At 41.1% G+C, this 72,089-nt stretch overlaps 1 pseudogene; it reads left to right on the forward strand.

The window, feature by feature from the left end:
• Window positions 1–5,493: 5,493 nt before the first annotated feature.
• On the forward strand, window positions 5,494–36,625 carry LOC136311694 (keratin, type I cytoskeletal 18-like; annotated as a pseudogene).
• Window positions 36,626–72,089: the final 35,464 nt, after the last annotated feature.

Consider the following 72,089-nt stretch of genomic DNA (forward strand, 5'->3'; position numbering starts at 1 on the left):
CTTTGCAATTTCCTGTGCATCTATAATTTTTTCAAAATTAAAAGTTTTTTAATGAACTATAAAAACAAGGTTATTATGAAAGAAACACCACAATTCTAATATTAATATTCTAAATCATAAGGCAGTTTAGGACCTTGAAGAAAAGAAACAAAAAATACATTGGTTTTCTTTTTATTCCTATACTCTCTTTCTCTTTCCCTCTCTTTTCTGTCTTACCTTTCTCCTTCCTTCCTTTCTCTTACTTTTAGTTCTTTTTATTTTCACCTTCCAATCTCTTTTCCAAAAGTACAGTTAAAGAATGTGTTTTAAGATTATTCCAAACAGTAGAAAAAAGATAAAAGAGTAAGGGACTTGACACTGTAAAGTTAATGCTCCAGTAAGTCTTAGTTGTTACCAGGCTACAAGCCCATTCTGAAAATTTAACTTCTAATTTCCACAGCAGGATACTCATATGCTGTTTCATTAATATGCTAGCTGTGGGCTAAAATAAGAACCAAATAACATCTCAATTACAGCCACTTTTGCTCCTTTAATCTTATGGTGACGTATTAACAACAAAGAACAAATTTTGGGACGAGAATGAAAAATGCAGCTTTAATTTTAAAGTTTAGAATATTGATGTATTTAGAAAATTGATTACAGATTAATATTTTAAACTCCGTTTTTGCTTTAAAAATTTGTTCACATAACAAAAATGGAGAGAATTCCTATAATAACCTCACTAATATATCTAATAAAGATAGGCACATCTGTTAAGCGAGTGCTCTTGAGACATTATCTACAAAGCAAAATCACATTTTTCTTTTGATTTCCATTTTGACCAAAAAGAAAAAGTTTGCGCTAGCAGTTCTTTCCAATGAGAAATGGGGTGATTAGAAGTTTCCCACAGGGACTGGATACAGGCTTAGAGCACAATCTGAACTCAGGGCCTCGTGCAAGGTAAAGATTCTCTGCTCTTCTCACTTGATGACAACAGACAGATGCTGAAACTCAAAGGCCTCAGCCCCTTCTCCTATAAACACCAGTGCTATAAAGAAATCGTTACTTGATCTTTAAATGTCATCATTTATAGTTCCAAGTAAATAAGAGAAAGACCTAAAATTATTCAACAGTTTAAGTGGGTTTTGTTCAAACAACAAAAAAGAAATAAAGCCTTTTCTTTTACAAAGAAAATTACATACTTCAGAACACCTAAATATATCTATTAATTGAAGAGAATATGAATGTCCCTTAAGGAAAAAGAAGCAACTAATTATACTAAGAAATTTAATTAGATTATCACATACTTTAATGGTTCTAAAGGCACTGTGGATTATTTTTTAATTGTTAGGGAGATCTGCACACTTGCTGATTTTTTTTTTTAATGAATAATGGCCCACTGGGTTATTAGAGCCATTTTATTAAGTTCTTCCAACTCAAAGCAATCAACTAAAGTCAAATTAGAAAAACAAGTTGTGAATATAAAGAGATACTAAGCCTTCTTAAAATTGAAATATAAAACAAATAAAGCAAGAGCTATTTTCAAAAACTGAAACCCTGGACCAAGCTTCATACCCTAAGACATGTAGGTCCAGCTCTCATGCATGAGTCTATTGCTGGCAGTCATGCTGTGGTAGGGAGCTAAGCTAGAGAGCTCAGAGGACCCAGAGAATCCATTCTTTCAATGGAGATGCTCTGCAACCTGGCAAGGACTTTTTCTTCTAGCCTTTCTCTTTTCCTCTTTTTTTTTTTTTTTCTCTTTTTTCTTTCATTTCTCTGAAGCTGGAAACAGGGAGAGACAGTCAGACAGACTCCCGCATGCGCCCGACCGGGATCCACCCGGCACGCCCACCAGGGGCGACGCTCTGCCCACCAGGGGGCGATGCTCTGCCCATCCTGGGCATCGCCATGTTGCGACCAGAGCCACTGTAGCGCCTGAGGCAGAGGCCACAGAGCCATCCCCAGCGCCCGGGCCATCTTTGCTCCAATGGAGCCTTGGCTGCGGGAGGGGAAGAGAGAGACAGTGAGGAAAGTGCAGCAGAGGGGTGGAGAAGCAAATGGGCGCTTCTCCTGTGTGCCCTGGCAGGGAATCGAAGCCTTTCTCTTGTTATCACCTGACCACCCCTCTCCACTCAGTTGTCTTGCATTCTCTCTGGTCCTGCTCTCGCCCATGCTCTCCGCTCCCAGTGCGCTCCCCTTGGAAGGTCTCCACGCTTAGCATCTGTTTGTGGAAATTTTGCTACCTGCACCAGGCAGAGAAAGAGATTAACTGTAAGTAGAGGAGAAGAATAATTATTAACTAAATAATTAAACAAGATCATTTTGGATTCTGATGAGAGCTATGAAGAAAATCAATAGAGCGATGTGATAGAAATTAAGGTAGGACCACTTTAGATAGAGAGGGCATCAGGGAAGGCATTTCTGAAAAGAAGGATATTAAAATGAGAAAGAATAAAAGGGATCCTGCCATGCAAAGTACGGGAGCTTCCCAAGGGGGGGGGAGGGAATGTGAAGCCTTTGGGGTGGGAATAGAATTAGTAAATTTAGGCAATTGAATTGAAACAAAAATGGCCAGAATATAATGTGATCCCAAGTGAGATCGAAGAGGAGGATTACATAGCATCATATAGGGTATAAATGGCCATGGGAAGGAGTTTATGCTTTATTTTTAGTGAGATGGGAAGTCATTGAAGAATTTAAAGCATAGGAGTAACATGATCAAATTTGCATTTTTAAAATATTACTCTGGCAGCAGTGTAGAGAGTATTTTAATTTGGGGAAAAAATAGAAACAGGAAGATCTATTTGGAAGTTATTACCATAGACCAGATAAAAGAGAATGGTAGTTTGGACTAAGGATACAACAGTGGATATTGAAAAAAGTGAATGCTTTCTAGTTATATTTTGAAAGTAGACCCAGTAACTCTTGTCGCAGAATTGGTCTTGAAGGATAAGGAAACAGTAGAAATACAGGGTGACTTGTGGTTTGGGGACCAATCACCACTGCTAAACTCTCACCCATTCAGTGCTCTATGGGCCCTGGCCAGTTTGCTCAGTGGATAGAGCATCCATGTATGTATGCCCTGTCTGGGTTCAATGCCCAGTCAGGGCATACATGAGAAGCAACCATCTACTTCTCTTTCCCTCCCTTTCCCCCTTTTTTTTCTCTTCTCCACTTGCAGCCAGTAGCTTGATTGGTCCAAGCATCAGCCCCAGGAACTGCAAATATCTCAGTTGGTCTGAGCATCAGCCTCAGCAGCTGGAGATAGCTTGGTTGATTTGAGAATCGGCCCTGGGTGGATCCCAGTCAGGGTGTATGCAAGAGTCTGTCCATCTACCCTCCTCTCACTTTAAAAAAAAAGCTACATACTAAGATATTCATCATAACATTGTTTGTGATAGCAAAAACTGCGATCAACCTAAGTATTCGCACACAAAAAAAGTTCCACATAAACTGCAGTACATTCTAACATAAATTCTCGGATAGAGAGCTCCAGTGTTGTGAAATGAGAAAATCAAAAAGCTACATTTTCAAGTAAAAAAATAAAGGGAGCTATAGAGTTATATATAATGACTTTATTTATGGGAAATGGTAGTATTGTACAAAGATAAATACATGTGTAAACAAGCCCATAAAAATATGACTCCATAAAGTTACCTCTGGGGAAATTTTCTTTATTTTACAGAAGAGAGAAGCAGGAACCAGAGAAGTTCAAGTACCTTATCAAAATTGCACAGCTGGTCGAAACAGAACCCAGGTTTCCTGTTAAGCTGGGCTACTTGGCTCTTAGAGATGTTGGATTCTGTCTTGGTTCAAGCTGCTATAACAAAATACCATAGACCAGTTGGCTTATAAAACACATGATTTTTTCCTCACAGCTCTGGAGACTGGAAGTGTAAGAGCAGCGTGCTGAGACTCTCAGTTCCTGGTGAGAGCCATCTTCCCAGCTGCAGACCGCCATCTTCTCATTGTATCTTCACATAGTGGAGAGAGGTTGAGAGAACTTCTAGGGTCTCTTTTGTAAAGCACTAATCTCATAATGAAGGCTCCACCTTGTGACCTGATCACATCCCAAACACCCCACCTGTTAATATTCTCACATTGGCGCTTAGGATTTCAACATATGAATGAAGGGACTCAAACATTTGCTCATAACAGGATATTAGTATCTTTTGTTAGCATATGTACAGGTTTAGTTTCATTTATTAAGTCTATATTTGGCTGCAATGCATGGATTGTGAGAATAAGATGTGTGCACCTCATCTGTATATAAATGATAGATGTATATTTGTATGAATGCAAGAGAACTGATGAATCCAAGAGTAAGCTAGAGAGTTCTTAAATAAATTCAAACTTCACTAAACGCAGAAAGAGCTATGTGAACCTAGGATCACTCACACACCCACCCACCCACCCACACACACACACACACACACACACACCTGGTGGAAGGAGACTCTAACAATATGGTGTGAACTGACAACTAGCCACATAGCCTAAGAAAATAACTGACTGCCACAGACCTACTCTCCTCCCCATCACTTCCTGACAGGTGACCTTTAGCATGATACCACTCACTGAATGATTATTTTAAAGAATAATGAGGCCTGACCTGTGGTGGTACCATGGATAAAGCATCAACCTGGAATGGTGAGGTTGCCAAAACCCTGGGCTTGCCCGGTGAAGGCACATATGGGAGTTATGCTTCCTGCTCCTCCCTTCTTCTCTCTCTCTCTCTCTCTCTCTCTCTCTCTCTCTCTCCCCTCTTTAAAATAAATAAATGAATATCTTTTTTAAAAATTATTTTAAAAAGAATAATGAAGTAAGTAGTAAACTGAAGCAGAATTTTTTGTGGCCAATATCTGATGGACATGGGAATAGAAAGGGTGATGATCTAGGAGAAAGAAAGGGGCAGGAAGGAGAAGAAAATCTAAAGGAGTACATCTCTGTGGTTTTCATTTTCAGTTCCATCGTGCATTTCATCTGGTCTGCAGTGGTTCTTTTAAGTGGGAATGAGGTAAGTATTATCCCTCCTACACAGACTGTAACCTGTTTCTCAGGGGCACTATGGTGAGGACCAGGAGTGGGCCATGTCCTCCCACTAGCCCTTCCGTCCACCTCACTGCCACAGAGGCCCAGTCCTCTCCCAGCCTCTGCCCTGCTCCTCCCGGTGCAGGACAGGGGGTGTGTTCTGATTGATTGGGGGAAGAAACGAACCTGCAGAGTCTTGGCCCTTTATCTCTCCTTTTCCACTTTGAGATCTGATCCTGCCTTGGGAAGCATGCATTCTGCTCTACTTCTCCATGCCCCAAGTTTCACAAAGGCTTATGTATTGAATAAAATCACAAACCTTTCTATTTTGGGGATTCAGTATTATTAAGCCCACTGGCTCACAAATAGAAACTGCACCCTTCGGTGTCAGCTTCCTTGATAACAACTTATGTTGACCTCCCACCTGCCTTACTCTTAAGTCTTACACTCCCCTTGATTCAAACCTGAGCAACTATACGGAGAATGGCAGGGAACATCCCTCTGGCCAAACTGGATTTGGTGCTCGTGACTGGGGACCTGCCTGACACCAGCCTACCAGGACGCATTCAAGTCAGAAAGCAATTGACATTTTTTTTTAGAAATTATTGAACAAATGTCACTATAGGAATAAACATTCTGTTACTATAGATTTGTGTGTACTTAATGTAATTAAAATGTTTTATTGCAATGACAATGAATCTTACGGCTTGAATGACTTTAAGACTCAGAAAAATGTCAGCCTGGTCTCCCTTGCTGTCCCCTGCAAGATACACTTCCTCCGGCATCCTAAAGTGCTTCCTTTGTGTCACTCAGGTCCTGTACCACAAACAGCTTTCCACGTCAGCAGCTGCAAATATGCCTTCTCTGCCATTTCTACTGTCGTTAGTCTTGCAGCCCAGGGACCTTATCTCATTCATGGCTGTGTACTTGGCAGCATCTATTAGAGAGATTTGCAATTTGCAGATAGCAAGGAAATGCAATTTTAAAATGTTGAAAGGCAAGCAGATCATAAACCAAAAGGCTTAGAGTTGATGGCAAATTATATCATGTATTTTCCCTGTCTGTAACCTTTTAATTATGTATTTAAAAATCAATGGACATCAAGGACATTCTTGGAAAGAAGAAATTCCAAAAGAATAGCCTTGGGAAGATGAAAAAGGTGAAAAGAGGGAGGAGCAGTGCCTCTCCCCCATGTTATTTCCAGTTTTTCACTACTTCTTACTAACCCATATTTTTCAGGCTCTTGTACTCCAGCAAAGTGATTCAGAAATCAGTCCCCCCATAAAACTCTCCTCTCTGCATCACCATCCCTCAGTGGGTATCTCGGGTGAACTCATCAACACTTCTATCAGTGCACCGTAGTCTGCCCACAAAGCTCCTTGAGGATCGTGTGGTGTGCTTCTCTGCCACAGCTGCCCAGTCCTTGACTAACACCCAGAAGCCCATTCTCTCAGGGCTCCCAAAGCTGCATTCTGGAGCTGCCGTTGGGTAAAGAGATCATGGGTTCTCATGGATGCTGAGCAAACTACCTCATTTTTTCCAGACCACATCAGTTGGGTTTCAAGAAAGGATGCTTATGTTGATTGTCTCCTGGAGAACTTCAGGTAAACAGTTCCTTCAATATCTGCCTGGAGCCCATCTTTTCCTTTCTCCTGCTGGAGGCATGTACAGCCCTCTTTCTCACTCTCTTTCAGAAGAAAGAAAAATCCCACATGAAAATTCATGTTCAGAGTACCTGTTCTCACCTCAGCTGTGGCCAAAGTCTTTTAACAAGAACCTTCTCTATGTTAGTGAATCACTGCTTCAGGCTCTGCTTGATCCTTCACTGACTGGCTAAAGAAATAGTGTGGATCCTCAAAAGCCTTGGAGAAGTCATCCCAAATTAGCCATATACATCATCCAGCTTTGAGTGTAGGGGCTCAGAAACCTGCCACTTCTGGTTCCGTCTCAGTGCTTATGAGGGCAAGTCATCACCCAGCTCTGTCCACAGCTCAGACTTGGCCACAGTGGAGCGGGACTTGATGCAGGAGTGTGCGAATATTGAAAACTCTGTATGAAGGTGGATTGCATGGTTGGCCCCTTTAGTCCCAATTATGCTGCCATATTCATGTAACTTTAGCAAAGTTCCTCCTCTTGTTGTTCAGTTTTCCCATCTGTACCTAAGGTGGTTGGATTTCATGATCAAATTGATTGCATTGCATGATAAATATAAATGGCAGCTGACCTAATAAAAATATTAAATATTGCCCTGGCTGGATAGCTCAACTAATTAAAGCATTGTCCTTACAGATGGCCAATAGGCAGATGAAAAAATGCTCAACATCACTAATCATTAGAGAAATGCAAATTAAAACCACAATGAGATATCACCTCACACCAGTCAGAATGGCGCTCATCAACAAAACAACACATAATAAGTGCTGGCGAGGATGTGGAGAAAAGGGAACCCTCCTGCACTGCTGGTGGGAATGCAGACTGGTGCAGCCACTGTGGAAAACAGTATGGAGATTCCTCAAAAAATTCAAACTGCTTTTTGACCCAGCTATTCCACTTTTAGGAATATACCCCAAGAACACCATAGCACTGTTTGAAAAGGAGAAATGCACCCCCATGTTTATGGCAGCATTGTTCACAATAGCGAAGATCTGGAAACAGCCCAAGTGTCTGTCAGTGGACGAGTGGATTAAAAAGCCATAGTACATATATACAATGGAATACTATGAGGCCATGAGAAAAAAAGAAATCTTTTGCGACAACATGGAGGGACCTAGAAACAATTATGTTAAATGAAATAAGCCAGGCAGAAAAAGAAAAATATCATATGACCTCACTCATTTGAGGAATCCAATGAACAATGTGAACTAAGGAATGTAACTGAGACAGAAGAGAGATCAAAGGGACCAGAGGAAAAGAGGACAGAGGGAAAGGGGGATGATAGGATGGGATAAACCTGAAGGGAAGGGGGAGGGCGCTATGGGGAGGAGGGTAAAGGAGATGTTGAGGGGAATACGGGGGAGGGGGATGCATTCGGGGTGACCTTAGAATCTATGTAAACACAATAAATTAAAATCAATAAAAATAATAATAAATAATTAAAGTATTGTCCTGAAGCACGAGGCTGCTGGTTCAATCCCCGGTCAGGGCATACACAGGAACAGATCAATGTTCTTGTCTCTGTCTCTCTTTCTCCCTTTTTCTCTCTCTAAAATCAATAAAGGAAATATTTTTTAAAAAAGAAGTACTAAATATTAATTTTAGGGCCATAGATTTTAGTCTTATTTGGTCATTCAGCCAGGTCCTATATAATCCCATGCTCATTCATATATTCAAAGCTTGAGCCCATTTAAGATTACACAAACTTGAGAATACTAATGTCAGAAGACCTGTTCATATCCTTCATAAGATAAGAAAATGCCTTGTTGTAGGCTCACCTACCGCACTAAGAAAAAGACAAAGAGCCTGAGAACAAACTGACAAGGAGCAACATTTATTGTTCCTTCTGGCATTCCCAAACCTGCGGTAGAAATTTAGTAGCCAGATCTATTTATGTTTTAAACCATGATCTTTTCCTCGGCTGAGGACATACACTGAAGCGTTGGGTTTTATCTGGCAAGGAAAATCATGTTGCAAAAGGAAAACTAGAACCGGTGTTTGCATGGCAAAGTAGGAAAGATCAATTCTTCACTTGGCTGCAGGAGGCCTATCCATTGCACAACTCATGTATGTGATAAATTGTACTTCTCTCAGAGGCTAGACTCAAATTCTTTTCCTTAATTTTATTGATTTACAGTCTGTGCAAGAAAAAAGTCATATGATTGCATGTCTAACCCTGTTATTAGTCCATGTTCCTTGACAGGTTTTCTGATTCGTCTAAGAGTTCGTTTTTTCCCCCCATGCCATGTCTTAAACAGCCAACTTCAGCATTTTCATAGGCACGTAGAATGTAAGAGAGCCCATGGGCTGCCTACGTTAACTCTTTCCTCAGTACAATGACTCACTCTTTCTTAAAACTTCTCTAAGTATCATTCATCTTTTTTTTTTTTCTTTTTTTTTTGTATTTTTCTGAAGTTGGAAACGGGGAAGCAGTCAGACAGACTCCTGCATGTGCCCAGCCAGGATCCACCCAGCATGCCCACCAGGGGGCGACGCCCTGCCCATCTGGGGCGTCACTCTGTTGCAACCAGAGCCATTCTAGCGCCTGAGGCAGAGGCCACAGAGCCGTCCCCAGCGCCCAGGCCAACTTTGCTCCAGTGGAGCCTCAGCTGTGGGAGGAGAAGAGAGAGACAGAGAGGAAGGAAAGGGGGAGAGGTGGAGAAGCAGATGGGCACTTCTCCTGTGTGCCCTGGCTGGGAATCGAACCCGGGACCCCCCAACGCCAGGCTGATGCTCTACCACTGAGCCAATCGGCCAGGGCCTAAGTATCATTCATCTTAGGAGGTATAGGGGAACACATCAAAGTGGCAGGGAACTCAGGACTTCTTCAGTTAATTCTTTTCATTTTTGGATAGCATGAATGGTTAGAAAGTTCTTAAGAATCATGTGTCCAAAATCTGTATTCTTACCTTTGTTCCAGAATGTTACTTTAATTTATAAACTCTTAGCCCACCTCCTTACACATAGTAAATACTTGACAAATAGTATTACATGGGTTTTATACTGGTATAGCTCACTGGAGTATATCAAAGTTATAAATGTTGAAGGCAGGCAGGACTGAAGTTAAATGTAACATTGGGCAAATTTTTTTCTAAACCTCAATTTCCTCATCCATAAAATGTGGGAAATAGTTTCTACCTTACAGTGTAGAGAGGATTGAATGAGATCATGCAAGCCATATACTCAGTACAGTGGCTGAAAGTTCCACTCAATATATTTAGTTATTATTAATATTGGCATCAATAGTTATTTACAGCACTGCTGTCTTTGACTGAAAAACTATCAGGTGTGCGCACTGAAAGAAGAAGAAAAATAACATGTTGTGACTTAACAATAGACGGCCTCCAACTGAGAACAGAACTCCTAGTCTAGCTCCTAAGCTCTTTGTAAAGCACAGTACTTAGTAATTTCCTACATCCTTTGGGATATTGGATCTATTTCATTACTGCTTACGTAGATGTATACAACAATCTATTATTTCTACCAGTCAATGGTCATAAAAGTGGAATGGGCCTTGGAGATTATTCTCTACATTTCACATATGTTGAAACGGAGACTAGGGGAGAAGGAGAAGTATGGCCACGGTCATCCAGAATTGTAAGATCTAGAACCAAAACTCAATAAGTAAATAAAGGGACTCCTGCCGTTAGAATTCCTTTACTCTACCGTACTATTAGTGATACCAAGAAATTCATAAATGTGCAACATCTGCATTTTTGAGCTCTGTTCTGTGAGGGTACGTAGGTATGCAGCCTCCCTTTATTTTTTCTAGAGGCATTAAAGAGAGATTAGCTGTTCTTTCTTCCCTCTGCCCCCAATCCTAGTTATTTCCACAGATTTTCTACTATAACCCTCTTAACTTATTATCACTTATAAGAATCAGGCCCTTAAACAGTGGTGGGATTCAAATAACAACTGGTTCTCTGCCCTAATGACCATTTTAAATATAAAAGAAGACATACCAAAGGGTAGTTTATTATTTCATGTATTTAATACTTATTTATACAAGGACAATAAAAGATGTACACAAGACTAGATTTTGTTATGAGTTTTAAATATTAATGAAAAATATTAAATAATACCTGACAAAAAACTATAAAACTGTTATTTATGATATTTCCATCTTGCTTCTTGATTGGTGTCCTCGCTTGCCATTTTTTTTCACCTGTGATAGAATGAACATTACTACGGACACTTAGAATACGCTGTTGCACAGACAAACATTAAAAAAGACTAAGAAATGTAAATTTGTGATTTCCACATCGGGCAGCTGACCAGGTGCCCACCTTAAAGAGAACCCTGATTAAAAGTGCCACTTGAACAACTGGTTTGCTGAACTCAACAAAAAATTAGGTATCAGTTCTGCTGTCCTGGTACGAAGCGGCTGAATCCCACCACTGCTCTTAAGTGCGTATAACGGAAAACAATGGGAAATTATTGGAAAAGACTGCTAAGTGTCCCAGTGTTCTGCCATTAATGCAATGTGATTCCAATGACACCAGTCTGTGTGTCTTTTGTTCTTAATTTTAAATGAGAAAAAGAGAGACAGACAGAGGGATTAGATGGGCCCAGCTTGGGTCCAGTGTCTAGCCTTGGACAAATTTGAAATTACAAGAGTTGTAAATTATCCACAATACATAATCCCACTAGAAAGCCCCCTCCCTGGGCATGAGGGGCCTCTGTATAAAAAATAGAAAATCATTGTGAACAGAGTGGCTACCCTAAGAGGTGTTTACTGCATTTTACCATGTGTTTCTTCAAGAAGATTGTGAGTTTCTAGAAGGCAACGATGCTGTCAATTTTACCTATAGGCAGTGTTTTCCCTGCTTCCCTGCTTGTGTGTAGTAAGCATCCAATGAACATTCATGGATTTGAAGAGATTAGATCTTTAGTTTCTCTTGATCCAGACATACCAAACCATGCTGAGAACACTATGGTATCCACCTAACCAAAAAAAAAAGCCTCAATGTTTTGGTCACTTGGAAAACATACATCAAACACCAGTCAGTGCACAACTAATACACCAGCCCTGGCTGGTTGGCTCAGTGGTAGAGTGTTGGCCTGGCATCTGGATGTCCTGGGTTAAATTCCTGGTCAGGGCACACAGGAGAAGTATGTGCCCATTTACTTCTTCATCCCTCCCCTTCTTGCTTTTCTCTCTCTCTCTCTCTCTTCCCCTCCTGCGGTCATGGCTCAATTGGAACGAGTTGGCCTCGGTAGTTTAGGATGGCTTCATGGCCTCCAGTTCAGGCACTAACAAGAGCTCGGTTGCTGAGCAATGGAGCAATGCCCCAGATGGGCAGAGCATTGACCCCTAGTGGGATTGCTGGGTGGATCCCAGTCAGGGCGCATGCAAGAGTCTGTCTCTCTGCCTCCCCTCCTCTCACTGAATTAAAAAAAAGAAAAGTAATGCACCCTTGCTCCTACATAATGAACACGTCCTGGCTCCAAGGACAGCCATTTGATCATGCTCCCCTCTCTAGCTTTCTGTCAGGACAGGACCCCCTTTCTCAGGCAACCTTTCTATTGAACATGTCTCTTCCTGACAACCTGCCACATCCCCACAGCTCTGTCCTCCATGGTTGAAATGGAGCCCTATTGTGCTTAGGTCATTAGGATTCTCTTCTCCCTCTTCATATGACAGACATCAAGAGGACATGTTCCTTCTCTTGAGACAAAGCCCCAATTAAATATGCTCATTAAAGCCCTGTGATTCTCCTGCTTTCTTCAAATGCATAACAAAAATGAATCACTTCCTGCTGACCCGCCTGAACAGGGTGTGCTTGGCCCAGGTTTGGGCTGACTGCCAGAACCTATGGAACGTACTAGGCATTGGTCACTGTCAAATGCCAGAGTCGCTGCTGCACCTCCAGCCGGTCACTAGATGCCAACAGGCAACTGTGTGGGGAACCGGAGAAAAATCACAGTTTACCCAAAAATCAAAGGAATGATAACATATTAAGGTAAAATTGAGTCCAAATCTGCCCAATCCAGCCCCTAACTGACCACACCCACCACCCCCAGGCTTTGTAAGCACAGGCTCTGCTGCAGTGTCTGGGTAGGGAGGCAGGACAGGGGAGCAGAACACCACAGGCCCTGCCACGACCTGGTTGTATAACCTTTCGGCCTCCGGTGGGTTGTGTGAAAAGAAGATACTGCTAAGGCTTGCAGTTCAACAATGTTATTTTAAGATATGGTCCCAACCAACTTTACTACCAATGACACAACCACTGTTAAATATTTATAAAATAATTACTCTGTGTCAGACACCGTTACGTGCTTAATTGCTATATATAAATGCATTTCATCCTTTAAAAAACCCTTTGAAAGAATTTAGTAATATTATCCTTCCTATTTTTGCAGATGAAGAAACTAAGATTTAAAGAGTGAAATAACTTGGCCAAGGTTACATTCGCCAGTAAGGGACAAAGCTTCAGAACCCGCATTTTTCACATCTGTGTTACCCCAATGATGGCTCAGCTACCAAAACCGACAGGGTAGTGCTAAGTTCCCTTCCTGGTCTCTCTCTGCCCAAAACATTTGGTTTCTAATACTAAGTACAGGCAGTCTCCAGGTTACAAACAAGATAGGTTCTGTAGGCTTGAAAATCTTTAAGTATTCATATGCACAAATACTATGTTAAGACAAACATCTGTCTAAGTTTAATAGGTAAATCTACCTGTTTCAACTTACAAACAAATTAAACTCAAGAACAAACTTACAGAACCTATGTTGCCAGTAACCCAGAGATTGCCAGTATATTATTTCATCTCCTTCAAATTGGTTCACTGTTTCTGTATTAAATGACCATTTCTGAAGACTTTATCTCATTTTAAAAATCGACCGTCTCTAAAAAAAAAAAAAAAATTGGCCACCTCTGTCTTATAAAAGCCACTAAGGTATAGCTAGTCTTTATTTGCTCTGAGCTCCATAAATTCACCATCTACAGTTGTCATTTGGCAATGAATGTGTTGCCTCATTAAATCATTACTTTTATTATTATCATTAGCTCTTGATTATTTTTTTGCTATTTATGTCCTGTCTTACCAACCAAACTGAATGCCTTAAGGATGAGGACATGGATCAGACTGCTGTGAACTACTTTGAGCCCCTGACACAATGCCTTGTGCCAGTCAGTAAATGTACACTGGGTTGGGGGTAGCTTCTTCCCCAGCTTCACCTGAACTATATTACGTATTCGTGAGTGTCTTTATCAGCCAAAAGCTTGGTCACTCTCATTGCACAGGCAGGACTGGGAAAGGGCACCCTGACCTATGCCCATGCTCCTGTGCCAGCATAAATATGTTTATGATGCCAGAGCCTCACCATGTTCGTATATCCATGTGTATCTGATGGCATCAGGACAACCTTTTCTGATGATGGCAGCCAAGATAAAACAGCTGGCAAAATGTGGAAAAGATTAGATAAGGCACCTGCCTACTTATATCAGCTTTCTTTCTTTTTCTTTTTCTTTTTCTTTTTTTAGCACTTCAGCATGCATAAGAAAGAGACAGACAGGAAGGGACAGGAAGGGAGAGAGATGAGAAGCTCAAGCCTTCAGTGCAATATCTTAGTTGTTCACTGATTGCTTTCTCATACATGCCTTGACTAGGGGATTCCAGCAGAGTTTGGCTCAAGCCAGAAACTTGGGCCTCAAGCCAGTGACCTTTGGGCTCAAGCCAGCGACCATGGAGTCATGTGTATAATCCCACACTCAAGCCAGCAACCCCGTGCTCAAGCTGGTGAGCTCGCACTCAAGCCAGTGACCTCAGGGTATCGAACCTGGGTCCTCAGCATCCCAGGCCAATGCTCAATCTGCTGTACTACCACCTGGTCAGGCTATATCAGCTTTCTGTGCCAACTTCATAATTTGCTTCGAGGCCAACATTGAGAGTGGGAAGTGAATATATCTTTTCTCCTTTCCAAAAACTGATCTATAGGTTCCAAGTTCATAATGGTCATCTGTTGGGCTGTCTGTCCACAGCACCTGCAGCTCAAACAACCAAATCCAGACGTTGCTATGATCTTGGCACTCCTGGTGTATTATGGCAGTGCCAAGGACTGGGGTTGAGGCAGGTGATGAGTGCCCAAATTATCTTGTCACCTCCCCTGCAGGGGTCTCCAAACTTTTTACACAGGGGGCCAGTTCACTGTCCCTCAGACCATTGGAGGGCTGCCAAATACAGTGGTCCTCTCACTGACCACCAGTGAAAAAGGTGCCCCTTCCAGAAGTGCAGTGGGGGCTGGATAAATGGCCTCAGGGGGCCGCATTGCAGCCCGCGGGCTGTAGTTTGGGGACGCCTGCGAGGAAAGCTAAAAGGATTTCCAGGTGCACTGTATTTTGTAAGCATATAAATTTCAGCAAACAGGTGATACCAAATGATTCAGCAATTTGTGAAGCACTTGATAATTTTCAGAAGGGATAATGTCCTTTTACTGTTTCTATGACCCTGAATTATTAACGACCTTCAATGTGCTTTTAGTACCCAGCTGCTTCCCAGTTTTACTGACAACAAGGTAAGATAAACCAACTTTGGCTATAAGAAAAGAAGGTTCTAGTTATGGTTTTATTTTAGTTGAATTTATTAGAATGACATTAGTTAACATAATTATACAGGTTTCAGGTGCCCAGTTCTATGAAATTATACTCCTTCTTGGACTGCTTTGGAGAAGGTGGTAAACAGGGCAGGCTCTGGACAAGGGAAAATAGTAACAATGGGAATAAATATAAAAACATCTTTATTATTTAAATCTCTGTGAATATAATTGGCATTTAGAAACAAACATAGTTACAGTAAACTGTGGGGTCTATAGCATATGTAGAAGTTAAGCATATGACCACAAGAGCATAAAATCCAAGGAAGGAGAAGTAAAAATATATTCTTGTAAGGTTCAAACTTGATATGAAGTGATATACATACTACCATTTGAAGAGACTAGAAAAAATTTAGATGAATACAAGAAGCCCTAAAGCAGCTGTTAAAATAAAACCACAAATAATTATAGCTAATTTGCAAACAAAGAATACAATAAAATAGAATCTTTAAAAAAAGTCATTTAATCAATGCAGAAAAAGAAGAGAAGGGAAAGAGAAAACTGATGAGAAAACGGAAATGAAATACCAAGACAGCAGATTTACACCCAATTGTGTCAATAATCGCATTAAATGTAAAGAGTCTGAACACCGCATTTAAAAAGCAGAAATTGTTCTATTGGATTATAAAGGCAGGATATGCTGCCGCAAGAAACCAATTTAAATATAAAAATATAAACAAGTTAAAAATAAAAGTGTGGAAAAATAACAACCAACTTCACATTAAATGAAAAAAATAAAATACAAAGTGGCTCGAATAATAGCAGACCAGGAAGATTTCAAAGTGAAGAGTACTAACAGACACGAAGACAGTCATTTCACAATGATAAAAGGACCAAGCTATAACAGAACTAAAAAATTGATATCAAATATGCTTTCATGTATTTCTTGTATTTCTTGAGATTATTATGTTCATGGATTGGAAGTCTCAATATTAAGATATTAATTTCCCCAGATTGATCTATGAATTAATAGCAAGTTCAATTAATATTCTAGCAAAACTTTTTCAAAAGAAACTGACAAGCTAACTCATCTGGAAATTCCAAAACAACTTTGAAAAACAAATTTGAAGGAATTATACTACCTGACTCCAAAATGTATCATAAAGTTACAGTAATCAAGATGGGGTAGTAGTAATGTAATGATAAATAGAACATAGAAGAACAGAAAGTCTATATAGAGACCCACACATACATAGAAATTGATTTTTGATGTAAGAGAAAAGGTAATCCAGAAAAGGAAGAATAGTCTTTTTAACAAATGATGTGGGAAACTGAATATCCATAGATAAAAAAGTAAACTTTGTGGAAAACTGGATTGGGCACAGGGGAAAGAGTGGGTGTGCACGATTCAGGTTGTAGAGGGTGTTATACTGAGTGGGACACTTGAAACTATGTCAACACAATAACCGCATTACAACATTATAGTGGCTACAACAGCACTGGGCAATAGGAATTTTCAGCTCCATTATAATCTTATGGGATCACCTAGTATGTGGGATCTGTTGTTGACTAAAATATCATTTTGCAGTGCATGATTATAAAGCTGTTGTGAATAAAGACATTTACACATAAATATATGAATACTGGAGAAATTTGAAAATTCATGGATTATATTATCTAAACACCAGGGATGTCATAAATGCTAGCATGGAATAAAACAGAATTTTATTTTACTTTCTCAACTCAAGAACTTATTTCCGTTGTCCTCAGGTCACCTTTGGATCTGTGACATTTAAGTCAATGTTACTCATTACCGGAAATTTAATTCCTAAGTGGCTCTCCCAGTTTAGTTATAATAGTGACAGATTGTAAGAATAAGAAAATGCTTCCCAAAAGTTTTCTCAATAGGGTTGAAATAAATTCCAATGTTATTTTCTCAGTGCCTGTATATGTAATTGACCGTGGCACTCACGTGAGAATCAGATCTGAAGCTGCTGCCCCAGTCCCACCCAGGGAAGTCCAAAGGCTGTACACGATTAAGTACCCTGGTTAAATCCAGGCAAATAAATGGATGGTGAATTTATTAGTTGATTTTCAGGACTGGAAATAAAGAAATTTTTAGAAATCATTTAACTTCCATGAAGTCCCTTTACGTTCAATAAGTTTTGAATTCATATCCCCAATTAACTGGCCAAATCACCAGGCTCTGAGAGAGACTGCACCAGTCATGACCTTGGAAAAAGAAAGGAAAAGTAAGTCATAGTGCCTACTTCAAAAAATTGCCAATCTAGCTCAGTGATCAACTCATTATTGCCCTGCAAACAATAGACATAATAGGGAGACCGTGTCCTGGAGCATGTGAACTTGGGCAAATCCTCTGACCCCTCTGTGCCTTAGTTTTCTTAGTGCCCCTCACTCACTAAGCTCCAGGCACACTGGCCTCTTGCTCCTCCCACACACCAAGATCTTTCTTGCTTCAGTGCCCTTGAACATGCTATTTTCTCTATCTCAAACAATTTATCCTTTGCATAGCTGACCCCTTCCTGTCTTCCAAGTCACATCCTCAGAGGTATCTCCCTAGCCTTTTGCAGGTAAGGTCACTCCCCACTTCACTCCCAGTTACTATCATATGCCTTAATTTTTTTTCTTTTCTAGAAGTTCATCACAATCTGTAATTAACATTTTTTATTTGTTTACTTGCTTACTCTGTCTCTCTATAGCATAGAAACATTTTAAGGGGTCTGTGAATATTAAATCGAACATTTTTTTAAATTGTGGTAAAATATGCATAACATAAAAGTTGTCATTCTCACAGCATGTAAACTCTTTGAGGGCAGGAACCTCATCGATTTTTTTTTTTCTTACCCCAGTGTCAAGAAAAGTATGTGGCTGGTACTGAGCACTCAAAAAATCCATCTGTTGAATTAATGAATAAAACATTAAAAGGAAGATAATTTCTACCCTGCCTACTTCACAGAACACTTAAAAGAGAGGGTGGGAAATGATTCAAACACTACCCATTCAAAAATATAAAGGTATTAATATTTTTATTATTTTTTTATTTGAGTTAGTTTAGAGTTCAATGTTTATTACATAGTTAAATGCTGACTGGGTGATAAAACATAGTTTAACTGGGTTGAACAATCAGCCATGGTTTAATCTGATTTTCCAGTCAGGGTTATTATTTGCAGAAGTTGGCGGGGGGGGGGGCACCACCTGTGACATATTTAAGTAAAACAAGGAACTGATTGAAGGAAAAGTGAGTTAGCTGGCTCAGAGAATCACAGGAAGCCTGACGAAGGAAGCAGTAGGACCTGGGGGCCAGGGAGGACCACGGCCGGCATGTTTCCAATCTGGTGCCCCGAGGATCCCACACTCCCTCCACAAACACCAGATGCCAGGCAGGCACCACTGTCCTCCTCAGCCCTGGCATGAGCTATGACAGCGGTCAACACTGGAAGCTGCGCCTGAACCCAGCTCATCAGCCTTGGCAGCCCTAGCTTCCATCATGCAACCTAAAGCTATGCAGAAGAGAAACAAGAAGGCGAGCGTTTGAGTTCGGTGATGTCTATAATGGAAGACAGATTCTATCTTCCCGCCAGGACTTACGAGGTGGAAAACTCGCCCCCAGATGAAGGGGTTCAGATCCATTACAGTTACAAAAAAGACAGATGTTTCAATGTGAAGTATTCATCAACAGGAAAAGTTTTTCTCTGTTTCCCGGGAAAAACAGATTTAGAGAAGAATGAGAACCAGCCCAGGGGTAGAACTGGACTAGAGCTCAGATTTTCTGTTTTGGGGCCAATTGTCTTTTCCTTACATCATACACTCCAAAACAAAGAATAGGTGAGGTCCAATGTTTATGAAACATTTATTTTTGCAACGTACGTTCGTTTGACTTAGTGTGAAGATCTTGAGATTAAACAGCTGTAGATATGATCTCCTCCCTCTCAAGGTTCAGATAAAATTATATTTATTAACCACCTATCAGAATGGCAGACATTGAGCTGGTGTTTCCTTGATGTACCAGGAGGGCAGAAATCTGTTTTGAACCTGAAACGACGGGTAATGGGGACGAGAGCACTGCAGGGCTCCTCTCGCCATCTGTCAACTCCGCTTCCCTCTGATCACCACTGTAGGCTCCCCTTTTCATAGATACCTCTATATTTGGTTCCCTTGGCTGAAAACAAAATCTGAAACAGCTGAGGAAAGATGTTATAGTATCAGTAAATGGCACAGATCCCTTAGTCCCAGTACCAAATTCCCAAAGAAGAGACAATTGTCTCAGGGTGTCCGTTCCTGGCCTGTCAACTGTAGCCAGGGGTTCAGAACCACATTGTACAATGTGGCTGCTCCCTGAATGACTACAGGGATGGGGAGGGCAGTTCTAGGAAAAGCTGGAAATTGTTCAGACAAAACATTGAATCCAGTATACATATGTGAATCAATTCATTCATTCATTTATTCTTTAAATATTTATTGAATGCTACTGTTTTTGTAAACCCTATTTTAGATAATAGTGATATAGCAGAGAGCAAAATAAACAAAGAAAACAGAAAATGAATAAACAAGGAAACATATTGTGCGCCAGACAGTGGTGCATGGAAAAATTAAGTGCCATGGAAAAATTAAGCATAATTAAGACTAAGGCTGGGACGGAGGGGCAGATGTATGTGCAGAGATGCACTGTTTTATGCAGCATGGACAGAGAAGGCCTCCTTTAGAGGAGGATATCTGAGCTGAAATCTGAAGGAATTGCGGGAGGAAGCCCTAAGGCTAAGGAGTAGAAATATTCCTGGCAGAAAACAGCAAATGCAAAGACCTTAAGACTGAAATGTGCCTTGTGTGTTCAAGAAATAGCAAAGAGGCCCTGGCCGGTTGGCTCAGTGGTAGAGCGTCAGCCTGGCATGCAGAGGTCCCGGGTTCGATTCCCAGCCAGGGCACACAGGAGAAGCACCCATCTGCTTCTCCACCCCTCCCCCTCTCCTTCCTCTCTGTCTCTCTCTTCCCCTCCCGCAGTGAGGCTCCATTGGAGCAAAGATGGCCCAGGCGCTGGGGATGGCTCCTTGGCCTCTGCCCCAGGTGCTAGAGTGGCTCTAGTCGCAAAAGAGCGAAGCCCCCTGGTGGGCAGAGCATCGCCCCCTGTTGGGCGTGCCGGGTGGATCCCAGTCGGGCGCATGCGGGAGTCTGTCTGACTGTCTCTCCCCATTTCCAGCTTCAGAAAAATACAAAAAAAAAAAAAAAAAAGAAATAGCAAAGAGATTGACATGGGTCTATCTGAGAGAGAAGGAGTGTCAGGAGATGATGTCTGAGAGGTGAGAGAAGGCAGATCATGTAGGGCCTTTGGCTTTGTCAATCACTGTAATGCTTTTACTCTGAGTGAAATGGAAAGTTCTTCGAAGGTTTTAAGACTAGAAGTAACATAATATCACATATGTTGATTATATTGAGAGGGTGGTCAGAAAAGAGGGTGGTAGTTGAGAAGTTGGTCAAATTTTGGATTTATTTTGAAGGTGGAACTGATGAGATAGGCTAGTTAATATGAGAAATGAGAGAGAGAGGAGATTAAATGATGAGTTTTGACCTGAGCAACTAGAAAGATAGAGTAGTCATGTACTGTGATGAGGAAGACTAGAGAAGCAGCAGATCAGTGGGGTGAAGGGAACATGCCCTAGGGCTTGACTTATGGCATGTTAAACCTGAGATGCTTTTCAGACATCTAAGTGGGTGCTGAGTGGACAGTTGGCTACATGAATATTGAATTCAGTTGGGAGGCTCTGGTGGAGGTATTTTTGAACTGTTAGTGCATGGATGGTACTTAAAGCCTTGAAACTAAATGAAATTTCTTTGAAAATGAATATCAATAAAGAAGAAATGAGGCCAGCAGAGCGGTCCCCAGAACAGTACAAAATAGAGAAGTTGGGGTGATGAGGAGTGACTGCAAAGGACATTAAAAAGGAGTGTCCAGTGAGGCAGGAAGAGAACCAAGAGAGAATGGTATTCCAGAAGCCAAGGAGAAGCATTGTTTGAAGGAGGAACAATTAAGTGGGTCAGTAGTTCCTGATACTCCTCCCTAGATAAGACCTCTAAATTTAACAGTCTGGATGTCACAAATACCTTTCTAAATTCTTTTTTACAATGAGGTTATAGGGGAAGGAAAAATCCAAGCACAGTAAGTGCAGAGAGAAAATGAGGGGCAGGGGAGAGAAATGAAAGATAGATAATATGGAAAACTCTTTGTCTTTTTGTTTTGTTTTAGTACTCTTTGTTATCTTCCTTTTTTCTTCTTCTTTTTCTTTCCTGCCTTTTTTTATTCCTTTCTTAAAAAAAATATTTTAGAGAGAGAGGAGGAGAGGAGACAGAAACATACACCTGTTTGTGTATGTGCCCTGAGCAAGGATCAAACCAGCCACATCTGCATTTCAGGACAATCCTCCAACCAACTGAGCCATCCAGTGAGAGCAATATGGAAAACTCTGAAAAATTCTCCTGTAAAAGTGAACAGAGAAGTGGGGTAGTAGCTGGAAGTCAGGAAGAGCTTTTTTGTTTCTTGTTAAAATGAAAGTATTAAAGTATTGTTGTATACTTATGTGAAGGGTCCAATGAGAGGGAAAAAATGTAATTGTATGGAAGAGAAAGGAGGCATACTAGAGGGATGTCTCTACATAGGTAAGAAATAATGGGCTCCAGGACACAAGTCTGAAAGCTGACCTTAGATAAGAGAGAGGGTTCAGCTGTAGTAAGTAGAGAGAAGTGAAGCCCATGGGTACAGATGCCGTTGAAGTGGTTGATGTAGTGGTGGAAACATATTAAAGTTCTTTCCTTTTTCTAATTTCTCTTTTCCAAGTGAAATAAGTAAGGTCACCAGCTGAGAATGAGGATGGGGAAAGAGATTTTGGAAGTCTGAAGAGCTGGAAGAGAGTGTGGAGCATAAGCAAACAAGAGATTTAGATGGATTGGGAAACTTAATAGTATTACCAAGCTTCACTCCAGGCCTTTTTGAAATGTGTGATCACAAATGCAAAGTGAGACCAGACAACACAGTTAATTGTTATTTTCCAACTACATTTAGCTGCATGAGTGCAGTCACAATGTAGGTCAGTATTGAATTTAGGCCGATTTGAGGTTTTGTTAGGCAAATGTGATAAAGGCAGATAGGGGAAGAAAATTGAAATGTTGGCAAAGGGATAATAAAATCATGGACTATAAAAACTAAACTGAGTAAGTTGGCAGAAGAGGACACAAAGAGACACAAAAAGAACAAAATGGTAGAAGGATCAATGTAGACTTCTGGGGTTTAACATTTGTTAAAGCATAAGAAAGAGTGATCTGCAAATCTACAAGGTTGAAGCAGAGAGTGAAATGCAGATGAGATATTGAAATCAGGAGTTATGATTAGGAATAGAGATGAATTCAGTAATTTGCTGAAAGCGGGTGAATGGAGGAGTCAGTCTACAGTCTGTTTGATTGCACTGACTGCCACCATGGGTATTCTCCTGGCACAACCACCAGTGCTGATGTATCCTCTGCCTCCCGGCCTTCATTGCTCCCCCACGCCCTCTTTTCTAATTCCCTCACCATAGAACACTTCCTACATACACAACAGGAAACTGAGGTTCCGAGAGGGTAGGAACATTGCCCAAGAGCACACAGCTAGAAAGTGGAGTTATTTGCTACTAAAGAAGCAGAATGAGAAACATGCCAAATGTTGAATGCACCCTGTGAAAGAAATGACAGTGGTGAAGAATTCAGACCAGGCAAGAGCAAGCTTCCATGATAGCCCGGGGGTCTCAGAGACCCCCTTAGTTTCCTCTCATTTGCACCCTAAATGTTGTGTGATGAGGGGGTGACCAAGGTGGAAACCTGGAAATATTTAATAATAATTTTTTAAAGGTCATTACGAAGTGCTCTATAATTGTTCGTCTTTGTCTTTTAAATCCTGTTTAGAGAAACAGGAAGAAAAAAATAAACAGGAAAAGTACATGAAAATTCCCCACAGGATCTAATTGAATAAAAATAGTGCTAACAGGAAACAAATATCTTAAACCTCTAAAGGGGAAGAGGATGATATGGATTGAGAAATCTATAGGACTGGTTGCTTTTAATTGATATGGGGGAAAAAATCAATTACTGAACCCCTCTGTCATGTTACATTTTTCCCCAACTGCTATCTGCCAGAGCCTATAAAGGAAAGAGTATCAGACCTGCCAGTGTCTCTGGACCAGTGGCCAAGTTATGCCATCATATCTTGGCCTCGTAGGCAAGTACCTAAAAATAATAGCTAGCATTTATTTAGAGTTACTCTGTGTTAGAATCTGGGCTGTGGGTTTTACATGCAAGATTTAAAAGGGCTAGAAAAATTGCCATAGAAAAAACAAAGTTGCTTTTTTCATTCAAAATATTCCTACTTAATCAATTCTTAGCTTTAACGAGCTTTTAGTGCCTCAAATGTGAATTTATTCATTAATTCATCAGATCACCCAGAGTGTTGCTTATTGCTGTGGAAGCAAAGACAGACAAAACACAGTCTTCTGAAAGCCAATATTCTGGCTAAACCTTTAAGTTTGCATTTGTCAAATGTGTACAATATTGCTGCCTATTATGTGTTTCTTAGTAAAAAGAATACATGATTAGAAATCAGATTTTATTATTATTTTCTCTGCCACCAATTTAACAATAAAGACATCTGCCTTCTTTGGAACCCAACTGTATCTCTTAGAATAAATGGTTTCTCTTATAGTCCTTCCAGTCTCTTCCAACACTGATGTCAAGTTAAGAAACGTCCAAACCTGTAAGAAATTTTATGAGTTTATTTGAGCCAAAGTGACGACAATTGCCGGGAAGCAAAATCTCAACAGATTGAGAAAACGGTTGGGAAAATGGCAGTTTCACCACTTATTTTATACATCAAAATCAAAGGGGAAGATACAAGGCAGGTACATAAAATCCCTTGGTAATAGATTATGAAGGCGGGAGAAAACCAAGCAGGGACTTCTCTGGGACTGAGTAAAAAGTATAGACACCTACTTCTTTTACACAGGCAGGTATAGGATAGTAAGCAGTTAACAACTAACATGATAATAACAATGAGGGGATTTATAGTCTCTATTCTGGTGCAGTGAGGGATCCCCAAAAAAGAAAATACCCTGACATTCCAAAGGTAGCAATCTTAGATGCCAGAAGACAATAGACAGGCTCAGTGAAGGTAAACACTGACCTTTGTTAGAGAAAAATAGCACCCTAGGACAGACTACCCACCAGGAACTGCTTTTAATTAGAAAGTTCTCATTTCAGACCATCCTGTGCGGTTACCTTAGGTCTCTGAGTTAGTAAGGCTGCCATGCAGGCCTCCCCTGAGTTTGTCAGGTTTACTCTGGGGCCCCTTTTTCATCCACACTGACAACCTATCAGTCTACTGCTAGTTTATTTTTATTTGAATAACAAACCTATGTATGTCAAAATGTGCTGGGCACTTCACAAATATTAATCTCCTTATTAGTCATAATAATCCTATTATGTAGATATTATAATTATCTCTAAGAAAACTATGTAATAAGTACAGTAATAAAATGTTATTACAAAACTGCTATTATTATCCCCTCTAACAGATGATGAAACTGAGGCACAGAGTCATTTAAAATACTGGAGATATATTTTACTTCTGAGACACTTATAAATTATTTATTTTTGTTTTGCTGAGTGATTTATGAGTAGGCTTTGATGTTTTATTGCAGGTACAGTTATGTTATTGGGTCTGCGGAATCTGTTTCCTTCATGGGTAGAACAATGGCAGTCATTCACCAAAGGCTGTGGAGCAGTGAGGGTTCTGTGTCACAGTCATGAACACACAAACACCGGAGCAATCAGTGGGGAGCTCCTTTGTGTCCTTTATGTTCCAACCCCTACACTGTCTCTTTTCCTCTCCGAATGAGAGAAAGTCGGTAAAAGTGCCTAATGCAATCCCCTTCCCTCCTTTCTTCCCTTGCTCCATCATTCTTTCCTCTCTCACTCAGCCTTTCAACCCCACCACATTTACAGTGATGTTCTTCTTTTCTGCCTTTCTAACCGTTTCTACCCAAAAGTAATTACTAATTTCCATCCACAAACTGTCTGTGTATTTCTAACTTACCATTCTAACTCCCTCCGGACTTCCCCTCCCCCTCCCTCAGAGTCTGTTTACTTATTACTGCATGATCACACTGCAACTGGATCCCCCACAGCCCTGCCATCTGATCTCCAGGGATCCCCTTCCCTGCTGCCACCTGCTCCCTCTCTGCACCATCCATGGCCCTTCAATTCCATTTTTCTGTGCTTCCGTGTTTTTTGAAACTTCTACATCAAAGGGCTTTATAAGAATCAGGCTTGACCTGATCTATACCTTCTCAACTCCCTACGTATTTGACAACACGAAGTGAAATTTTAACAATATTGAACGGTAGGGGAAAAAACACCAGCTTTTAGACACAGCATCATATGCAGAGCAACAGTTTTTTACAAATCATTTGATTCTAATATAAGGTCTACCGGAAAGTTCTGTCCGTTTCTATCACAACAAGTTTCAACACATAAGTACATGTTTATTTGGCGCATGTGTGCCTCTCTATTTTTATTACTTACTGTATACATACTGATGTAGCAAAATAACTAAAACAAAGTTGATCCACGTTAGTCTTACGTGTGAAGCGATAGTGTACCCATGGTTACTGATAAAGTTCATTTACACCACTGTAATTTTTACGAATTTCAGCAAGGAAGAAATACTACAGAAGCATGTCTGTCGCATCCACCATATTCCCCAGACTTAGCACCCTCCGACTATCACTTGTTTTTGTCCTTACAAAATTTTTTGAAGGGCAAAAAATTCAAAAATGAAGAAGATATCAAACAAGCACTGGTTCAATTTTTCACATCAAAAGATAAAACATTTTTCAAAAATGGGATATACAAATTGCCCTCACGCTGGCAAGAAATCATTAATAATAATGGCAATTATATTATTTAATAAAGTTTATTGACGGTAAGAAAAATTTTTATTTTATTTCAAAAACGGACAGAACTTTCCGGTAGACCTTATATTTAAAGTACTGATATCAGCAACTTTTAAAAACTCAAAGAAGAGCCTGACCAGTGGTGGCACAGTGGATACAGCGTCAATCCTGGGACACTGCCAATAATGGGATGCTGAGGACCCAGGTTCGAAACCCCAGATCACTAAAGCACGAGGTCACTGACTTCAGTGTGGGATCTTACACCTGACCCCATGGTTGCTGGCTTAAGTACAAGGTCTCTGGCTTGAGCAAGGTATTATTGGCTCGGCTAGGAGCCCCAGGTCAAGGCATACATGAGAAGCAATCCATGAACATCTACAGTGTTGCAACAAGTTGATGAGTCTCATCTCTCTCCCTCCCTGTCTGTCTCTGTCTTTATCTTTATCTCTTTCTATTTCTCTTACTAATAAAAAAAAATTAAAGAGGCAAGGTGATACTACATTCATGTGACTCTCATTTGCATCATGACATCTTTTTTATTGATTTTTTTAAGAAAGAAAGGAAGGAAGAGAGACAGAAACAAAGAGAGAGAAAGAAAGAAGCATCGATTTCTTGTTCCATTCATTCATGTCATGTCATCATTGGCTGATTCATATATGTGCCCTGATCAGGGGCTGAACCTGCAACCTCAACACTAACCAACGGAGCTACCAGGCCCCGGCCAGACATCATTCTTGAGTAGTGGAGACAGAGATGCTGTTGAACTGCTCTCTCCACACAACCTTCTCTTTAATGAGAGAGGCTCTCCCTTGGGCATAGCCAGGTAAACATCTCTTATCAAACACGTCATGGGGGAAAACTTTCAAACTCCTAAAGAAGAGGGGAACAAACATGAATCAAGTCGGAAGACTTGGGATTAAATCCAAGCTTCTAATTTACTTACAGTTTAATTTGAGGAAAGTCTTTGCCTCTATTTAAATCTTGGGATTTTATTTGGTCTGTAAAATGGCAAATTTGGTATATTAATTTCTAAGGTCCCTGATGCTTTAAAGTTTTAAGATCGCATGATTCTAAGCTTGTTGCCCCAAATATCCACATGTCCGATTCTGTCAAATTGCATGTAATAGCAACAATTCCTAAATTCCCTATTTAGTTGCCCTCAGCGGTGAGAGCTACTGTGCTAGTTAGAGTCTTATCACACAGAGAAAATATAAGCATGGTACATGCCCTCAGGAGTCTTAATCCATTTGTGCAGAAAAGAATGATAAGGATAATTATTATGAGTAAGTGAAATAAAATTATTCTGACTCTAGTTACAACATAATTGAGAATTGGAGTAGGATATTGGTTCAAAGCTGGGCTTTACAAAAATGAGCAGATTTTGATTGGTGGACAAAAATGAAGACTTTTGGGTAGAAGGATGTAAATAATGAGTGTTTGAAAGGCTGTGTGGAAATGGGATTGGACAACAGGAGTGGTATAATGAGGAGTGTTTAGAGAAAGTTAAGTAGAAATTTTCTGCTATATTTCCATGAATGATTGGAACCCATTAAAGGTTTTTAATTTTTTTAAGCAAGTAAGTAATATAATAAATGTACAAACCAAATAGCAAATAATGATAAAAATATATATATCAATCCTGGCATTCTTAAATGTAGCAGGTTCTCCAGAGTCAAGGGAATGGTAGAAGTTTTAAAATATAATGAAATTTTTGAAAAGGATGAAATCCTCCATCCAGCCTCTCATTTTCTGCTATTTTTATCTAAGGACCATTAGCTGAGCAGTTGAGAGTTTTAATTGCCTGTTAATTGACACTGTGTTGGGAGGGAAGCGATTGCTAAGGTAACCAGGTCCCAAGCCATATGGGGCTCTGCGGAGTCACTCCCACACCTTGAGCTACCCTTGGAAATGAATAGGCAGTCCTGCTAGGCTGCTCAATCCATGGCAGAGCACCTGCTCCTAATCTTCATTCAGAAGAAGGCAGGGCCATGATTGGGGCCAGGTGGTGTTTTGGGCTGATTTTCAAAGAGAAGTTTGATTCTGAAATCTCATTAGGATATGTGAAAATATAAGCTTTTTTCATGAAGCCCAATCTCTCTGCTAAAACAATTTTAACTGAGACATTCTAGAAATTGTTCAGCAGAATTTTGTAGCCACAGAGTATTATGGCTGGAATTGTCCTTAGATGCCAACATTTTTCATTAATGACATGGGGAAATCGGCCCAGAGTAGAGAAGAAAACTTTTCAAGGTCAAATTTTACTTAACGGGAGACCCGAAATTAGATTCCAGGTTTTGCAGCTCCCAGGCAATGGCTTTTTGCAGTTTATCAAATGGCCTCTCACATTAACTACTTGTTGAGTTAAAGAATGAATTCCAGGCAATGTTAGTTAGCAACGATGAAAGTGGGGCTGAGAATGGGTCTCTTAACTCCTTGAAATTCCCATGCATGCAGAGTACTTACTACTTGTGAAAAAGACTCTCCAGTTCTGCCAGTTTACTAGCTATAACTACAATGTGAGACAGACCTTAAGTTTGGTGATCCTGCAAGCAAAACAGATTATACCTTGCCAAAACAACTTCTAAAACATTGGATAGTGTGGCAAGACCATCCTACTTAAAATCCACTTTTCAAGCTATTTCTTCTTATTTCCCATCCTCCTTTTGCCCTTCTTTACTTTTCTCACCTTTAGTACTAGTAGTGGGATTCAGCTGGTTCCCACCAGTTCGATAGACCCAATACCTAATATTTTGTTAAGTTCAGCAAACCAGTTGTTAAAATGGCACTTGTTTTTTGGGGTTTTTTTTTCTGTTTTGTTTTGTTTTATTTAGTGAGAGGATGGGAGGCAGAGACAGACTCCTGCATGCTCCCCGACCGGGATCTACCCAGCAAGCCCACTAGGGGGCGATGCTCTGTCGATCTGAAGTGTTGCTCCATTGTTCAGCAACCAAGCTCTTCTTAGCACCTAAGATGGGGGCCATGGAGCCATCCTCAGCACCTGGGGCCAACTATGGAGTCATGGCTGCAGGAGGGGAAGAGAGAGAGAGAAGCAAGAGGGGGAGGAGTGGAGAAGCAGATGGGTGCCCTGACCAGAAATCAAACCTGGGACATCCACACACCACGTTGACACTCTACTGCTGCCCAACTGGCCAGGGCCAAAATGGCACTTGTAATCAGGGTTCTCTCTAAGGTGGGCACCTGGACAGCTGCTCAATGTGGAAATTACAAATTTACATTCCTTGCTATTTTTTAACATTCATCTGATTAACAGTGTATTCTAAGCGCCCATAGTAATGTTCGTTCCATCCATAGGTGAAAAAATTTCAAGTGAGGATGCCAATCAAGAAGCAATATGGAAATATCTTAAATAACAGTTTTATAGTTTTTTGTCAGGAATTATTTAATATTTTTCATTAATATTTTAATACTCATAACATAATCTAGTTTTGTGTACCTCTTTTATTGTTTTTATGTAAGTATTAAATGCATGAAATAATAAACTACCTTTTGGTATATCATTTTTTTATGCTTAAAACAGTCATTATGCAGAGAACCGGTTGTTAAATTATTTGAATCCCACCACTGTAAAGTATTTATGACTTTTTAACTTACTATGTGGGTTTGTGTTGAGCTTTTTGCATATTACCTACACTAGATTGTATGCCCCACCAAATATCTTTATCTGCTTAGTTCACATGTGTACTAAAGACCCAGAGTGTTCAAAAAAATATTTTGGATGAATGAATGAATAATAATAATTTGGATCTACCACTTATTTTGAACAATGGGTATACTTTTAAGCCATAGTTTCTTACCTGCAAAATGGGCAGAATAATTCTCATGTAACAGGAATGTTATGAGGATCAATTGAAGTAATATAAGAAAGTATCTTGCACAGCAAGGTGGCAGTCATTAACTCCTGGCTGTCTTCCTCTAAATGTCTGAAATCACAAATACCCATGTCTCAGTCGCCTTACTCATTCACTGATTTAAACCACACCAGGGATTGCACATCTTCCTGCTAGATGGCTTGGCATTCTTCCTGTGGCTTCAGATAGTACTGATGGGACTTGGTGGCATATTGAATAGAAGTAGTAAAGATAGTGTGAGACCAAGGAGGAGCACTGGCTTTACAAACAGACAAATCCAATGTTGAGTCTTGACTCTGCCACTCTCTAGCTATGTGACCTTGGAAAGTGATCTTACTTTTCTGAGCCCCTTTTGTCTTATAAGGGATGGGGATAATAATGCCTACTTTACAGATTCAGTGAGAGTCGTTGAGGACACAATGTTTGTAAATTACCTCTATAATCATAGATGTTCAGAAAAATAATAGTCACCTATTACCCCTGGAAAATAGATAAACGTATTCAAAAGTTGTCTTTCAGAAACATGAGTTGCAAATCAGCATATCTGGAACCCTCCATGATTCCGCATTGACATATATCACATGAAGGCTGGCATCTTTAGGAATTACGGAACTTTGCGGCCAGATTTTCTACTTGCATTTCTCATTTTGCAAATAATGACATATTGTAGAGAATATAGTATAAAAAACTCAATTTATTGAGGAGTAGTTTTTGAATTAAAGCAATGCAGAGATGTAAAAATCTTTATACTTTGCAAAGAACTTTCATATTCATCATATCATCCAATCTTCATAACCCTGACTGGTGAGTGCGTACTCTATTCTCTGCCCTTTCAGTCATCTTTTTTACTTTACTCCCTTTATGTTCTTACATTCCAAACAGCCTTTTCCGCACACCAGATCATGATCTGTGATTGTACTCATCCTTTCTCCATACCTTCATTCCCTCTTATTGGAATGTCTTATTTCTTCTAGTCCCCCAAATCTACCTTTTAAAGTCCTATCCATTAACTATGGCTCAACAAGTTCTTTCCCTTCCAAAAGCCTCACCTGGACCTTTTTTATTTTATTTTATTTTATTTTTTTTCATGACAGAGACAGAGAGGGACAGACAGGAAGAGAGAGAGATGAGAAGCCTCAATTCTTCATTGCAGCACCTTAATTGGTCATTGATTGCCTTCTCATATGTGCCTTGACCAGGGACTCCAGCTGAACTAGTGTAGGTCAAATAAGTTTGCAAATAGGATATATATGATTGCTCGCTTATAATTTGCATTGGATGTGGGGGACAGGCTGTAAGCCGGCAGGGTCCTTATAGCCTAAGGCTTAGTTTTAAGACTAAGCTTTTCCCCACACCCTTAACTGTTGTATGATAGGGGGTGGTGCACTCTTATGAGGAATCCCATTATGCCTCAGATAAGTGACTTTGTATCAAAGACTTCCTTGTTTGTATATTGGATTAAAGGTTTGGATTTCTACACTATAAAATGGAGCAGAGAAGCCCATGCTAGAGGAGAGCAGAGAAAGGTCACGTGGAGGAAAGGAGAACCAGTCAAGATGGCAGAATGCTGAAGGAGAAGCCAGTTTGTGCAGAGTTTGTGCAAAGAGAAGGAGATGGGGAACAGAGGTGAATAAGGCTGGTGAGGTAGAAATCTTTGATTCTAGGAAACTTGGATAAGTCAGTGGCTCTGGGAGCCCTGAGTGGTAAGGGAAATGTTTTCCCACTGTGTGCATTTCTTGCCCACCGGGTGCAAGCTAGGATTAAAGGTGATGGCTCACCAGTTTTTGGCATTGTTCTTTTATTACCATCTGTCCAAATCAAATGCAAACCTGCATGGGCCAGGCGGCTGTGATGGTGGCCGCAGCTACTGGCTTTACAGCCAGTGACACCTTGTTTAAGCCAGTGAGTATAGGCTCAAGCCAGCGACCTTTGGGCTCAAGTCAGTGACCATGCAGTCATGTCTATGATCCCATGGTACTTAAGCAGGCAACACCACATTCATGCTGGTGAGCCTGTGCTCAAGCCAGCAACTTCAGGGTTTTGAACCTGGGTCCTCCATGTCCCAGGCCGATGATCTATACACTGTGCCACCACCTGGTCAGGTTCTTCTGGTCCCTTTAGCAAGTGTCTGTAGAGGACATCTGTTGTTTTGTCTCTCTAGTATACTTTTTTCTTCTTATAATATCAATAAGAACTGGCTTAAAGGTCAAGGTTGCTGGCTTAAGCAAAGGGCAACTGGCTCAGCTGGAGCACCCCAGTCAAGGCACATATGAGAAAGCAATCAATGAACAAGTAAGGTGCCACAACTATGAGTTGATGCTTCTCAACTCTCTCCCTTCCTGTCTGCCTGTCTCTGTCTGTCCCTCTCTCTTGCTTGCTTGCTAAAAAAAAATTTTAAAAAGCAGTGCCCTCATTTCTTAAGCTCTATTCACACATAAACACCAAGTTGGACATGTGATCCAAGTCAGGCAAAAAAAACCTCTCTGCTGAGAATGCAAACTGGAGTCATTGGGGGGAGGGCCATTCTGTTGTAAGCTCTTGAGTAAGACACTCTTTATTACCTCAACCCACTAAGCTTACAGGAATTGTCTTTCTGTTCCTGTATCTCCAAGAACTTGTTGTTATCAATTCTTTTTTTAATTCTAAGAAAGACAAAATAGAAAAATGAATGAGGGGGAAGAATAAAACTATTTCTAAGTGCAAACTCTGTTTCTCCTCTTTTAACACTCAAATAATTTCACACTATTCTTGGAATAAAAATCAAAATTCTTATGTGGCTTACCACCCTACACATGATCTGGCTCCCCTCCACTTTTTTAATTTCAGTTCTTGCCATTCTGCCCCTCACTTCCCCTCACTTCCCCTCACTTCCCCTCACTTCCCCTCACTTCCCCTCACTTCCCCGTTCCAGATACACTGGCCTTCCTCCAGGTGCTTGATTTCCTCACGCATTCTCTCCCTTGTAGAACACACCCTCCTTCTTAAGAAGTAAAGATAAAATAAAATCCTTATCTTTTACAGGCATTCAAATCTTACCTTAAATGGTTTACCCTAAAAGGCTTCCCTTTCTTTGAGAAGTCTTTTCTGAGCATTGTAACCCCCACACCCCAAGCTAGAAGACGTTTTCTAATACTTAGTTTCACATTTCCCTGCTCTTTCCCTTCATTGTACTTGAAAGACCAGTATTATGTATCTGTGCTGACTGAGATATCTCTCTTCCACTAGATGATAAGTTGCCCAAGGAGCTGATTGCTCTATCTCCAGGTCTTAGTTTCTTGCTCGGCACAAGAGACAGTTGAACAAATGCTTGCTAAATTAATTTTAATGTTTTTATTCTTCTGATCAAAATGGTAAACATTCCTCACTTGACTCCTTCATGTAATATTGCATATAGATGGTGATTGTCAACGGAAATATGGTCCCTGGATCAGCAGCATCAACATCACCTAGTAACTTTTTAGAAATGCATGTTCTGGCCCTGGCCGGTTGGCCCAGTGGTAGAGCATCGGCTTGGCGTGCAGGAGTCCTGGGTTCAATTCCCAGCCAGTGCACACAGGAGAAGCACCCATCTGCTTCTCCACCCCTCCCCCTCTCCTTCCTCTCTGTCTCTCTCTTCCCCTCCCACAGCCAGGACTCCATTGGAGCAAAGTTGGCCCGGGTGCTGGGGGTGGCTCTATGGCCTCTGCCTCAGGCGCTAGAATGGCTCTGGTTGCAACAGAGCAATGCCCCAGATGGGCAGAGCATCGCCCCCTGCTGGGCATTCTGGGTGGATCCCAGTAGGGCGCATGCGGGAGTCTGCCTCCCCGTTTCCAACTTCAGAAAAATACAAAAAAAAAAAGAAGAAATGCATGTTCTTGGGCCCCAACTCAGACCTACTGAATCAGAAACTCAGAGATGGGGCCCAGCAAAGTGTTTTTAGCAAGCCCTCAGGTGATTCTGGTGTACACCAAAGTTTGAGAACTACTGCTCTAGGGTATCACTAGTTTCAGTAAACAGCAAATTCAAATACAAAATAGTATAATCCCTCTAAAAGTTTATTTCTCATTCATACAACAGTCCAATAGGAGTGCTCCACAAATTCATTCAGGGACCTAGGGCCAACAGAGGCTTGGCCAGCATTGACACATGATTTCCAACATTGTCCTGGGCTATGATAACTAGTGGAGGTAGGAAAGAGAGAGCATGTTGATGGGGCACTGGCTTCCTAATCACCATGGCCTGGAGGTAACATGTAACACTTCTACTCTTATTCCACTGACTATAAACAAGCATGTGGCTCATTCAGATGTAAGGAAGGAGGCTGGGAAATGTAGCCAGTCCTCCACTGAGCAGCTGCTTCTCAGCAACAACTCTGTACCATGGAAGAGAAGACAAATGTTTGATGGATAGATACCAGTGTTATTGCACAAAAATGTGACTTCTGAAACTTACTTTTATATAACTCCCTGCCTCAGCAAAATCTCTAGGTAGTAGACTCTAAGTCTCTCATTCTGGTTCCCATGGTGTGATTCACGTGTGTTAAGAAAAGCCAATCAGCCGTTTTACCCATTTGGTGGGATTTGCTCCATCTCACACTCTGTGCTGGCTACAGCTTCAGTTCCTGATGTAATTCTTGTCATCAGGTAATCTTGATTTTCCATAGCCACTCTCCCACTGCATTATTGTAGCCACCACCATGGTGTGAAGAGTGGGCTCCTCCAGTTTTCCTTGGCTCCCTGCTCCCTGGTGGCAGAAGAACATGGTTAAACAAATTATGGTACATACATACAATGGAATATTATTCAGCCAAAAGAAAGGAATAAAGCACACTGATCCCTGCTTAAAAGTGAACCTAAAAAAATACTAAGTTTAAAAGAATAAGACCCAAAAGGTTACATTATGTACGATTCTATTAATATGAAATATCTAGACTAAGTAAACCTATAGAGACAGGAAGTAAATTGATGTTTGCCAGGAGCTGAGGGGAGGGAAGAATGGGGAGTAAGTGCTAAATGTATATGGAGTTTCCTCTTGGTGTGATGAGAATGTTTTGGAACTAGACCGAGGTGGTGGTCACACAACAATATGAATGCACTAGATTCCAATGAACTGTTCCCTTTAAATGACTCATTTTATGTTACATGACTTTCATCTCACTTAAAAAAAAAAACCCTGGAGTCCTCATTCTAAAATCCTAGCTACATTTTTGAAGAGTCTCTAAAACATCATTGATTTTTAAAGATAACTTGCAGCTGCTTGAAGCTAACTCTCCATTCCTCGCTGTCCTACCTGAACAACACGAGCTTCAGCACCCACTCCAGCTTTTCAACAAACTACTGGACTGTGGGCTCCAAGCAGTCACTCAGCCACCAGGCCTCGCCCACCAGCAGCAGAGTCAGTGTCCATGCAGGCCCCAGGGGCTCAGACTCTCAGGTCTCCGAGTCCCACTCCGCTAGCATGCCAGGCGGCTGGAGGTCTGGGGAGCTAGCAGCAGGGATTGCTGGGGCTCTGATGGGCATAGGGAGCATCCAGAATGAGAAGACTATGCACTGCCTCAATGACCACCTGGCCTCTTACCTGGAGAGAATGAGAACCCTGGAGGCTGATAATTGGAGACTGGAGACCAAAGTCTGGGAACACCTGGAGAAGAAGGGACCCCAGGTCAGGAACTTGGGGCATTATTTCAAGACCATCGAGGACGTAGAGGTCCTGAGGGCTCAGATTTTTGCAGGTTCTGTGGACAATGCCCACATTATTCTGCAAACTGACAACGCCCATCTTGCTGCTGATGATGTTAGAATCAAATATGAGATGGAGCTGGCCATGTGCCAGTCTGTGGAGAGTGACATCAATAGGCTCCAAAAGGTCACTGATGACACCAGTATCACTCGGCTGCAGCTGAAGACAGAGATGGAGATTGTCAAGGATGAGCTGCTCTTCATGTAGAAGAACCACGAGGGGGAAATAAATAGTCTACTAAACCAAATTACCAATGCTGGACTGACCATGGAGTTGGATGCCCCAAATCTCAGGACCTCAGCAAGATCCTGGAGGACATCTGGGCCCAGTATGGTGAGCTGGCTCAAACAACCAAGAGGATCTAGACAGTCTGCTCCCAGCAGACTGAGGGTCCCACACAGTCATCACCTTACAGACTGCTGAGAGAGGAGCTGCTGAGATGACACTCATGGAGCTGAGACACATGATCCGGTCCTTGAAGATCAGCCTGGACTCCATGAGAAATCTGAAGGCCAGCTTGGAGAACAGCCTGAGGGGATGTAGACACACTGTGCCATGCAGATGGAACACCTCAATAGGATCCAGCTGCACCTAGAGTCAGAGGCTGGCCCATACCTGGGCAGAGGGGCAACGCCAGGCCCAGGAGTACAAGTCCCTGCAGAACATCAAGGTCAAGCTGGAGGCTGAGATCACCACCTACTGCCACCTGCTGGAAGAAGGGGAGGACTTTGATCTTGGTGATACCCTGGACAGTAGCAACTCCGTACAATCCATCCACAAGAGCACTGCTGTAGGATTGTGGACAGCAAAGTGGTGTCTGAGGTCAACGACACCAAAGTTCTGAAGCGTTAAAGGCAATGAAGTGGGGGTACCACTGGGAGGCAGAAGGTCAATTAAAAGTTCAGAGATCACTGAACATTAAAAGAATGAATAAATGAAGTCCAGAATAAAATAAAAAAGGATATTTTTTAAAACAATGTTACTTGTTAGCTGGTGCTATGATCTGGGTCATTGTAAATAAAGATTCTGGCACTAAAAAGCTGTGAGAAATATTTCCAAACAAATATAAATAAAAGTACATTAATAAATTTTCATTTTAAAATCACAGATTTTTAAACATTTGTTTCTTCTTAGTAAACACTGTAAAAATATTTTAAAATAAACTTGCAGCTTATTCTAAGATGCTGAGATTAGCTGAGACGCTATGTTATTATTTTGATATAAATTACTAAGAAACTATGAATAACTAAGAAAAATCTGTGACAACAGATGGTGTGGGGCCATATTTGGTAGGAGAGGTCTATTATGAGCACAAGGAGAGATCTGAATTAATGGAAGCCTCTTGAATGTCCTAGAAGTGTGTCTGAAAGGTATCAAAGTCAACGTCTCCACCACTGGGAGCCACTCTGCAATGATTGGACACCTGAGAAGCTTGCAGGACAAAACTGATGCCTGCAGGACTATAGGTAAAGCTAGTTCCCAACTACACCTGGACTGCTGACTGACGAGACATACAAGACATAATGCTACCCACTGATTTGTACTCAAAAAGGATGAAGTTTACTACAGATTGATATTCTCCCTAATATCCTTCCTGGCTCCTGGCAGGGGTCACAGCAGTTGGCAGCAAGAGGAGTGGTGGGGTAACTTTATCAGCAACACTTCGCAGAACTTCTTGCCTCCTCCATTTATTTTTTAAACCAACAGAATCTTTTTCACCATCTTCATCCCTTTCTATTTTCTTTCTCCCCTGTCTCCTCCTCTCTCTTCTTCAACAGACAGTTTTGATGCTAGAGTTGGAAGAGGATGTGTACTAGTTGGTACCCACTAGTCACAAAATCAGACCTGAATAGAAAGTCAGGACAGACCTTAAACCTAAGGAATCGGTTTCCCCTCTGCTTCCCTCCCCTCCACACACTATGTTTAAGCTAACTTTTGGCTATCTGTGATAACTGCTTATAATATACTGCTCACAAAAATTAGGGGATATTTTATCACTTCATATGAAGCGATAATTTTTTTAAATAATTTTATTTTTTTAATGGGGCGACATCAATAAATCAGGATACATATATTCAAAGATAACAAGTCCAGGTTATCTTGTCGTTCAATTATGTTGCATACCCATCACCCAAAGTCAGATTGTCCTCTGTCACCTTCTATCGAGTTTTCTTTGTGCCCCTTCCCCCCTCCCCCTTTCCCTCTCCCTTTCCCCCCTCCCCCCATAACCACCACACTCTTATCAATGTCTCTTAGTTTCACTTTTATGTCCCACCTACATATGGAATAATGCAGTTCCTGGTTTTTTCTGATTTACTTATTTCACTTCGTGTCATGTTATCAAGATCCCACCATTTTGCTGTAAATGTTCCGATGTCATCATTTCTTATGGCTGAGTAGTATTCTATAGTGTATATGTGCCACATTGAAGCGATAATTTTTGTAAGCAGTATAATTTATGATAACTAACAAAGAAAACCCAAGAGTCACCATCAGGATTTATCTTGGGCTTTCATTCTAATGGACCCTCTAGCAAATGTCAAAAGGGATGAAGTTTAGAATTTGCCTCCTTGAAACATCTGTGAGAAATACAGATGAGGTATGAAATGAAAACAAAACAAAAAAAAAGGTGAGAGAGGAAAATAAGGTCTTGGACAAACCACTGATAGAATAATCAACTTCTGAAAGACTCAGGATGAACATTTGTTAACTCCTATCTCGAGCCAGGCAGTGATCTAGATGACAGAATTTGAGCTAGGACTTGAAGTTACTGTACATGATCCTGACAGTCAGCATTGTGGAGTGCGGTTCTGTCACACTGATGCAGTAGTAAGCATCTGATACCTGGCGTAATAGACTCAAATATTTAAGTTTGATTCTTGTTCATTTAGAGGTTGATTGCTTAGTCTGTTTATAGTCTTTATTCATCTTCGAGTTTAAACTTTTCTTTCATTGCAGCAGATTTTCATCATTTCAGGTTTGTACACATTTTGGAAATTCTGTGCAATCTTAAGTACTTTGCTGATTACAGCTAAAATTGATTCTCCTGGGCAGAGTAATTCACTCCCTTCTCTGTCTTCTCATAGTGCCTTGTTCACAGCTCTATGGAGCACAGATTACACTGTATATTAATTATCTGTTTGTTTTTCTGGCTCCTTCACTGAAGTAGGAGCTCCTCCTAGAATGTGATTATATCTTCTGAGAAAGGGAAACATAACTCTTAGGCAATGAGGCTCTCAGCTCATTTTCCACCAGTTCAAATCCCTGCTCCACCAGTTCCTATCATGCTTTATAAGCTTGCACAAATTATTTGGTAACCTCTCTGTATTTCAGTTTTTTCCTGTGGGTAATGATGAACCTATCTCATAAGGATGTGTTGTGAGCATTAAACTAGATCTAGGAGGTACTTTCTATAGTTTTTGGCATACAGAGGGTGATCAATACATTCAGGCTCTTATCCTGTAGCCCACATTTTCTATCAGGCAGTAATTATTTAATAAAGTTCATAGAAATATTAAATAAATAAATTAGTTTACAAGAGCTACCTAAATTGAGGAACAGTTGTTGCCTAGTTTGACTGCCCAAACTTCCTTCAGATTAAAAGAGAAATCCCCTTTCAGACATTCCATGATGCTGGTTGAGTCACTCATTTCCCTTTGGCTTGGTGGGGAAATGACAGTAACTGTTTCTTCCTCATCTTGCTCAGAAACTGCTGGGCTCAGCTGAGAACTGGGGAAGAAGCCAAAAGCCCTGACCTTCCAGTTCTCTGCTGGCTGCTTCTGATCATCATTTTTTATTTATTTTTTTTTAATTCAGTGAGAAGAGGGGAGGCAGAGACAGACTATCACATGTACCCAACAGGGATCTAACCGGCAAGCCCACTAGGGGGTGATGCTCTGCCCATCTGGGGTGTTGCACTGTTGCTCAGCAACTGAACTCTTCTTAGCGCCTGAGGCAGAGGTCATGGAGCTACCCTCGGTGCCCAGGACCAACTCATTCCAATTGAGCCATGGCTGCAGGAGGGGAAGAGAGAGAGAGAAGTGAGAGGGAGAGGGGTAGAGAAGCAGATGGGCACTTCTCCTGTGTGCCCTGGCTGGGAATCAAACCTAGGACATCCACACACCATTCTAATCATCTTCCTGGAGATTATACTGTGGTGTGGTAAAGAGCTTCAGGATCTCTGCAAAAAAAGATGCCCCTGTAAGAGATGGTACCACTACATATCCTGATTTTGTTAATAAATGTAGGTCATCACCTATTCCCATGAGAAGTTGATGCTCCTCTTCTGTGTTCCCTTAATGCCTATATCAAGAAAACTGCTAGCTTAATTGAGTATATATGACATGCTGGGTGCTGTCATACATGGTTCACATGCGTTAAAACATTTAACCCACACAAAAAATCTACAAAGTTGGTGTGATGACACCATTTGACAGGTGAGGAGATGGCAACACAAAGAGTTGGAATAACTCATGCTAAATCACATATCTACTAATGGCAGAGCTGGGATGTGCAATGCAACCTCCTGCTACCAGAGCTCTGCTCAGCAGAACAGGAGACTGCCTCCGCAACTGCTCTCCTGTCGCTCACTCCCCTGTTGTGAGAAATCCTTCAGTGTCCACATCCTCATGGATTCCCCTACTCTGTCACAGTGTCCAGCACATTGTAGGCATTCACTACATCAGGGGTCCCCAAATTACGGCCTGCGGGCCTCATGTGGCCCCCTGAGGCCATTTATCCGGCCCCTGCTGCACTTCCGGAAGGGGCACCTCTTTCATTGGTGGTCAGTGAGAGGAGCGTAGTTCCCATTGAAATACTGGTCAGTTTGTTGATTTAAATTTACTTGTTCTTTATTTTAAATATTGTATTTGTTCCCGTTTTGTTTTTTTACTTTAAAATAAGATACGTGCAGTGTGCATAGGGATTTGTTCATAGTTTTTTTTTTATAGTCCGGTCCTCCAACGGTCTGAGGGACAGTGAACTGGCCCCCTGTGTAAAAAGTTTGGGGACCCCTGCACTACGTGATGAGTAAATGAGTGAAAGAGAAAGTACATTGAGGCATCACTTTTGGCAGAAGATACTTTGTTGGATTCGAGTGAGGGAAAGGGGAGCCGAGGAATCACATTTGCCTCCGGCTCTGTAACTGGCTGGGATCCCTTCCACAGAAGCCTCAGCTCTTCCGGATCCAGTGGCTCAGAGATGGTGAAGCTGGAGTTCTCTCTCCTCTTCATACTCCTCAGCAAAACATTTCAAACCTGTCATCAAGTAGAAATGATTTAATTTGCCTTCCCCTGCCCTGGCTTCCAGTAAGAGCTTTCACCGCAGGCTCTGAACTGTCCATTGGCCGGCTCAGTGCCTCCAGGTATGGTTTAATTTCTCCACGTGCCATGGTAGCTGGAACTTCAAACATCTGCAAAACCCTGTCAAGGGAAACAGTCCTCAGTGGCTAGATGTAATACGTCCAAGAACTGGCTTGTGAGAGTCTTTCAAAAGACACCCTTTCTGTATAGGTCTTCCTGTTGCAATATTTTTAATCCCCAACATTGAGATGCTTTTCCTGCCTTGGTGAGTTCATCCCACATATGTCAAAAGGCAGACTGAACTCTTCCACTGAGCTACCCCATTGGCTAAAGAGTTCATTAAGAATTTAATGAGGATTAAAGATCTCAGGATATTGTTCTGAACAATAAAGCTGGTTTACGGACAAGAATCTGAGTGTGTACAGAAAGCTTTCTTGGACTGAAACTACTTTTCCTCAACAATCTCCCTCATTTCTGTCTGTGAACGCTTGCCATCCCTGCTCAGGTTGAGGATTCTTTCCTTTCCAACCACTGATGACCATACAACTGTTCAACAGATCTCCCTGGATTTAAACAACACACATACACACACTCATACCATCACCTGTTCCAAAAACAGCTGAATTCAGGACTCACCCGAGTAAGTTTCGTGTACTTATAAGACCAGCATGATATGCATCTTTGGGTGACTACATAAAGCATTTCTATCATCAAATTTCAAAAAATTAGGTTAGTTTAATGCAACATTCTCAGAAAGCACGTCAGTGTTATTTAATTTGTGAATAAAAAAAAGAAAAATTACCAATTCATCCTTTGTAAAATAATGTGCCCTTCTCCTCTGTGTTACACTGACAGTAAAAAATAAAAATGACCCTTTTCTTTCACCTGGCATCATCAACCTTTTCTCGCTCATCTAATATTTATTGATCCTCAATGTGCAGGGCACAGTCTCTTATAGTGGTTCTTATCCATTGTTCTGAATAGCCAACTTAGAGGTAGAACTAAAAATGAATTCAAATTAATAATAGATTACAACTAATATTCAAAGAAGAGATAGTGCCCTGTCAGAAAAACTTAGAAAAACTAATAAGACCATTTATCCCAGTGGCTTTCTAAAATTTTTTTCAGTTTCAAAAACTTTTCTCATAAAATTTTAATTGAGAGCTTGCTACAATTGAAAGTCATTTTCTACTTGAGACAAATGAGGTTCAGAGAGGATTCAAGACAGCACCTCCAAAATATTCATGGGGTACAGTCAGGTCTAGTTCTCTTATAAATAGCCATGAAAGGTTATTCTCTCCTGGTGAACTGCAGCCTCTCTTAAGTCAATAAGCTGAGTCTTGCAATGCCATGAATAGAATCTGTAGACTTGAAGCCTTGTAATCTGACTCCTGGTTCTTGACCTGAGTTGTTAACAATATATCTAATGAGGATGAGCACTAGTCCTCTCTGGATTTAGAGACTATATCTATCATTCAGGATATCATCTTGGATTTAGTGGAAAATGTTTATATCCTGAGGAACTTTAAATAGGACTGGAGTGGAATTGTGGTGAAAGTGTGGACTCCTTAGAAGGCATTGGGGAGACTGAAATATTAATACTATGTGAAACAATATAAAGTTGGAGTCCTACCTTATATCATAAGCCAACATAGGGTCCAGGTAGATCAATGACCTAAAAGTTAAAGATAAATCTATAAAGCTTCCAGAAGAAAATGTTGGGTATCTTTGTAAAAGAGAAAATCTTCTAAAGGAACATCCCAAATTACAAACCATAAGGTTAAAACTTGACAGATTTGACTTCATCAAAATTAAGACTTTTTGCTCGGTGAAAGACCCAACAGTCAACAGAAGACAGACTGTAAGAATATATTTGGAACATCTTTAACAGTTAAGGGATGAAATCTGAAATATGTAATGAATTCCTGCAAATCAACAAAAAAAAGAGAGGGAAACAAACCAAAAAATACTCAAAGGATATAAAAAGATAATTTATAAAAGAGAAGACTTTAAAAAGATCACCAAGAAATATGTGAAAAGATTAACAATCAGAAGACTGCAAATTATAACAATATACTTTATACTCATCAAATGGCAAATTAAGAAAGATAATATCAAATGTTGACAAAGATGGAGAAGACAATCAGCGCTGCTGATTTGAGTGTAAAACATGTAACTTTGGCGGGGGGCGGGGGAGATCTGACAATATTCAGTAAAACTATAAATGACTGTATCCTAGGACCCAAGAATCCCACGACTGGGTATAACCAGAGAATTTCTCCCATGAGTTCACTAAGGCAGTGGTCCCCAACCCCTGAGCCATGGACTGGTACCAGTCCATGGGCCCTTTGATACCGGTCCGCAGAGAAAGAATAAATAACTTACATTATTTCCGTTTTATTTATATTTAAGTCTGAACAATGTTTTATTTTTTAAAAATGACCAGATTCCCTCTGTTACATCCGTCTAACACTCACTCTTGACGCTTGTCTCGGTCACGTGATACATTTATCCGTCCCACCCTAAAGGCCAGTCCGTGAAAATATTTTCTGACATTAAACCGGTCCGTGGCCCAAAAAAGGTTGGGAACCACAGCACTAAGGAACACTTACAAGGATGTTAACTGTGACATTGTTTGTGGCATCAAATTAGAAGTTTCCTAGTATCCACCAGAGGGAAATACATAAGCAAAATGTGATATGTTGATACTATGGTCATGGTCAGTGATTTAGCTAAATAAATGTATAGGCACATGAATAGGCCTAAAAGCATAATGTTACATGATGATTTATAGCAAAATATATTTCAGTAAATTAAAATACATACATAGAATAGTATTTTCATAGTTAACACACATTTAGTGGAGTGCCGAAGGGGGAGAAAGGGCTAGGAATGACATTTGTGAACAAAGGAGAAAATCCATAATAAAAAACAGGAGAGAGTCTTTTCATACACTAACAATGATAGCATTCTCTTAACAAATGAATATAATCAAATAAGCTCTCTAAGACTGGGGTTAAAAAATAGAGAAGAAAAGAAATAGAAAGGGCCGTGGTTGGAGAGGCGATGAGACAGAGAGAAGATGAACCCATTCCATGGGCAGGAGACCTGGGTTCGCATCCGGACTCATCCTCTCCCTCCATGTGCCCAGGATGTTCTTCCCTAGTTTCCATTTTCCCCTTTAATAGGATGAAGATATTAAGCTAGAATTTCGGAGATCTTTTTCAGCTCTATGCTTCAAGCACTCAGTTCTCCCTGTTCCATCAATAACCTCCATAATGTCATAAGCAACAATAAAACCGTATCATCCATTCCAGAACGTTTTTATTCACAATGAAAAATAATCTAATTTCTGAGAAATGTCTTTTGCTGAAGGTGTGTTTTTATACACCTAGCTGACAGAGTGACATCATTTCTTTCAATGGGCAGGCTTTATTACCTTAAAGCAATAGTTTCCCTTTTCATGGATCAATGAACTAAGAAGAAAGTTTAAAAAATGGCTTAAGTAATATTCAGGAAAATTGGAGGTGTTACAGAGGCCAGAAGCCCGTCTTGGATAACCAGAGCCTCGCTGATGATGATGATGACAATGATGATGAAAACGATGCCCATGATAGCAAACTAGAAAATCATAAATCCAGAAGAGTTCAGCTTTTGGATGCCTACCCTGCAGAGGCCATGGGGCTTCTAGCTGGCTCTTGGTTCCTTAATCTACTTTCAAACACAGCTTTGAGCAGGGAAATGGAAAGCATTATCAAATGAAGGGAGTCATTTCTATGCAACTATGGACTTCATTTGCATATTAAAATAGCAAGATGGAAAAATACTATTATAGAAAATCTATTCTGCACTGTGCTGGAGGAAGCCTTTGGCCCCTTTAAGAGTCATTAAAATGCAGCCTGACCAGGTGGTGGCGCAGTGGATAGAGCGTCAGACTGGGATGTGGAAGACCCAAGTTCGAGACCCCGAAGTCACCAGCTTGAGTGCGGGCTCATCTGGTTTGAGCAAGGCTCACCAGCTTGAGCCCAAGGTCGCTGGCTCGAGCAAGGGGTCACTCGGTCTGCTGAAGGCCCACGGTCACGGCACATATGAGAAAGCAATCAATGAACAACTAAGGAGCCACAACGAAGAATTGATGTTTCTCATCTCTCCCTTCCTGTCTGTCCCTATCTGTGACTCTTTCTGTCTCTGCCACAAAATAAAATAAAATGAAATAAAAAGTCATTAAATACAACAGTGCTCTTGAGCCCAAGGTCATTTGGTTTGAGCAAGGGGTCACTGGCTCAGCTAATCCCCCCCCAAGACACATATGAGAAAACAATCAATAAACAACCTAGGTGCCACAACAAAGACTTGATGCTTCTCATCTCTCTCCCTTTCTGTCTATCCCTCTGTCAGTCTCTGTCACAAAAAAGAAAAGAAAGAAAGAGAGAGAATGTGACATAGTATAATCCTATAGTATAGAACCTTTCAGAATGGCTTCTTTTACTCAGTATAATGCCCCTGAGCTTCATCCATGTTGCTGCTTCCACGTCTGTTCCATTGTATTGCTGACCGGTTTTCCTTTGCATGGATGGAAAAGGAAAGTATTTATATTGATATATTCATGCAACATATTTTTTTTTCATTCATCATTGAAAGAAATTGGGGCTGTTTTCAGTTTTAGGTGATAATGAATAGAATTGCTATAAATATTTATGTACAACTTGCTATGTGAACATAAGTTTTTATCTTATTAGGGTAAATACCTAGAAGTAGGTTTGTTGAGTCACATGGTCAGTGCTTTTTTAATCATATATATATATGATTAAAATCATATATTTGACAGTTTATATATATAAACTGTATATAAACTGTCAAACTATTTTTTAGAATGGCTGTATCATTTAGTCTCCAGCAATGCAAGAGAGTTCCAGTTTCACCACATCCTCATCGGCAGTTGGTATTGTTAGTTGTTCTTTAATTTTAAATTTTTTGGCCATTATAGGCCCTGGCCAGTTGGCTCAGTTGGTTAAGAGCATCATCCTGAAACAACAAGGTTGTGGGTAAGACCCCCCCCCCCCGCAGTGAGGGTACACAGGGGAAGCAGCCAAAACTTGCATGACTGAGTTTAACACCAAATCCCTCCCTTCCCCCACTCTCTCCCTTCCCCTCCCTGTCTCTCAAAAAAAACAATAAAGTCCTTGGCCGGTTTGCTCAGCGGTAGAGCGTCGGCCTAGCGTGCGGAGGACCCGGGTTCGATTCCCAGCCAGGGCACATAGGTGAAGCGCCCATTTGCTTCTCTACCCCTCCGCCGCGCCTTCCTCTCTGTCTCTCTCTTCCCCTCCTGCAGCCAAGGCTCCATTGGAGCAAAGATGGCCCGGGCGCTGGGGATGGCTCTGTGGCCTCTGCCTCAGGCGCTAGAGTGGCTCTGGTCGCAACATGGCGACGCCCAGGATGGGCAGAGCATCGCCCCCTGGTGGGCAGAGCATCGCCCCCTGGTGGGTGTGCCGGGTGGATCCCGGTCGGGCGCATGCGGGAGTCTGTCTGACTGTCTCTCCCTGTTTCCAGCTTCAGAAAAATGAAAAAAAAAAACACAATAAAAATTAAGTTCTGGCTGGTAAGCTCAGCTGGTTAAGAGTGTCCTGTCAAAACAACAAGGCTGTGGGTTTGATCCACGTCAGGGCACATAGAGGAGCAGCTCAATGTTTCTGTTTCTCTCTGAAAAAATAATTTCTTTTGCCCTTCTAGTAAGTGTGTAATGGTATCAATGTGTCTTCCTATTACATCCCTTTATATGCTCATTTGCTACTATATTTCTTCTCTAATCAAATGTTTCTTCAAGTTTTTTTGACCATTTCAAAAAATGAGTTGTTTGCTTTCTTACAATTAAGTTTTAAGAGTTCTTTGTCAGAAACACAATTCACAAATTTTTTTAAAATTTATTTTATTGAGACAGAGAGAGAGAGAGAGAAGGGAGGATGGAGCTGGAAGCATCAACTCCCATATGTGCCTTGACCAGGTAACCCCAGGATTTTGAACCAGCGACCTCAGCGTTCTAGGTAGACACTTTATCCACCGCACCACCACAGGTCAAGCAACAAATATTTTTATCCAGTCACTAGCTTGTCTTTCACTATCTTACTAGTGTCTTTAACCAAGTATAAGTTTTTATTATTATTATTAAGTCCAAATTATCAACTTTTTAAATGAATCATGTTTTTGGTGTCATGTTTAAGAGCTCTCCGGCTGAAGGGACTGGGTTGGAGAAAGAGAGATTAGAAGAAGGTATGGTGCTGGCTGTGAAGATGAAGAAGGGAAGGAGTCAAGAGCCGAGGAAAGCAGGCATCCTCTAGAAGCTGGAAAAGACATGAGAACAGTTTCACCCTGGAGCTTCCAGAAGGATTACAGCCCTACGGATTGATAACTTGATTTCAGCCCGGTAAAATCCAGTTAGGACTTACAACCTTCAGAAATGTAAGATAATAAACTTACATTGTTCTAAACCACTAAAAAAAAAAAATGACACTGCCATACTCCAGGTCAAAATATTTTTATCCTGAGATTTCTTTAATTTCATAGTTTCATATTTTACATTTAACTTTATGATTCATTTTGAGTTTTCTTTTGTGTAAGGTATAATGTTTAGGTCAAAGTTTTTCCATATAGATGTCCAATTGTTCCAAAATCACTTGTTGAAAAGACAATCCTTTCTTTATTGAATTGTCTTTAGAACTTTGTCAAAATCAATTGGTCATGTTTGTGTAGGTTTTTCTGGGCTCTTTATTCTATTCTGTTGATCAACGTGTCTTTTACCAATACCACACTGCCATGATCACTGTGGCTTTATAGTAAGTCCTTAAATCTGGATTTTGTGTGTTATTCTTCAACCAGTTCTATTATTAGAACCAATAAACTACGTGGCACTGGTGGGTCAGCCTCGGTGCCTCCTTTTCAGTTGCTACCTGGAAGGTGTTAATAGAATATTTTTTGGTATACAATGAGGTAGAAAAGCAATGTGTATGGCTTACTTTCTAGCTCAAGAGAGAGAAGTCTTACCTCTGTCTGAACCACCTGGAGGCACCTGCTTACCACACTGTGTATTTATATATTCATGCAACATATTTATTTAGTGCTTCTCTGTGTTGGCACCATGATAGGCTCTGAGCAAGAACAGAAGAAGGGAATACAAAAAGATCTTCCTCTTATGGAGCTTATGCCAAAGAGTAAACAAGTAAAACCTTAACAGGAGAACAAAACCAAATTGTGATCCCCCAGAGAACCAAAATTGGGTAAAGCATAAAGAAAGACTCCGGTATCTCGCATGGCCAAGGGCTAATTCTCTGGAGAGGTGACATTTATACTAAGATCTGAATGACAATTAGAAACCAGATGGCTGAACACTGAGGAAAAGACTATTATGGGCTGTTAATCTGACAGCTTTAAATGAAAACAAGTTTGGTGTGTTTTAAAAACAAACAAACAAAATGCCTGATATAGCTATAAAGAAGTGACCAGGGAGAAAGGTATAAAACAGTTATGAGATGTAGGCAGAGGCAGGTTGAAGAAGAGCTTTGCAACCAAACAAGAAGTTGAGTTCACTTCTATGGAAAGCCATCAGAGAGTTTAAACCTAAATGGGTCATGTGACCAAAGACAAAGCTGTGCTTCCAAAAAATGGGGATAGGGATTTGACTGAATCTCCCCAATCTTTATTCCCATCAAAAATAATGTTCCTCACCCACATTAAGCTATTTTCTGCACAGGGGCAACAGGCAACATGCATACGATTCTAAATAAACCACGTTCAAGGGCTTCAATCCTCATAATTTGTTTATTACCTCTTCCTTGCATAGACTCCAAGGGCAATGGGAAGCCACTTCCAATCTCTCCCTAAACTGGGGATGTGCAAAGGCCCCAGTGCAGAGGCGGTCAGGCCCTGAGAGTGCTGGGAGCTCACCATCTCAGCCCCTTGAAAGGTAGAAGCAGAAGCCCCTGCTTGCAGGTAGAATGAATTCTTTCTTTAAAGCTACTGCCTCATGATTTCCAATCTTCATTTAATAATAAAGAAAATTGGCTTAAAACTGCACCATATAAAAAGGTCTTGCCTAAAAGTATTTTCCAACTATTTCTGAGCAGGGGTGTGTACAGAGTCTCCCAGGGACCATATACATTCTGTTTATTTAAACTCCACTTTGGATAAATCAACACATCTGGGAAACACAAACATAGCACCTCTTTCCCAGTCACAATTTCCAACCCCGTGTCATCCCTTCTATCACCAGTATGTGCATTTAATTTTTATGGAATTATAATCCATGTGATGCTCGCTTTTTAGTGTTCTGGTTTTTGTTTAACATGAAGCAGCACAGTAAACATTTGCCATTCTACAGAACTACGCAGTCATACAGCATAATAATAGTTCAGGCCCTGGCCGGCTAGCTCAGTGGTAGAACATCAGCTTGGCATGTGGATGTCCCTGGTTCGATTCCCAGCTAGGGCACACAGGAAAAGTGCCCATCTGCTTCTCCATCCTTCCCCCTCTCCTTTCTCTCTGTTTCTCTCTTCCCCTCCCACAGCCAAGACTCCATTGGAGCAAAGTTGGCCTGGATGCTGGGGATGGCTCCATGGCCTCTGCCTCAGGTGCTAGAATGGCTCCAGCTGCAACGGAGAAACAGCCCAGATGGGCAGGGCATCACCTCTGGTGAGCATGCCGGGTGGATCCTTCAGGCGCATGCAGGAGTCGCTCTGTCTCCCCACTTCTCACTTCAGAAAAATACAAAAAAAAGAAAAAAAGAATAGTTCATACTTACATAGTAATTACTAATTACTATATGCCATGCACTCTTCTAAGCACTTTACCTATTTAATATTTATTGTTATTTAATATTTCCTTACTACCACCCTCCCTCTGAGGTAGGTGCCATCTGTTTTAGTCTGTCCTCAAAAGAAAGCAGAGCCTGAAGTTAAGGGTTCCACACATCATTTTACTCTGGAGCAATCCGGAAGAAGCAGGGGTGAGGGAAAAGTGATGAGGCAGGGAAGGAGAAAGAGCCCAAGAGGCGTGTTCTCAAGCTGTTACCATAATGTGATAGATTGCTTCATCTCACAGAACCATCCTCCCAGGACCATCCTGCAAAGATCTGTGTCAACAGCATCTCACACAGTCATACGGGGAAGGAAGAAGGAATTATTTATCCACCAGTTCTGATCTGCCCCGTGAAACTTTTTATCCACCCCACCACCACCCAACACACACACACACACACACACACGCATTTCTGGTTTGGCACATGCCACACGTCGGTATCAGCAAGAAGCTTCAGAGTAGGTGACAAGAGGCAGGCATAGGGCTGGAGGTTAAGTACTCTGTAGTTTGCTGGTACGAAGCCGTGAAGTCCATCAGAGCCCGGGTAAACCGAGTGTGGCAGCATTGGCTGAAACATACAAGAGGTTCTGCAATTGCACTGATTTTACAAATAGGACACAAAGAGATGAAGCACCTGCCTAAACCACTCAGCTAGCAACCAGTGGGATTGTGATTCGAACCCAGAAAGCCAAATTTTTAACAAGGACACTAAACTAGTTCTTTGATTTGGGGAGCTCTCAGTTGTTTTTAGCTTTTCACTTAAATGTTTCAGAGTAAAACAGAAAAAAAATATTCGACAAGAATTATTATTATTGGACAGACTCTAACCCTGGCTCAAAACCTGGGAAAATCATTTTTTCGTAGGATTCAATTTGCTCATCTGTTTTTGAAAGAACTCAGACTACATGAAGTTAGTGGTCTCAAAATCTAAAGAACACTGTTTTAAAAATCTTTAGCATGTGAATCCGGAAAATGGACCGCTAGATCATAAGATAGGGCCATTTTATACCTTGTGGTTTAAATTAGCAGATGGCCTTTGAAAATAATTGTACCGACTTAAAGTGTTTGCTGTATCTCCACTGTATGAATGTGTCTCTCTACTTGCCTGGTCACCATTGGGGCAAAATTAAATTATATTTAACGTAATTAACCCTTTAAGTAGTGAGTTTTTTTCATGCTCGCTGACCCCCAGGAGTGAGTTTTTTTTTTCAAAGAATGAAATTAGTTACAGTTACAGTTTTATTAACTTAAATCATATTTGTTTGATAACCAATTTATGGAAGTAAGAACATACATTTGCCTTTTTTTTAATGTTGCCTTACACATTTTTAAAATAAATCAATCGTACTCTGGATGGTCAGGAGGCACGAGGACGTACATGAATGTTCGTACTACTCAAAGGGTTAATTTTGGGTGACTTGATTGATGTGAAGTAGTGTCACAAAATTACTTTATTTTATTTTAGTGACTAAATAAGTCAAACATCTTTCCAAGTGTTTTAGACAAGATTTCCTCTTATGCTAATGTATTTTTAGCAAGTTATTTCCCCTTTCTGGGGGATCGATTTTATCATCTCTTAAATCAGGCGTCCCCAAACTACGGCCGCGGGCCGCATGCAGCCCTCTAAGGCCATTTATCCGGCCCCCTGCCGCACTTCTGGAAGGGGCACCTCTTTCATTGGTAGTCAGTGAGAGGAGCACTGTATGTGGTGGCCCTCCAACAGTCTGAGGGACAGTGAACTGGCCCCCTGCGTAAAAAGTTTGGGGACCCCTGTAAATGATAGTGTACACTGAGATCTTTAAGGCTGTTCTGAGGGTAAGATAATCTAGAGGTAGGGCCTACCTAAGTACTACCTCAGTTTTCCAAATAAATAAGTGAGCATTTCTATGAGTCTAGGAACCAGCAAGCATGACCAGAGACTGAGAATGTCATCAGCCAGCTTCTCTTCCCTTCTGAATGGTTCATATTTTAGTCCTTCCTAAAAGAAGGGGCATGAACTTAAGCGACCTGCATGTTTTTCTCCCAAATACAGACAGTCTGTAACATTATTTCATGATGAGAAACACATACCAAATGCTTCGCCCAAGGTAGTGTTTTTTGGGTTATTTCAATTGGCTAACACTTCTAGTTTTGCTCTAATGAAACATTTGACACATTTGTTCTGAAGAGTGGTGACCTACTTATTCTAAATTTCAATCTTTTGGCAGCTGAGATTAAAAATGGTCAAAGCAATCAAGTAATCATAGTCATCCTTTGGAGATTTAAAAGAAATAGGACAGCACTCTCAGACACTAGGGGAGTTAGGAGCCTGGGGAAGTAGGAATCTGCAAACAGATAACCCTGTTTCCATTTTGGGAACTAACTAAAGAAGAAATTCAGGCTATAATAAAGAACAAAAAGCATTTATTTGAGTAAAAATTATTTGCAACTGGGAAATGAAGATTCAGGTAGCAACCCAAACTGTGCTCAGGAGAAAACAAAGAAAGATAGGGTTTATAAAGGCAAACCCCATGAAGTGTAATTCTTTCATGTAAATGAAGGATTGCTGACTAGGTGAAAGGGATTGGTTAATTTCCATATGTAAATGAGGGGGTGAAACTACAAGGAGGAGGTAAAGGCTGTATGATCCATGCAGCTATTATTCCAGGATGTTTATGGCTCAGCCTTGAGCTGAGTTTAGCAACAGGCTTAGCAACTTAATAACAGCTCTGAGAACTGAGGTACAAGATATGCACAGGACCCACTTCCTGAATAGCCTCCTGACTCTCTTAGCAATGCTTATTCCGTTTTATTTTCTCCATTATCAGGACAGAGTTTTAAGAAAGGGGAGCCCTGGCCGGTTGGCTCAGCGGTAGAGCGTCGGCCTAGCGTGCGGAGGACCCAGGTTCGATTCCCGGCCAGGGCACACAGGAGAAGCGCCCATTTGCTTCTCCACCCCTCCGCCGCACTTTCCTCTCTGTCTCTCTCTTCCCCTCCCGCAGCCAAGGCTCCATTGGAGCAAAGATGGCCCGGGCGCTGGGGATGGCTCTGTGGCCTCTGCCTCAGGCGCTAGAGTGGCTCTGGTCGCAACATGGCAACGCCCAGGATGGGCAGAGCATCGCCACCTGGTGGGCAGAGCATCGCCACCAGTGGGCGTGCCGGGTGGATCCCAGTTGGGCGCATGCGGGAGTCTGTCTGACTGTCTCTCCCTGTTTCCAGCTTCAGAAAAATGCAAAAAAAAAAAAAAAAGGGGGGGGGGGGAAGCAGGGACTGATCCTTGAAGAGTCCAGCCTCCATTTTCTAAGCCTCTTTCTCCATCCCATGGAGTCTCCTCTGCTCTTTACTCTCCTATACAAATCTGTCTTCAGAACTGGACTAGGAAGAGGAGAGATTGACTCAGCCCAGTCCTACCACTTTACATTCCTGTGGATTTCAGGAAGTCCCCTTCTCTTCCTTAAGTCTCAGTTTCCTCATCTGTTCACATTGATTATTCATTCTCCACTAATTAGTATGTAAGTTTCCTGAGTTAGGAGCAATGCCCCACAAAAGCCCGCTGTGGAATTTGTCATAGAAAGGTGCTTTATTCTCATTAGTATACTAAGTTTTTATAAACCTCTCCTTGTCCCTGAGGGTAACCACTACCATACAATCTTTCTAAGGTTGCCCAGCTACATTAATTTTCTAGAGCTGTTGTAACAAATCACCACACACTTGGTGGCTTAAAACAAAATAAATGGATTCTCTCCTGGTACAGGGAACGAGAAGTCCAAAATCAAGGTGTCCACAGAGCTGTGTTCTCTGAGAGCTCTAGGGAAGGGTCATTGCCTGTTTCTTCCTAGATCCTGATGGTCGCCAACAATCCTTGGTTCTCCTCAGCATGTAACTGCATCACTGTCATGTTGCCTTTACTGTCACGTTGCCTTCTTCCCTCTGTGTGTGCGTCTTTCCACGTCTCCAAATTTCTCATCCTTATTAGAGCACCAGTCTTTGGATTAAGGCTCAGTGTAATCCAGGATGACCTCCTCTTAACTTGATTGTATCTGTAAAGACCTTATTTCCAAATAAGGTCACATGCACGAGTTCCAGGTGGACGTGAATTTTACAGGGATACTACTCAATCCAGCACACCAGGACATCTCTATATCCCTGCTCATACCATTACATAGCTTTGAGCCTTGTCTCCTGCCCTTGTCATGAAGAGTCCTTCCCCCAGAATGACTCCCCATCACTGATGTTATGATGACCATCTTCATTGTTTTCCTTGACAGGAGGCTGTCCTTCCTTTAATCCATATTCTGCAGGAGATTCTCTCAGGCTAATCTCATAAAAAGGACAGCTTAAACATTTCTGCTCAAACTTTTTTTTTTTTAATTTATTTTTATTTAATTTATTCATTTTTTAGAGAGGAGAGAGACAAAGAGGGAGAGAGAGGAGAGAGACAGAGAGAGAGAAGGGGGGAGGAGCTGGAAGCATCAACTCCCATATGTGCCTTGACCAGGCAAGCCCAAGGTTTCGAACGGCGACCTCAGTATTTCCAGGTCGACGCTTTATCCACTGCGCCACCACAGGTCAGGCTCAAACTTTTTGATGTTCCCTATCACCCATGGCGTAAGAGCCACAATTCCTCAAAAGGACATTCATAGACTTTACCACCTGACACCAGCTCACTTTCCCAGTCCTACTCTCACAACTCTTCTCCAAGTGCAGCTTGGATGGGTTGTTCCTTAGCTCTGTCATCTGCCTTGTTTCTCCTCCATCACCTTGTCTTTTCCTAGCCATTCTCCATCACAGCATGTATCATTCCCACCACTCTTAAAAAGCGACCTCTTTTTCAAAGTTTACCAAGATCCCACCCCATGCCCGGACAGAATAGTCACTCCTGCTCCAAATTCCCATCACGTTGTGCACTTCACTTGACACTTTTCATCTTTACATTAATTGTGATCGAGTTCCTTTTGTTTAAAACATGAGCTCTTGAGAGGAGGGTCCCTTTCTCACTCTCCCAATGTCTAGTTCTTAGAAGATGGTTAAATGTACCAACATTTTAAAGAGAGGAAGAAAGTAAAGAAAGAAGGAAGGAAGGACGGAAGAAAAGATTCTAAAGGAATACATTTCAGAAGTTGCTTTAAGGGATATTTTGTATGTCATTAATAGTCAAACTGATAAAAAAATTATAATGCCATCTTTACTCATAATTTTAAATTTTCACATGTATAAAAGTAGCTCACTTCTTTATACTAAGCAAATGCTGTACATTTGAACTTACCAAACAAATAAATGTACATTAATAAAATGCGTTTCTATTAGTAAATGTGTTTTATAAGTAAGTTCTGGATAAGATTTTCTTGCACTAAAAATGATGAAAACCACTCTAGCAACGGGGTTGTGTGTTGCCTTCGGCAGATGAAGTACCTGGGTTTCCTCCTAGACCTTCTCAATCCCAGGAGCTATGCTCACGGCTGAGTTTTCTATCCTGTGTGTGAGGCTAAAGGAGAGGGATACTGTAAGGCCAAGAAGCAGAGCAGAACAGTAATGAGTTCTGGAGTCACAAAGACAGTGACAACTCTGTCATTTATGAACTGTATGACGTGGGGGAAATTACTTCATGTCTCAAAATCTGCTTCTCTCTTGTTCGAATAGAGATGAGTTCTAACTCATTGTATTGTTGAGAAGCTTAAATGATATATGTAAAATGAGTTACATATGAGACACTTAATAAATGACATCTACCTCAATTACAAGGGTTAGCTCTGCTGAGAGCTGTCGTGGTTTTTTTTGACATCTCTGGTGAATCGCAGCGGTAATTCTAACAGCAGCTGAGAAAGTGGATGAGTCGGGCCTTAACCTCTAATTGCCCCGAGGGAGAGTTTGCTAATGAAAAGCCACAAAAGTGAATTATCTGCTGAGTACACTCTTTTGCTGAGGTACAAAATTACTTTTGTATAGATATCAGTTTGCTAGTTATCTTAAAAATCAAATGAGAGCTCTTTCTAAATTCCTGGTAGCGACCAAAAAAACGAAGTCAAGGGCGAGCATTGGATTTTTTTTTTTTTTACCCAACAATCAAGAAAAAAACTTATTTGAAAATAAAATCAGTGCTTAAATACATAGTGTTTGTTATGCATCTGGTTTAGATAAGATGCTTTCTTGACTGTTGTTCCCCTCCTTAAATATTTAGGTGGAAAAAAATTGACAGATGCCTCTGAAAAATAGAAAAAAAAAAGACTTCTTGAAAGATTTTGGATCTTTAAAAAGAAAACCAGTGACCAATGTCTTTCTCTTACGAGTCAGGTTTCAGATCTTACAATACAAATCGGGTTGCTAATGCTCTGCAGTTTCCTGTAAAGGGCTCGTTGCCGGATAGGTTCTGTCCTAGCGGCTTTCACCCTCACAGCACAACATTCACATGCGAGCCATGTAGTTTCACTTTCATGACTCGAGTGTGGAGGAGAGAAGTATTCTCGCCCTTCTAGGGCTTTTCAGGAACCTGCCCCCTTTCTCTGTATCTTCCTAATAGTAAGTTCTGGGCCGATTTCTCAGACCTAGGACCTTTTTATTTTTTTAATCTTCATTTTGACCTCAAAGAATTTAGCCTACTTTCCCCTTCTACATGTTACCACCACTTCCCACTCTATCTCTTGGAAAAGCCACCAGGGGTCTAATTTGGAAAATTTTACTACCACTCAAAATAAGAAACAGATATTAGCAAGCTGAAATTATATGGAAAAGATGGAAAGTTTCTAGCATCTTACAAAGTATGTAGAGCCAGTGTCCAGGGCTAGGATTGAGATCCTAACCTTTCGCTTCCTATCCTTTGCTTTCATTATTCCAGTAAAGCATGACCCAGTTTCCATATGGGAAATTCATCACACACACACACACACACACACACACACACACCACACTGGAAGATGCAATCGAGACAAAATAGATGTTGCTGGTCTTAGCAGTGTAACTTTGTCTTTGAAAACTGCAGACTGAGTATCTCTGAACTTTTTATAAGAACGCTTGACATAGGACATATTCAGTACTGCGGAGGTGACAAAACCGGAATTATTCAGGGATCAGATTAATTTGGTGGAAGGACTTCATTCTCTTATTCTTATACTCTGCTCTCTTGCCATCCTGTAAACCCCACCATCGAGTTTCATTTGAATCAAGCTGGTCCCTTCCTGATGGTCCTAAGCTGCCTAGCCTCATGTCTCTGCGAGGTTTGTTGCTTTTCTCCAAATTTATCATTTCCAGAGGGTACTCAAAGCCACAAATTGACCGTGACTTATCTTCCTGGTCCATAATTCTACTCACAGATGAGGAATTTTAAATGTAATTGTTATATTAAAATAAACACATGTATATTGTGAATAGAAAGTAAGGGGTTTTTTTTGTTTGTTTGTTTTTTTGTATTTTTCTGAAGCTGGAAATGGGGAGAGACAGTCAGACAGAATCCCGCATGCGCCCGACCGGGATCCACCCGGCACTCCCACCAGGGGCGACGCTCTGCCCACCAGGGGGCGATGCTCTGCCCATCCTGGGCGTCGCTCTGCTGCGACCAGAGCCACTCTAGCGCCTGGGGCAGAGGCCAAGGAACCATCCCCAGCGCCCGGGCCATCTTTGCTCCAATGGAGCCTTGGCTGCGGGAGGGGAAGAGAGAGACAGAGAGGAAGGAGGGGGGGGGGAGTGGAGAAGCAAATGGGCACTTCTTCTGTGTGCCCTGGACGGGAATAGAACCCGGGTCCCCCGCACGCCAGACCGACTCTCCACCGCTGAGCCAACCGACCAGGGCCGAAAGTAAGGTTCTTATATTAGGCTGAACCATAGGAAGTTGCCAATATTCATCCACTATTTTAAGCCTATAAAAATGAAGATTCATAGACTTATCCTAATAACTTTTAAAGATAGCAGAAACGTTTTTCTTTGGGCTTCATCCCCAGGCCCATGGATAAAACTTCTTTTTCCATTGACATTTAGGGATATTTCAAACCTAAGTTTGAGTAGCAGTATTTCAACAATTTAATTTACTCAGTGACATTTGGAATATTTATTGGTATTGAGAATAATTGGCTCTAATTCAGAAATGGCTATCTTTTCAACTAATTAGCCCTGGATTCTGAGAGCAAAGATAAAAGTGGTAGGCTTCCCTTACTGAGTTATCTCGGAAGCATCAGTTCCATTGGAGTCCTTCAGTCTCTTACTCCACATCAAAAATATCCCTTTCTATTTCACAGTTCTTCATCATCTAGATCTACTCAGTTTCTCTGATATTTTTCCCATTGCCCAGAGCCTAAGAGTTAATCAAACATAAACTAAAACTAATCCACATTATGTCCTAGGTATCTCCAGGGAAATCTCTCTTCTCTCTCTCTCTCTCTCTCTCCTTTCTCTTGTGAATTAGACAAAGATAGTATCTTCTGAAAGAACTGAGGGAGAAGCTGTGCTGGTACAAACAAAATGTCTTTATTAAAAATTGGGGCAAAGAAATCTAGAAAACCCTCACATATTAAATTCTGCTTCATTCACATTTGCATTAAATTTTACTCATGTAATCAGGAATCTTAGTCTCCTCTCTTATTCACTCTCTCTTTCTCTCTGTCTCTCTTCCTTTTCATGTATAAAATGTAGGTATTTAACTGAATGAATACCCTTCTAGGACTGGCATTCTAAGGTTCTAAAACTTCAAAATATTTACACATGTTAATAAAGCTAAGAACAAGGTTAAAATACATCAGTTTCACTCACCATCAGCAGCTGTTGTTTTTGGTCATAGAGCCAACATATTTTTTCATATTCTTTTGCAAATTTGCTTTATGTATCTAGGTTTCAAGCTGTTTTGCAAAGATATTCATGATATCCAATTAAATGCAGAAAAAAGAAAGGTATTGAATATGCTAATAAGAGGAGACACATGATAATTATGAAAACAAAGTAGGATATATTAAAAAATGGTTTTCACCTGACCTTTGGTGGCACAGTGAATAAAGCATTGAACTAGAACACTGAGGTTGCCAGTTCAAAACCCTGGGCTTGCCTGGTCAAGGCACATATGGGTGTTGATGCTTCTCCTCCTCTTCTTATCTCTCTCTCTCTCTCTCTCTCTCTCTCTCTCTTCTCTAAAATGAATAAATAAAATCTTAAAAATGTTTTTCATTTTTATTTTTCAATTACAGTTGACATATATTATTGTATTAGTTTCAGGTGTACACTCCAGTGATTAGACATTACAGAACTTAATAAGTGATCATCCCAATAAATCTCACACCCATCTGACGCCATATATCGTTATTAGAATATTCCCTGTGCTGTAGGTTATATCCCCCGACTATTCTGTAACAATCTCTTTGTACTTCCCAACCCCTTCACCTTTTCCACCCATCCCCAAAACCCTCTCATCGGGCAGCCTTCAAAATGTTCTCTGGATCTATGAGTCTGTTTCTGTTCTGCGTGTGTATTTTCTTTTTTAGATTTAATTTTTGATAGATAATGTATTTATTGCTATTTTATTGTTCATATTTTTATCTTTTTTTCCTTCTTCTTAAAGAAAACCCCTTAACATTTTATACAATACTGGTTTGGTGGTAATGAACTCTTTTAGCTTTTTCTTGTCTGGGAAGGTCTTAATCTGTCCTTTGATTCTAAATGATAGCTTGCTGGATAGTGTCATCTTGGTTGGTTATAGATCCTTGCTGTTCATCACTTTGAATATTTTCAATATTTGAATATTTAAATCTTGCAATCCCTTCTGGCCTGCAAAGTTTTTGTTAACAATAGTTGATGGTTTTATGGGAGCTCCCTTTTGCATATTGATTATGACATGTCTTGGTTCATCTTGTCTGAGACTCTCTGCACTTCCTGGACTTGTCTATTTCCTTCACCAGATTAGAGAAGTTTTCTGTTATTATTTTTTCCAATAGGTTTGCAATGTTTTGCACTTTCTCTTCTCCCTCCAGCATTTCCACGATGTGAATGTTGGCACAGTTGATGTGGCCCAGGGGCTCCTTACACTATCTCTATTTTTTTGGATTTTTTTTTTCTTCTTGCTGTTCTGATAGAATTTCTTTTTCCCTAATATTCCAAATCACTGATTTGATTCTCAGCTTCATCTATTCTACTGTTGATTCCCTCTGAATTGTTCTTTATTTCAGTTAGTGAATTCGTCACTTTTGGCTGATCCTTTTTTAGGTTGTTGAGGTCCTCATTAAGTTTATTGAGCAACTTAATAACCAGTGTTTCAAACTCTGTATCTAATAGATTGCTTGTCTCCATTTTGTTTAGTTCTTTTTCTTGAGTTTTGTTCTGTTCCTTCATTTGGAATGTTGTTCTTTGTCTCCTCATTTCGGCAGCCTCCCTGCGTTTGTTTCTATGTATTAGGTAGAGCTTCTATGTCTCCCCGGATTGGCAGAGTGGCCTAATGTAGTCGGCGGCCTGTAGGGTCCAGTGCATAACCTCCCCAATCACCCAAGCTGGGTACTCAAGGTGCACCTCCCTCTTATAGTTGAACCTTCATTGCTGTTGACAACTCCATGGGAGCGATTTATCCCCAGGCTGATCAACTGCAAGGACTGGCTGCAATGACTGACTACTGTACTGACCCGGTCACTATGGAGGATCAGCTCTGCAGGAGCCAACCTCACAGAGAAAAGCTTACTTCAGCCAGGCTCTGGTGCCCACTGAATCTACTCCTTGAGTATGTTGCTTATAGCAGTGGTTGGGTTCAACCACTGCTTCAACATGGTCTCAAACTGTCTACTGGCTCTGGGGTTTCCTGGGAGGTGCAACCCAAGGAGAGCTGCCACCTGTGTTCTGCCTAGGGCCACCCAGCATGAGCTACAAAGCAGTCTGCAGATGACTACTAATTATGCTGGGCCTGGAGATGCTCTGAGGAGACCAAGTTGTGAATCAAAGCCAGCTGCTGCTAGTTCTGGGCCTGGGGCCACTTAACGAGAGGTTCAGGGGCATGCTGAGGCCAAGTGCTGCTTGTGTGAGAGATTTTAGGCAAATCTGAAGCATGAGCCAAGAAAGGCTATTTATATGGAAAATGAGAGTGGGCCTGAAAGTTGGGTGGCATGGGGCCTCAGGGAATCACCAAGGTGGGGAGAACCATGTGAGTCAGGTTGATGGAGTCTTAGATATGGCACCTGCCTGCCAGATCTGTAGAGGGAGGGCTCATCAAAGAAACAATGGTCTCTACCAGCACTTTGTCTGGGAGAAAGCTGTCCCCCCTCACCCAATATCACCTTAAGCTGTACAGTTCAGTTCCTCTTCTGTATCCTTGCTTCCTTTCAAGCTGCTAACCCAGTGCTGGAGTTCAGAGCAATTGAATCTAAGTAATTCCATGTGGGCCCTTTAAGAGGAACTGCCTAGGACCTGGCTGGATAACTTGATTGGCTAGGGCACTGTCCTGATATGCAGAGGTTGTAGATTCAATCCCTGGTCATGGCACACACAGGAACAGATCAATGTTTCTGTTTCTCTCTCTCTCTCTTCCTTCTTTTTCCTCTAAAATCAATAAATAAATTTGAAAGGAAAAAAATAAGGAGAAACTGCCTTGGATTCCAGCAGCCTTCTGTTTCCCTTATCCTCAATCCGCACTGGTTTTTACAGCCAGATGCTACAGGGATTTCTCTTCCTGGCACTGGAACCCTAGTATGGGGGGCTGCTGGTATGGGGATGGAATACCTCACTCCTCAGGGGGGCCCTCTGCAGCCAAGATATGCCTCCCAATTTTAAACCGCCACACATGGGTGTGGGGACCAGCCCGTTTTGTATCTCCACCAGTCTTACCAGTCTCAATGTGGCTTCTTCTTTAATTCCTTAGTGGTAGGATTTCCATTCAGCTTGATTTCAGATGGTTCTAAATGATGGTTGTTCTGTAGTTTAGTTGTAATTTTGATGTGGTTGTGGGAAGAGCTGAGTAACATGTTTACCTATACTGCCATATTGCCTGGAAGTCTAAAATTTTTAAGTGGCATGATTCAGTAGACTACAGGAAAATGTCCAGAGACAAAAAGCTGTTCATGAAGCAGGTGTAAGGATCTGTCTACACCTTTGCAATTATCAGTAATCATTAAGAGCAAAAGAAAAGTGACTGCTGAACCAGAATACTATTTAAGTGTTAGTAGCAATATGTTCATTCAGAACAGAGAAGACCATGAGTTTGTAAAAGAATTTAAGGGTGAAGCTTCTAACCTTGTTGATGAGACCTGTCACAAGCTATGAATGGTCTGTAGGTTTAAGAATCTTTAGTGAAAAGGATGTGATTATAGACACAGTAAGTAAAGTACTAAATGGTATCTCATAATACTTAAAGGAATTATTAAGGAGAAAGGTGACCTGATTCAACCAACCAATTTCAAACATATGAGGTAAATGGGTTATTTTTGGAAAAGATGTTGGAAGAAAGGTATATTTGTGGAAGAAGTGTGAATACGTGGTTTAAAGTTTTGAAAGTCACATCCAAATAAGGGCTTAGATGATGAGATTCAATCCTTCTGAATTTGTTAGGTAAGACTAATTCTCATTGGCTTAGGCCAGTGGTTCTCAAACTATTTGAAGTTGGGGCACATTTAAAATCCTACAAATAATTGTAGGCACACTATACACAAATTTCTGAGAAATATGTTATAATAATTAAGTCAAATATTAAAGAAAAAAATATAAAGTCCAAGCGTGCTTTTATGGTAACTAAACAAAATAAATGACAAAATTAAATTTATTCTGACATTAAAAAACATTTTTGTGTTACATTTTTTGTGTTATGCTTTTTAGAATTTGTAAAAGAGGGGTTAAAATTTTTTTTAATGACAAAAAGGTTATCTTTTTATAAATATACATACATTTTTAGTAAGATTTAGTAAATTTGGCAGATCCTGGCACAAATGTGTTAAGTTTTTTCATATTTGTGTTTATGAGAAACATGAGCCTGCTGTGTCCTACCGATTTCTTCAATATTTGGGCATATTTGAAAGATAAACTCTCATTTCCTCATCAATACATTGAGGAATTCTTCTCTTTTTACTCTTAATTATGTTGAGTGCAGAAAACCCCCACCATACATATCATCTTAACTTTACACCAAACAAAGGATAGAAGAAACTTGCCTCCAGTCTTTCTGGGGAACATGGGGGTAGTGTAAACAATCCAGCACCACAGCTTAACAGCCTTTTGCAACCTAATCAGGCAAGTGAGGTGGGGGGTTGGGCAGACTGTCAGCTTACAGCCAATTCCCCATACCTCTGTCCCCCAAAAATCTAAACTCCAAAAACCCTGTTGGTTTTTTGGTCCCCAACAGGCACATATTTCTCTGGAATACCATAGGGTGCACCTTGAAATCTTCTAGGGTGCACACTTTGAGAACCACTGGCTTAATACAATAAAGGTGTATTTCTCATTTACATAAGAATTCAAAGTGACTGATGCTTTTGGAGTGATACTTTGTATGTAGAAAGCCAGTAACTCTCTATCTCATGCTCAGTTTTCCTTTAGGCCCTAAGAGCTTCTCTATTTACCTAACTGATAGAGAAAGGGGCTGTGGGTAGGGTACACCCACCACTTACCATCTACCCAAGAGGGACAAGCTTCACTCCTCATACCTTCCATCAGCAAGAACCAGCAGCAACAGGAGCGGAAGCTATGATCCCAGGCTGGACATCCCTTTCTAGGAACAACCCTCCTCTATGAAAGAGTTTTTGTGGGTCAGTTACCTGGTTCTGCTGCATCTTCTGATTCTAGTTACAAATAAAAGGATTTAGAATTAACTTTCCAAAACCTAACTTGTTTGCATATAGAGAAATAGAGACACTTCTGTGTTAGGAACTCAAAAATAGGAGCTATGACTCACAGTATTGAGTGCCTTTAAGATGAAAGTATAAGAGCAGTTTTTAAAGGAACAAACTACATTTTAAAGAAAAGAGGTGTTCTATTTTAGACTATAAATGTGTAAAGTCACGCTCGAGTAATGTGTGTGTGTGAGTACAATATTCCTTCTTTTCAGAAACTCCTGCTCCCTCATTCTGTAAATATCTTACTCAAAGTTTGCAGTTAGAAGACAAGATGGCGCTGGAGTAGGCGAACGTACCAGCATCTACCTCCCAGAACCAATGTGGATTACAAACAAATTTTATGAACTATCAACTGGAAAAACCAACTTTGGACTAAACTAAAAGGACTCTTCAACCCAGGAACGCTGAAGAAGCCACCCAGAGACTGGTAGGAAAAGCGGAAACGCGGAGAGGGCTGCCCAGCTTCTCGGAGCAAACGGCAGCAGGGAGAGACTCGAGTGGCGGGAAGTGAGTTTAGCAGAGGGGAAAGGGCCCTGAGCCCCAGGAACAAAGCCCCAGCCTGCAGCCCCAGAGCCCAGAAGAAGCATAAGGACAGTATTTAGCTGGAAACAAGTCAGGATACTGTTTGTGAGAGAGTCTGATTTCTCAGACCCAGGATCCTTCTTAAAGGGACCACACAGAACATCTCTCTCACAAACACTCACCCGGGGCTCCTGGAGACGGAGGGAGAGGGGAGAGAACCACAGTAACAGGAAGAGAGTGCAATCTAGGAGGCACAGGGAGAAACATTTTTGGGAGATAGCCACTCTAACCCCTGAGACAAGTCACTCCCCAAAGCTGAAGTGAATTTTTCCCCCGGAAACAGTAATACCAGCAAAGGGAAGCAGGAGAGCAGCCAAACAAGCTCCCCCGCAGCATTCAGAGCACAGTCGCATAGAAGGAGGGAGCTTTCGGGTCTACGGTAGTGAGTCTTAGGGTCTGAGCTGCAACGCCCCCACCCACACGGCTGAGGGCGCACCGGAGAGTGGGCGGCAGCGGGAGACAAAAGCGTGGTTCTGCTGGCAGGGGCGGAAGCCGGCTGGCCACCAGTGGGCTCAGGTGTGAGCTCAATCTTGCCCGGCTAAGGAGAAGGGGGCGTGCAAAAGCGGCTAAGCTCAGCTGCCGGCAGCCTGTAATCCAGCCTCCGGGAGAAGGGCGGGAAACCCAGAAAGGGTAGAAACCAGCCCCGGAGCAAGGGCAGAGGAGCACATCCCTGCCCCGCCTGTGCAACCCAGGCTTGCGGTCTGACTTGGTAGCAGGCTCCTCCCGTGGGGGTGGAGCCAAAAGCCCAGAAGAGGCGGAGTTCCGCTACGAAGCTGAGCTTGGGCACGCAGCCTTTCCTGGTGGTAGAGCCAAGGCTAGCAGCTGTTCCTTGAGTGGGATCATCCTGCAAAGGCAGGGCGAAAGTTCGGAAACAGGCGGAGACCCGCAGCTGAGCAAAGGTGCTCGCCAGTGCCCTCAGGACCGAGCATAACATCACACACGGGGGCGGGGCAAAGGCCAAGGCCACCAACCCTTGTGCACCCAAGCACGTGATCACAGCCACTCTCGTGAAGAGAAAATGCGGAGGCAGAGAAATACAACACAAATAAACCAAGAGAAATCCCCAGAAAAGGACCTAAGTGAATCAGATATAACCAAATTACCAGATGCAGAGTTTAAAATAACGATTGTTAGGATGCTCAAAGATATTAGAACCACCATAGATGGCCATTACGAAAACCTAAATAAAGAGATAACAAATATAAAAAAGGACATTGAAATAATAAAAAAGAATCAGACAGAAATGACAAATACAATATCTGAAATAAAGAATACAATGGAAGGAATTAAAAGCAGGATGGATGAAGCAGAGAATCGAATCAGTGAGTTAGAGGACACAATAAATAAAGGCATGGAAGCAGAGAAGAAAAAAGAAAAGAGACTCAAAAAGTCTGAGGAAACTCTAAGAGAGCTCTGTGACAACATGAAGAGAAATAACATCCGCATCATAGGGGTTCCTGAAGAAGAAGAGAAAGAACAAGGGATAGAGACTTTGTTCAAACATATTATAGCGGAAAACTTCCCCCAATTAAGGCAGGAAAATATTTCACATGTTCAGGAAGCACAGAGAACTCCATTAAGGAGAAATCCAAAGAAACCAACACCAAGACACATCATAATTAAATTACCAAAGCTAAAAGATAAAGAGAAAATATTAAAAGCTGCTAGAGAAAAAAAGACAATCACCTACAAAGGAGCCCCCATAAGGATGACTTCTGACTTCTCAACAGAAACACTTGAGGCCAGAAGGGAATGGCAAGAAATATTCAAAGTAATGCAGAACAAGAACCTACAACCAAGACTACTTTATCCAGCAAGGCTATCATTTAAAATTGAAGGAGAAATAAAAAGCTTTACAGACAAAAAAAACTAAAGGATTTCACTACAACCAAACCAAGGCTGCAAGAAATGCTAAGGGACCTGTTGTAAACAGATCAAAGGAAAAAAAGAATATAGCAAAAGAGAAAAACAGTTTTAAAGAAAAAAAATGGCAATAAACAATTACATATCAGTAATAACCTTAAATGTTAATGGATTAAATGATCCGATCAAGAGACATAGGGTAGCTGCGTGGATAAGAAAACAGGACCCATACATATGCTGTCTACAAGAGACACACCTTAAATCAAAAGATGCACACAGACTGAAGATAAAAGGATGGAAAAAAATATTTCATGCAAATGGAAATGAAAAAAAAGCTGGGGTAGCAATACTTATACCAGACAAAATGGACTTTAGAACAAAGACCATAGTTAGAGATAAAGAAGGTCACTACATAATGATAAAGGGAGCAATACAAAAGGAAGATATAACCATTATAAATATCTACGCACCTAATATAGGAGCACCTAAATATATAAAGCAGACTTTGATAGACTTAAAGGGCGAGATCAACAGCAATACTATAATAGTAGGAGATTTCTATACCCCATTAACATCATTAGATAGGTCCTCAAGAAAGAAAATTAACAAAGAAACAGCAGACTTAAAGGACATATTAGATGAACTCGATTTAATAGATATCTTCAGAACCTTTCACCCTAAAAGAGCAGAATATACATTCTTTTCAAGCACTCATGGGACATTCTCTAGAATAGACCACATGTTAGGGCACAAAAGCGGGCTCAACAAATTTAAGAAGATTGAAATCATATCGAACACTTTCTCTGATCACAATGGCATTAAACTAGAAATCAACCACAATAGAAAAATTGAAAAACATTCAAACACTTTGAAACTAAATAGCACGTTATTAAACAATAAATGGGTTAACATTGAGATCAAAGAAGAAATTAAAAAATTCCTAGAAACAAACAATAATGAGCATACATCAACTCAAAATTTATGGGACACAGCAAAAGCAGTCCTGAGAGGGAAGTTTATAGCATTACAAGCATACCTCAAGAAGCTAGAAAAAGCTCAAATTAACAACTTAACCCTGCATCTAAAAGAACTAGAAAAAGAACAGCAAGTAAAGCCCAGAGCTAGTAGAAGGAAGGAAATAATAAAGATCAGAGCAGAAATAAGTGACATAGAGGCTAAAGAAACAATACAGAGGATCAATGAAACCAGGAGCTGGTTCTTTGAAAAGGTAAACAAGATCGATGAACCTTTAACAAGACTCACCAAGAAAAAAAGAGAGAGGACTCAAATAAATAAAATTAGAAATGAGAGTGGAGAAATAACAACTGACACAACAGAAATACAAAATATTGTAAGAAAATACTATGAAGAACTGTACGCCAAAAAACTAGACAACCTAGATGAAATGGACAAATTCCTTGAATCATATAATCTTCCAAAAATCAATCTGGAAGAATCAGAAAACCTAAACAGACCAATTACAACAAATGAGATTGAAACAGCTATCAAAAAACTCCCCAAAAAGAAAAGTCCTGGGCCTGATGGCTTCACAAGTGAATTCTACCAAATATTCAAAGAAGAACTAACTCCTATCCTTCTCAAGCTATTTCAAAAAATTCAAGAGGAAGGAAGACTTCCAAACTCCTTTTATGAGGTGAGCATAATTCTGATTCCAAAACCAGGCAAAGACAACACAAAAAAAGAAAACTATAGGCCAATATCCCTGATGAACTTAGATGCAAAAATCCTCAATAAAATATTAGCAAACCGGATCCAGCAATATATGGAAAAAATCATACACCATGATCAAGTAGGATTTATTCTTGGGAGGCAAGGCTGGTACAATATTCGCAAATCAATCAATGTGATTCATCACATAAACAAAAGAAAGGAGAAAAACCACATGATAATTTCAATAGATGCAGAAAAAGCATTTGATAAAGTCCAGCACCCATTCATGATCAAAACTCTCAGCAAAGTGGGAATACAGGGAACATACCTCAACATGATAAAGGCCATCTATGACAAACCCACAGCCAACATAATACTCAATGGGCAAAAATTAAAAGCTATCTCCTTAAGATCAGGAACAAGGCAGGGTTGCCCCCTTTCACCACTCTTATTCAACATAGTTCTGGAAGTCCTCGCCACAGCAATCAGACAAGAAAAAGAAATAAAAGGCATCCAAATTGGAAAAGAAGAAGTAAAACTATCATTATTTGCAGATGACATGATATTGTATATAGAAAACCCTAAAGTTTCAGTCAGAAAACTACTAGACCTGATAAAAGAATTTGGCAAGGTGGCAGGATATAAAATCAATACTCAGAAATCAGAGGCATTTTTATACACTAATAATGAACTGTCAGAAAGAGAAATCAGGGAATCAATCCCCTTTACCATTGCAACCAAAAAAATAAAGTACCTAGGAATAAATCTAACCAAGGAGATTAAAGACTTGTACTCAGAAAATTATAAAACATTGATAAAAGAAATCAGGGAAGATACGAATAAGTGGAGGCATATACCGTGCTCATGGTTAGGAAGAATAAACATCATTAAAATGTCTATATTAGGCCCTGGCCGGTTGGCTCAGCGGTAGAGTGTCAGCCTAGCGTGCGTAGGACCCGGGTTCGATTCCCGGCCAGGGCACATCGGAGAGGCGCCCATTTGCTTCTCCACCCCTCCGCCGCGCCTTCCTCTCTGTCTCTCTCTTCCCCTCCCGCAGCCAAGGCTCCATTGGAGCAAAGATGGCCCGGGCGCTGGGGATGGCTCTGTGGCCTCTGCCCCAGCCGCTAGAGTGGCTCTGGTCGCAATATGGCGACGCCCAGGATGGTCGCAACATGGCGACGCCCAGGATGGGCAGAGCATCGCCCCCTGGTGGGCAGAGCATCGCCCCCTGGTGGGCGTGCCGGGTGGATCCCGGTCGGGCGCATGCGGGAGCCTGTCTGACTGTCTCTCCCTGTTTCCAGCTTCAGAAAAGAAAATGCAAAAAAAAAAAAAAAAAATTAAAAAAAAAAAAATGTCTATATTACCCAAAGCAATTTACAAATTCAATGCAATACCAATGAAAATACCAATGACTTACTTCAAAGACACAGAACACATATTCCAAAAATTTATATGGAACCAAAAAAGAACACGAATAGCCTCAGCAATCCTGAAAAGGAAGAAAAAAGCGGGAGGTATCACACTTCCAGATATCAAGTTATATTATAAGGCCATTGTACTCAAAACAGCATGGTACTGGCATAAGAACAGGCACATAGATCAATGGAACAGAACAGAGAACTCAGAAATAAACCCACAGCTCTATGGACAACTGATATTTGACAAAGGAGGTAAGACAATACAATGGAGTAAAGACAGCCTCTTCAACAAATGGTGTTGGGAAAACTGGACAGCTACCTGCAAAAAAATGAAACTAGACCACCAACTTACACCACTCACAAAAATTTCACAAAAATAAACTCAAAATGGATAAAAGACTTGAATGTAAGCCATGAAACCATAAGCATTTTAGAAGAAAACATAGGCAGTAAGCTCTCTGACATCTCTCGCAGCAATATATTTGCTGATTTGTCTCCACAGGCAAGTGAAATAAAAGACAGGATAAACAAATGGGACTTTATCAAACTAAAAAGCTTCTGCACAGCTAAAGACAATAAGAACAGAATAAAAAGACAAACTACACAATGGGAGAATATATTTGACATAGCGTCTGATAAGGGGTTAATAACCAAAATTTATAAAGAACTTGTAAAACTTAATACCAGGAAGACAAACAATCCAATCCAAAAATGGGCAAAAGAAATGAATAGACATTTCTCCAAAGAGGACACACAGATGGCCAATAGACATATGAAAAAATGTTCAACATCATTAATGATTAGAAAAATGCAAATTAAAACCACAATGAGATATCACCTCACACCAGTCAGAATGGCGCTCATCAATAAAACAACACAGAATAAGTGCTGGTGAGGATGTGGAGAAAAGGGAACCCTCCTGCACTGCTGGTGGGAATGCAGACTGGTGCAGCCACTGTGGAAAACAGTATGGAGATACCTCAAGAAATTAAAAATCAAACTGCCTTTTGACCCAGCTATACCACTGTTAGGAATATACCCCAAGAACACCATAGCACTGTTTGAAAAGAAGAAATGCACCCCCATGTTTATGGCAGCATTGTTCACAATAGCAAAGATTTGGAAACAGCCCAAGTGTCCATCAGAGGATGAGTGGATTAAAAAGCTTTGGTATATATATACTATGGAATACTACTCAGCCATAAGAAATGATGACATAGGATCTTTTACAACAACATGGATGGACCTTGATAACATTATACTGAGTGAAAGGAGTAAATCAGAAAAAAATAAGAACTATATGTTTCCACACATAGGTGGGACATAAAGATGAGACTCAGAGACATGAACAACAGTGTTGGGGTTACAGGGTGGGGGGAGGAGAGGGAGGGGGTTGGGGGAGGGGAGGGGCACAAAGATCATGGCTTTTCAGCATTGGCCATATTCCCCCCTTAATCTATAGACAGCAAATATTTACGTATGGTGTTCCCACTATAAAGACTGCTGTCTTAGGGACAAATGCTGACAAACTATTTCAGCAGTTCCTCCTCCTTCATAGACTTATATGTAAACATAGAGCTCCATGTTTCATAGGACATACTCAAGCTCACTCCAGGCTTCCTGGTGCTTTAGCACAAGGGAATGCCCTCCCCCCCCTTTTTTTTGTATTTTTTTTGTATTTTTTCTTTTATTTATTTATTTTTTGTATATTTCTGAGGATGGGGATGGGGAGGCAAGCAGACAGACTCCTGCATGCGCCTGACTGGGATCCACCTGGCATGCCTACCGGGGGGAATGCTCTGCCCATCTGGGATGTTGCTCTGTTGCAACCGGAGTCATTCTAGCAACTGGGGCAGAGGCCATGGGGCCATCCTTAGTGCCCAGGGTGGATTTGCTCCGGTGGAGCCTTGGCTGTGGGCGGGAGGAGAGGGACCGGGAGGGGGGAGAGGGGGAGGGGTGGAGAGGTAGATGGGCGCTTCTCCTGTGTGCTCTGGCCGGGAATCGAACCCGGGAATCCTGCACACCAGGCCAATGACTCCGACGGGTCTACCATATCATGCTTTTTACTTAAAAAAAAAAAATTTACATTTCTTTTGAAAGCTGATGAACAGGAGACACCAAATCTACCTTCTTTATTAGATCTAGCTAATAACACTGTTCTGTCTTTTTTCCAAATAGCTCCAGATATATGGAAAAGATTTATATAGGCGGATGGGGATCCTCAAACCCCTCAGCGAGATCTTCTGAGAATGGCTTTTAAGATACCTAGAGGCAGAAAAAGCCCAATAGAGATCAGGGGGAACTACCAGCTTTTAGGATATACCCTTAAAGGCTCCAGCACCCCAAAGGGGTCTCATAGGATGCCATCTGGGTCCTGCTTCAATAGTGGAAAGGAAGGTCATTGAGCTAAAGCCTGCCAGGCTTACACACCTCTGCTGTGAGGAAACGGGGACACTGGAAGGTGGGCTTCCCCCTCGCTCCTCTAAGGGAGGGTTCAGTCTCTTCCAGGCATGCTCCAGCCACCTATGACCTAACCTTGCCCAGAATGCTGGGGTTTGCCACTGAAGGCTGAAGGTGCCCAGGGCCGTCGACCCCATCTACGACACTGTGGACGAGCCTAGGGTATTTCTTCCAAGAAGCAGGTAAACTGATCTCATTTGCACAAGGGCCACTTAACTATGTTTTGCCTGAATAGTCAGGTTCTTTATTCTTCCCTCAAAGATCTCTGTTGTGGATGTTGATAGTCCTATTTTCTGCTGCTTTGCTTAATATATAGTGTTTCCTTTATTCCTCCTACCTCAATGCCCCACTCATATTTCAGGCTTGGACCTACTCTTAATTTAGAGCTCTCTTTCCTCCTTTTGCCAACTTGTATTATGAA

The sequence above is a fragment of the Saccopteryx bilineata genome, chromosome 8, assembly GCF_036850765.1.
Source record: "Saccopteryx bilineata isolate mSacBil1 chromosome 8, mSacBil1_pri_phased_curated, whole genome shotgun sequence".
NCBI classification, from domain to species: Eukaryota; Metazoa; Chordata; class Mammalia; order Chiroptera; family Emballonuridae; genus Saccopteryx; species Saccopteryx bilineata.